The 59,056-nt window shown below is 46.1% G+C and overlaps 1 protein-coding gene and 1 long non-coding RNA gene across 2 annotated transcripts in view; both read left to right on the top strand.

Annotated features, from left to right (window-relative positions):
• Positions 1-9,977: 9,977 nt before the first annotated feature.
• On the top strand, positions 9,978-30,750 carry LOC119861874 (UAP56-interacting factor-like). The gene is made up of 9 exons (XM_043492919.1): positions 9,978-10,139; positions 15,755-15,898; positions 22,912-23,054; positions 25,752-25,876; positions 27,303-27,390; positions 28,659-28,702; positions 28,792-28,866; positions 29,641-29,752; positions 30,368-30,750. The coding sequence occupies exons 1-9, from the start codon at positions 10,064-10,066 to the stop codon at positions 30,461-30,463; spliced, it is 903 nt and encodes a 300-aa protein (XP_043348854.1). The 5' UTR covers positions 9,978-10,063; the 3' UTR covers positions 30,464-30,750.
• Positions 30,751-55,171: 24,421 nt separating this feature from the next.
• LOC122455929 overlaps positions 55,172-59,056 on the top strand; it is a 13,703-nt gene continuing 9,818 nt past the window's right edge. Inside the window, exon 1 of the long non-coding RNA XR_006274457.1 lies at positions 55,172-56,330. This is a non-coding gene — a long non-coding RNA (uncharacterized LOC122455929). The remainder of the gene's footprint in view (positions 56,331-59,056) is intronic.

Below are 59,056 nucleotides of genomic sequence, written 5' to 3'. Positions count from 1 at the left end.
TGTAATGACTCATCCATTCCCAGTCTCTATTCAAGCCTAAGTTAATTGTATCCAGTTTGCAAATTAATTCCAATTCAGCAGTCTCTCGTTGGAGTCTGTTTTTGAAGCTTTTTTGTTGAAGTATAGCCACTCTTAGGTCTGTGATCGAGTGACCAGAGAGATTGAAGTGTTCTCCAACTGGTTTTTGAATGTTATAATTCTTGACGTCTGATTTGTGTCCATTCATTCTTTTACGTAGAGACTGTCCAGTTTGGCCAATGTACATGGCAGAGGGGCATTGCTGGCACATGATGGCATATATCACATTGGTAGATGCGCAGGTGAACGAGCCTCTGATAGTGTGGCTGATGTGATTAGGCCCTATGATGGTATCCCCTGAATAGATATGTGGACAGAGTTGGCAACGGGCTTTGTTGCAAGGATAGGTTCCTGGGTTAGTGGTTCTGTTGTGTGGTGTGTGGTTGCTGGTGAGTATTTGCTTCAGATTGGGGGGCTGTCTGTAAGCAAGGACTGGTCTGTCTCCCAAGATCTGTGAGAGCGATGGGTCGTCCTTCAGGATAGGTTGTAGATCCTTGATGATGCGTTGGAGAGGTTTTAGTTGGGGGCTGAAGGTGATGGCTAGTGGCGTTCTGTTGTTTTCTTTGTTGGGCCTGTCCTGTAGTAGGTGACTTCTGGGTACTCTTCTGGCTCTGTCAATCTGTTTCTTCACTTCAGCAGGTGGGTATTGTAGTTGTAGGAATGCATGATAGAGATCTTGTAGGTGTTTGTCTCTGTCTGAGGGGTTGGAGCAAATGCGGTTATATCGTAGAGCTTGGCTGTAGACAATGGATTGTGTGGTGTGATCTGGATGAAAGCTAGAGGCATGTAGGTAGGAATAGCGGTCAGTAGGTTTCCGATATAGGGTGGTGTTTATGTGACCATCGCTTATTAGCACTGTAGTGTCCAGGAAGTGGATCTCTTCTGTGGACTGGTCCAGGCTGAGGTTGATGGTGGGATGGAAATTGTTGAAATCATGGTGGAATTCCTCAAGAGCTTCTTTTCCATGGGTCCAGATGATGAAGATGTCATCAATGTAGCACAAATAGAGTAGGGGCATTAGGGGACGAGAGCTGAGGAAGCGTTGTTCTAAGTCAGCCATAAAAATGTTGGCATACTGTGGGGCCATGCGGGTACCCATCGCAGTGCCGCTGATTTGAAGGTATACATTGTCACCAAATGTGAAATAGTTATGTGTCAGGACAAAGTCACAAAGTTCAGCCACCAGGTTAGCCGTGACAGTATCGGGGATACCGTTCCTGACGGCTTGTAGTCCATCTTTGTGTGGAATGTCGGTGTAGAGGGCTTCTACATCCATAGTGGCTAGGATGGTGTTTTCAGGAAGATCACCAATGGACTGTAGTTTCCTCAGGAAGTCAGTGGTGTCTCGAAGATAGCTGGGAGTGCTGGTAACGAAGGGCCTGAGGAGTGAGTCTACATAGCCAGACAATCCTGCTGTCAGAGTGCCAATGCCTGAGATGATGGGGCGTCCAGGATTTCCAGGTTTATGGATCTTGGGTAGCAGATAGAATACCCCAGGTCAGGGCTCCAGGGGTGTGTCTGTGCGGATTTGTTCTTGTGCTTTTTCAGGGAGTTTCTTGAGCAAATGCTGTAGTTTCTTTTGGTAACTCTCAGTGGGATCAGAGGGTAATGGCTTGTAGAAAGTGGTGTTGGAGAGCTGCGTAGTAGCCTCTTGTTCATACTCTGACCTATTCATGATGACGACAGCACCTCCTTTGTCAGCCTTTTTGATTATGATGTCAGAGTTGTTTCTGAGGCTGTGGATGGCACTGTGTTCTGCATGGCTGAGGTTATGGGGTAAGCGATGCTGCTTTTCCACAATTTCAGCTCGTGCACGTCGGCGGAAGCAGTCTATGTAGAAATCCAGGCTGCTGTTTCGACCTTCAGGAGGAGTCCACCCAGAATCCCCCCACTGTTCCTCTGATATTCTTGTTAACTGCTGGAATTAGCCTAGCTGCTTGTCACCATGAAAGGTTTTCCTCCTTTCCCCCCCCTGCTGTTGGTGATGGCTTATCTTAAGTGATCACTCTCCTTACAGTATGTATGATAAACCCATTGTTTCATGTTCTCTGTGTGTGTGTATATAAATCTCTCCTCTGTTTTTTCCACCAAATGCATCCGATGAAGTGAGCTGTAGCTCACGAAAGCTTATGCTCTAATAAATTTGTTAGTCTCTAAGGTGCCACGGGTACTCCTTTTCTTTTTGCGAATACAGACTAACAGGGCTGCTACTCTGAAACCTGTCATGTAATGATCTAGTGATCTCTCTCCTGCCATCCATCTCCACCCTCTGACAAACAGAGGCTAGGGATGGTGATTTCACTGCCCTAAGATCTAGGCATATTAAATTTTGTTTCTTCCTAAATCCCAATATCATATGGATATGTAAAATTTAAAAAATATATAAAATCCTCATTTGCACTGTAGTTCCATGCAAATAATTTTGCCATTTCAAATCAGCAAATACTGCTATACATGCTGTCTTTTAAATTAATCTCTGTGATTCAAAGTATTTCTAACTCTCACTTTTAAACCTTCAAGATAAAGTGGCACTGTTTCACTGTTAATGTGATGAAACTAAACGCTATTGGAAATTTCACGTCTGTTACTTTTTCAAATGTTTTAAAAAGGCAATTGTTATGATTTTACAGAAAATCACAAATGCATCATTAAACCCTCTTGATAAACTGTGAAAAATTCCAAGGCTTCGTTAGAAGAAGAATAAAAATGCCTTTGGATAAAAATTCATTATGTCTAGATTTCATTCATTCATTTATTTAACTTATGCTTTCAAGGTTTAAAAAGAACAAAAATCTTCTTAGGGCAACCATTTAAATGCCTAATGCCAAAAGGGATCAATAATTTATCTTGTCAGTGGAGTTGGAATGATACAAGCAATCACTTCTGCCAATTGATTTCATGGCCATACTAACCCTAAAATAGTTAACCTAGATTCTGTTTAGTATCTTTAGCACTAGAAAAATTAAGCAAAATAAAATACAGTTCCCCCACCACCAACTCATCCCAGGTGGCTCTCTGTAAAGATCACAGGTTTTTAAGTCTGTATTGATGCCTTTTCTATGCAAATTGAACAGAATCCTATAAGATCTCCAGGATCTCCCTGGAGAGTTCTTCACAAGTTATTCTCCTTCAATCAGCATCTTAATGATCTCCCCACAACCTGGATTTCAGATGATTGAAGCAAATAGTTACCTTCAGAAATAGCACTAATGTGGTAAAAATTAGATTTGATCTGTATCATTAATGATCACTATGGACAGCAGGGCCAATTTTCTCCTCTCACACTAGAGTAAATTTGGAGTTAACTCAATTTCAGTGGAGTTACAATGAGGTAAGAGTGGTGTAAGAAAGTAATTTTTTGGGGGGGGGATAGGAGCGCAGGACAGTTTTGTTTATTTCATTGATGTTTCTAATAATCCAATAAAGTCGGTAAATTTAAAATTCCTCTGTGTGCGCCATAGGTTGGGTTTTTTATGGACAGCACTTACGAGCATTATGATGTAAAAAAACCAGAATTGAGACATGGTTAAAAAACTAGTATGATTTGATTTTTATGGAATTTTTAAATAATTTACATATATAAATTGTATTCAGATTGAGTTTTGGGGAAAGCTTGATGGTGTTGCTTATGTGCAGAGTCATTGAAAAGCCATGTGGCAGGATTTAGGGGGGTGTTGAGCCATGTGTTACTACCATCTATGTACTACGTCTTTAACACAAAATTCTCTGGAGGGCCTGCTCCTGCAACTCTTTTTCATATGGAACTCACACCGATTTATGATCCTAAAAGGTTAATGGGATATATAGAATTCCTATAGAGGAGTGGGAGTGCCATAAAACAATATCACACTAATTTATAGGTTAGGGAAGTTATTGGGGTCAAAATCATTTCATCTATGCAACCTCTGTTGTATTCTTCTCATCCAAGAGATTGGGATAAAACAGAAATAATGTAGTGGAAATATGGTGAACCCCAAGCATTCATGATTCATGAACCCCCCCAAAAATCATGAGATGATTTAAAAAAAAATCTCATGATTGTTAAGACAATACATTTTGGATTAATTTTATTTGCCTTCTGGTTCTTGAGACTTTAGGATGTGTGTTTTCAGACTTTTCTCCACAATTATGAGGAACTTTCATTTTAAAAAAAAAGGGGGGGGGTTGAGCTTTTCTTGTAAGACATGACTCCAGGAGCTGGAGATTTAAGAAAAACACCAAATATCAGAGTTGGCCCAGAGATCCCCTAACTTCCCAGAAGGCACCCTGTTCTTATGCTGGGTTCCTCTAGGGATCTACAGAGGAAAACTGAAGACAGAAGACTCTATCCCAGTGCAAGCAGCTGAGGAGCCAGCTATAGAGAACTTGACGAGACGGATGACAGACACAAGTGTGCACATGAGGGGTGTGCATCCCTCCTAACCGGATGAACACTCGTATAGCTTTTCCAACAGTGGCGATTTTACCGTATGTCTTACCATATTTGATGTTCTTCTTAAAGCCTCAGCTCCTCAGGCTACTAACTCATTCACCCCTCAGTGCAGGCCTCTGTAGTCCTTTGCGGGCTACAGTACTTTCCCACTGGGTCCACCCTAGTCTGGCCTACTAGATACAGGGAAGAAGAGCAGCTTCCTCTCACCCTTGTTGGGAGCCCTAAATAAGGGCAGGTGCAGGAGGGACGGACCTTAGCTGTTTTGTGGGCCAAGGCAGAAAACTTTTTTGGTAGCCACCACCAACAGCAAACCTCCCCTCCCTAAAAAATGCCAGCCAAGAAAGAAGGCCAGCCAATCATCAGCGTAGCCAGAATGGCTGGCTGAGCACAGCAGAAAAAGCTGAGTGGCACAGCACCCAATGCCCCCTGGAAGTTGGTACCTAGGACAACTGCCCAGCTTCACCCACCCCTAGAACTGGCCCCGGGCAGATGCCTGCACCAGGCCTCCACTTCCAATCGATCCTTTGTTTCCCTGGGGATTTTCCTTCACATGTGTTCCCCTGGTCCAGAAACCATGACCACTCTGCACAAACCTTACCTGCCCCTCCCCAGTGCAAGGCCCACAAAAATCTTATCAAGCACCTTCCTCCCCACCCTGGGTTCCTTGTTTTACTGGCAGCTCTTAGTTTCCTCCCATGCCACTATTCTGGCCACAGCCTATCTTAGGTTCCTTCCCCAGCTCCAACGCCCTGGCCACGGCGGGCATGACTGCCAGCCCTTCCCTCTCTGCAGAGTCTGCACAGCAAGCTGCTGCTCCTTCCAGTTGTCCCTCACTGGAGAGAGGCACACCAAATCTTTCCTCATCCACACTCCCCATGAAACTCCTCTTTCCCTCGACTGGCTTCCTTCCTACTGCAAAAGGCTTGACTTACATAGCCCCCTCCCTCTTCCCAGCAGGCCCTGCTTCTGCCATAACTAGCTCCCTGAGGAATTACAAATCCCACAATGGCTGTCTTCAAAGGGATGGCACTTGGAACGGGGATGTGCAGACCCAGGCTTGCCCTTAAAAGGACAACCTGGGACTCCTCACAAACCATTAAAATTTAACACTATAGTAAAATGCAAATAGAGTTCAGTATTACAAACCCCAAACATTCAAAAATGAGTCAGGCCTCAAACAATTATCAAGAGATTGGCTTAAAAACGTGTATTCTGTTCATGTTTTGTTGCAGAAAAAAGCTCAAAAACATGAACTGAGTGCACCCCAAAGATTCAGTAACCCTCAAGGCAAATTTTTAAAAAAGCAACTTTGGTTTAAACACAGGGAAATATGGGGTGCAGAATGGAGGAGGGATTTGGAAGAGGTGTGCAGAGGAATGCAGAGAGATTCAGGTGGCTGGGGGAATTTGGAGCATACAGTACCGCTGCTCAGTGCTACTTTGGTGATACGAAGCAACTGTAAATCTAGTTTAACTGGCCAGTAAGCTCAGGCTGCTTTGTGCTGCTCCAGAGAGGGGAAAGGACACCATGTGTACAGGTTAACATGGCCATAAAAGTTAAATTTAAAAATATGGAAGGTTGACACTTCATCTCTCCTTAGAAACATCACATGATAACTAGAATGTGCGTGCCACTGCCATGCACCCTCTTGCAGCCAGGTCACATGCTGCAGATGCACCCTGCCTTAATCTTCCCAACTGGGTCAATAACATTCTCTTTGGGATTCTTGTTTACTGTTCATGTATGACATTTTCAATTAAAAATCAAAACAAGCCATAGAAATTCCTAGACAAAAGATGTTCAAATGGAGTTAAGGCTCACAATACATATCAGCAATTTAAGGTTAACTACACTACAGGTATGTTGCAGTTATCTCAAAAGCATTATATTATAAACTCAGGAGATTCAAAGTTAAACTTAAAAGAAATCCAAGCATGTTACAGTATGAAAATACAGGTAAGGAAGTCAACCACCCTTCACTTTCCCCTGTCATGACACGAGGGGGGAAAATAAGAAAAAGTCTAATGGATCTTTAAAAATCAAATTAATCTAATGTGGGAACAGAAACAGTAAAATGCCTTAATCATAATCACATAGTTATTGCATGGTGTCACTACAAGACAGTGCAATGGTTGGTCAGATGTTCCTACCTGAACACATTCTTTCAGTATTATAAATGTAAAATTCCCTAAATTATTGCTCTCACTTTTCCAGTTTGAATATGACTCCAGCAGTTCAATCTGCTTTCCCATGTCTTGTAAAAGTTATTTCTATTATGGTAGTGCTAGAGGCTGTACACATAGTAAGAGACACTCTTTGCCCTGAATAGTTTATAATCTAAACTCCTGATTCCATCAACACTTGCCTGCATGCTTAACTTCAGTGCCATTGACTTAAATGGCACTATAAAGGTAGGCATGCTTCTCAGTGTTTGCAGGATCAGGTCCTAACTATTTAAGACAACATGTGGGAAGAGAAAGAACCACAGAGAGGTGAAGGGACTTGCCAAAGGTCACAGGGCAGGTTAACATCGCCAGCTTGTCCGAGTATCAGTTCAGTGCCCTATGCCCTGGACCACATTCTGACTGAGTCTTCTCGGCTTCCATCACCTTTAAGCTTCAGCATTCCAGCATTTCAATGTACTTCTGTTTTTAAGGCCTCTCCACATATATATATTAGGACCTGTGACTCATAGGTATCTCTTGTTACTGGTACTTTGGCTCCCTCACGTTCCTTCCATATCACCAAGAATTTCATATCTATTTCCAGGGATATCAGATAGTGCATTGTATGTGGAAAATGCCCCCACTTGAACTGTGTACTGTACATTGGGGACAATGAGACACTGTCTCAGAAACTTGTAACACTTGGCAGTTGTGCAAACTTTGTTTAATGATTTATGTGACCTTTATTATGTACCCTATGGCAGAGATGATTTCAGAACAATTGTTCTATAAAATTGGAGAAACAAACATACTATTCATCTAGTATCACATTAGCCCGATTTAAAAGGGTAGATTGTTCTTTCAGCAGATTTTCTGTTCCTTTCTGGTTTGGTTCTCCATAAGGCATTGAAAGCAGAGGAAGATAGTTTGGCAGGACATTCTGCATTCAGAGAGCGGGCGATGGACACTCTCATGATTGACCTGTTCTCTTGTATAGAGAGAGAAACGTCCACTGAAGAATCTGACTTGCACTAGCAATCACTTCGGGGTGCTAAGATTTGGGTCTTGATCTTTTCACTGGGGCCAGAGATTGTGCTTTAAAGGGAGACCTAGCAAGGGATAGAGAGGAAACTCAGCAACAAACAAGTCCATAGTAATTATGCTCTGCAGTTTACTGCTAATTTTTTTTGGGGGGGGGGGGGAGTGGGAACACAGTGGTATTTGGGATTTATAAGGAAGCATCCATCTGTTTTTAATTTATCTTTCATCAGACCATCAAGGTTCCTAACAGATGAACTACGGAAGAAGGAGTCTGTGACACAGGTTTTGTCTAGGTGATGAAAAGAGGTGCTTGTGGAAACTGAGTAAGCAAACTCAAATTAGCTAATGAGATTTGAAACGCCCCTTGGCATCAGATGCATCACAAAATTGCATGTTAAAATGGTATTATCTGGTCCCATAGTACTAGCTGGCCACAAGGAAACAATTTTAATTTTGTTAAACTATTGTCTACGCTGGTTATTAAAGGAGGTAACATGATCTGAAACACAACTCAATTTTAAAGCATCTTTGTTCCCTGCCAGCAAGATCCAAAGGGTGCTAAATGCTTTGTACTTCCTTAATGGTTTGTCTACACTTGAAATTCAGATTAAGGTAGGGTTTGAATTTAGAGCACAGCAGCTATTTGGAATAACTGTGTGGACACTATTTGTCCATAGTATCAATGCCCACACAGGGAGTTATTCAGAAATAACAAGAACATATTCCTGAGTAACTGGCGTTTAATCCCTAATCTGAAACCACTTCCCAAGTGGAACCAGCAACATCAGCTGCTTTTGGGCAGGACCATATGTGTGCTGAAGGGTCACTATCAGGAGAAGGCACTTCAGAGGCCACATTATTATTTGTTTGTATTACAATAGTCCCTAGAGACCAACCCAGCATGGAGCCCCATTGTGCCAGGAACTGTACCAACACAGAGCAGCAACAAATTCCTACCTTGTAGAGTGTACAATCTAAACACAAACTGAAAATACTCTATGTTTAAAGGGCAGGGTTTTTTGGCCTTGTGGGGACACCACTTCCAGGGCACCCTCTCAAGGCACGGGTGGGGGGCCATGCAGCCCCCTCTCTCAGTAACTTCCCACACTCTAAAGTATTTAAAACAAAACTCTCCTTCTGAGAGGGATGGGGGAGGGTGCTTGAGAGAGGGTGCATGAGGCAAGGTGGGGTGCGGTGCTGGCTAGGTGGATGCTGAGGGGAGGATGCCCAGGGTGGGACAAATGCTGGCTACCTGGATGCCAGGGGACGGTGCTTGGAGCAGGATGGCATGCTAGCTGGCTCGCTCCTGGGGGAAGGGTGCCTAGGATGGGGTGGGAGCTGGCTGGCTGGGTGCTAACAGAGGGTGGCAGGAGTGGGATAGAGAGTGCTGGCTAACTGGGTGTGGGTGCCCAAGGCGAGAAGGTGCAGGCTGGGTTGGTGCTGGAGAAGGGTGCCTGGGGAGGTGAAGGGTGCTTAGGGCACGTAGGTGCTAGGGAGGGTGCCCACAACGGGCGCTGGCTGCGTGGGGGCTGGGGACGGTGTCCGAGAAGGGTGCTGGCTGGCTGGACACTGGGGGAGGGTGTCCGGGGAGGGTGCCTGGGGCAGGTGCTGGCTGGCTGGGGAGGGTGCCCAGAGCGGGAGCTGGCTGGGGAGGTTGCCCGGGACTGGTGCTGGCTGGCTGGGGGTTGGGGAGGGTGCCCGGGGCGGGTGCTGGCTGGGGGAGGGGTGGGAAGGGTGCCCGGGACGGGAGCTGCCTGGTGCTGGGGAGGGTGCCGGGGTGGGAGCTGGCTGGGGAGGATGCCCGGGACTGGTGCTGGCTGGCTGGGGGTGGGGAGGGTGCCCGGGGCGGGAGCTGGCTGGCTGGGGGCTGGGGAGGGTGCCCGGGGCTAGATGCCGGCTGGGGGTGCGGAGGGTGCCCGGGGTTGGGTGCCGGCTGGGGGTGGGGAGGGGGCCGGGGCCGGGGCTGGGTGCTGGCTGGGGAGGGTGCCGGGGCGGGAGCTGGCCGGCTGGGGGTGGGGAGGGTGCCCGGGGCTGGGTGCCGGCTGGGGGTGAGGAGGGGGCCGGGGCTGGGTGCTGGCTGGGGGTGGGGAGGGGGCCGGGGCTGGGTGCTGGCCGGCTGGGGGTGGGGAGGGGGCCGGGGCTGGGTGCTGGCTGGGGGTGGGGAGGGGGCCGGGGCTGGGGGCCGCTGGCTCTCTCCGGCCCGGCCCATGCCAGGCAGGCGCACAGAGGAGCTGGGCGCAGAGCCGGGCGGGCGAGCGGGGGCGGGCGGCTGGGCAGCGCGCCCGGAGCCCCGGCCAGGCTGGGCACTGCCCCTCGGCTCGCAGCGCTGGATCCGCAGCAGGAGCCCATGGAGCCGGCGGGGCCAGAGCCAGGGGCCGGCGCGGAGCCGGAGCGGGGCGCGGAGGAGATTGACATGTCCCTGGGTAGGTGCCGGACCCTGCCGCGCCGAGCGCCCTGCCAGGGCTTCCCCCGGGCGCGCCCCTTGGAGCGCTTGGCGAGGCCGGGCGCACTGTGCGCCGGGCGCCGCCGGGGCCGGGGCCGGGGCCGGGCCGGGACAGCTGCAGCTGCGGGCGGGGGGCCGGGTTCCAGGGCCCCGCCAGCCCTGGGATCTGCGCGGGGCTCAGCCCCTTGCGCTGCCGTTTGCCGCAGCCCTGCGAGGGGCCCCTCCGGGCTTGGCTCGGAGCTGCAGCTTGGGCCGGCGCCCTGCCCCGCTGGGTGAAGTCCTGGGCCGGCTGGCGGAGGTGCCCCAGGGCGCGCCCCGGCTGGTGTCCCGCAGCTCCTGGCCGCCGGAGCTGGCAGTGAACGGGGGAGCCCGGCTGCCCGCTTTCCCCGCGCCCGGCAGCACGCCCAGGGCGGCAGCGGGGGCCGGGGGCCCGCCCTCCGTACAAGTCCATTGCCATGAAATCATCCCGCCCCCAGCTGTGCGCTCCCCCGGCCCCTCTCTGCAAAGGGGGCAGAAATGCTGGGGGGAGGCAAGACCTGATCTGGAGCCTTTCCTTGCTGCCTGTAAACACTGCTTGTGTACGGAGGTTTCAGAGGAGCAGCCGTGTTCGTCTGTATTCCCAAAAAGAAAAGGAGGACTTGTGGCACCGTAGTACTCCTTTTCTTTTTGCGAATACAGACTAACACGGCTGCTACTCTGAAACCTGTCATTATGCAAGGCACTGAATTTAGCCGTATAGAGTGGAAATCTGTCAACTTCATGAAAATTTGTTAGTCTCTACGGTGCCACAAGTACTCCTTTTCTTTTTGTGTACGGAGGGACTCAAACGAGGCTTACCTGCCAGGGAGCCGCAGCTGTCGTCCTGAAATCCGGGATCACTGAGGCTAGGGCCGGGCCCGGGCTCCCCAGGCAGTTGGAGTCTGGGTAGAAGCAAAGAAACACAGAGAAAAGAAAGTGGTGTTGAGTGTGGTGCTGCTTTCCCCACACGCTCTGCACAGGTGGAGCAGAACCCGGTTCGGCTCAGCCCAGGCAAGCAGCTTCTTTCTGGGTCTTTACAGTGATCAGGTTCATAGGGAATGACATTTAAAAAATGACCATGTGGCCTTTGCTGAGATATTTGGGATGCTTCTGTTCTAAGGAGGAGGAATATTGTGAACATGGTGAAAAGCCAAATACCGCAGCAGGGAAAATGCTGACCTTTTTCTGTTGTGCTGGACTAAAAGAAAACGAGAAAAAAGAATGGACCCAGTGCAGTTTGACTGGATGAGGTGGATTAGATGCCCAATTCTGTCATGTCCCTTTGAAAAATTTGGCCTTTATTTATAAATAAACTTAGTTCCCAGTTACAGCAGAATCTAGGAATTTTAGGGGCCTAGTCAACTGCCATGGATATTAATGGGAGCTGAGTAGACCCTTACCAAGGAATAGTAACATCAGAATAGCAGTTGTGTCAGGTTTCCCCCCTGTATTTTGAGGTTTCTGTTATATGACATAGTCCCCCATAGATTATACAGAAAGACAGCAGGCTGTCAGGCATACAGAACTTGCAGCATAAAATATAAAGATCAAGGTTACATTCCAAGAGAATGTAGGGATGTAATAAATGCACCATGTGTGTTTTAAAGGACAGAAAAAAGATCAGGTGAAAAAAAATCATAGTTTAAAAAACTGACTCTGAACGCTGCTGAGACACAACCTAACTTCAGAGCTGAAAGTTTCAAACCCAGCAAGTTGGAGAGAGACTGATAAATGGACCCTTGGCCGAAATGAAAATGTGAGCCAGGGCCTGTGGTCACTTGGTGCTGAGACTATTTATAGCAGCTCACTCATTAGGCCAGTCAGTTTTCTGGCAGTGAATATGTTGATCTGGGCATAAACAACTGTCCTTTTATTAAGCCACAAGGTTTGGGATATAGCTCCTGGAGGATTATTGTACTGACATTTTCATTCTATAAACAAACTTTGCCAGGCTTTAATTGGTGGGTTAGCTTCATACTTTGAATAGATGCACTGGACTGTTTCTATCCAGATACAGTAGAAATTCTGGAGGAAAACAACAGAAAGTTATATTTTTTTCACAGAAAACCCAGAGCCAGATCCTTGGCTTGGTGTGAATTGATGTAACTGACTGACTTCAATGGAGCTCTGCTGATTTACAGCCTCTGAGGATCTGGCCCCTAATTTCACTATTTGTTTTGGGTTACATTTAGTGACCCTACCATTGGGTCCGCTGAGGTGTGGTTGTCCCCTCCTTACTGAGCTCCCACGGAGGGTGGTGCTCAGTGGCAGGTTTGAAGGCTCACTTTTAGCAGAACCTTTATGATCCATCTCTATTTGTGATCCCTGCAAAGCACACCTACCTCCAGAGGGAGGTTAATTTGGCAATGTAGGGGTCGCAGCATCAAAATCGGGTCTTTGGTTCTTCATTTTCAGCTACATAGGGCTGACTTACTTACACCACTGTCAATCAGGAGTAACTCTACTGAAGTTAAAGGAAATACATTGATGTAAAGTGGGTATAAAAGGGAGATCTGAAGCAGGTTCATAGCTCCTAATCCCACTACTGAAGGCCTCTGTGATAAGAGTTTATACTGCAAAGGAAGAAGGGAGTGGGGGGGAGGGAGTCCTCCTTCGGATCATCCCACTTGCACATTGAGCTAGATATTTCTGCTCTGACACCAACTAAAGGTCTGTCCCACTCCACTGTAGATGCGGATATTATACGCCCAAGACTTTAAGAGTTCCTATCCACAGTCACACAGCAGAAAATTATTTTTCATCATTGCTGTCTCTTTACGGTATTTACTTACAACAATAAAGCCGGGTCCCAGACAGCCCCAAGGTAACCGTTGCTATACCTATTTCTTTTTCAACATGGAAAGGTGGTCAAGCAAACAACTGAGTATTTTTCACTTACAGCAAAGAGAGAGTGATTTCCATCAGTCTCTGAACCCAGCATCAGCTCCCCGTTCCCTCCTGCATCAGGAGCAAGCAGGGACTCAGCTAGTAATGCACATCAAAAATGTCTGTGCTCCAAACAGGTTTCAGAGTAGCAGCCGTGTTAGTCTGTATTTGCAAAAAGAAAAGGAGTACTTGTGGCACCTTAGAGACTAACAAATGTATTAGAGCATAAGCTTTCGTGAGCTACAGCTCACTTCATCGGATGCATTTGGTGGAAAAATTTGTGCTCCAAACAGTACATGCTTCACTGGCACACTTCAGTGAGACGATTAAAACACGTCAACATTGAGACCACCCCATGGGCTCTGCTCCTGGCAGACAGGGTAGCAAAAAAAAAAAAAAAGCAGGCAGAGTCTAGTCTCACTCATACCTGACATTGTTCACTTACTCTGGGTCTTGTATTCCTTTGGTTCTTGGTATTTTTGATAGAGATTGACAAATGACAAGCACTTGAGGAGTGATTTGTACCCACAATAATGGCTCTAGGAAATGTCCTGGCATGCAGCCACCTCCAAAGAAAACACCTTCCACCAGTTCTGCATAAGCAGGGGGGAAGTGAGTGTTCCATTATAAGCCTGATTTTGACAGTCCTTCCCCCACTAATTTGGTGAAAACTGAAACAATCTGTCTGGAATTCCTTATACCTTATCTGATGACAGGTTGGAATTTTTCTGGAAAGTTTGAGGCATATTGAACGAGTTTTGGAACTATGAGATTTAAAGGTACTTTTCATTTCTTGAACCTCTTCCTCATTTTAATTAATTTATTTATTTTGGTGCACCAGACTTCAAAACACTTTGGGTTACAAAGCCTAGATTTATTTTAACCCACCTTGCTGAGAACTGCAGCCTTTGGCTAACTGGGGAGGGTTTCTTAGGAGAATTGTTTAGCTAAAAGCAGTTGAAGCATGCATAAAGTGATCCAGAGTCCTCATGCTGCCTTGTGGAGAGCGTAAAAAGTTTGCAAAAGATGGATGCTAGCTTCCAAAACTGTATAAAGTTCCTAGGCACATCCTAAGTAACCCACATGAGGCAGGAGCTCTTTCTGAAGCCTCTCAGAGAAGCAACACCATGTTCCATCCTAAGGTGCATAGCTGCTTTTGTCTAGTTTAAGTGTTTCTAAAGCATGTCCTGTCACAGTGGTCTATAGGCAGAGGTATATGTTTAAGGAAGCCTGCAACTAACAGAAATACAGGTGCCTGACTGGAGCTGATCCAGCAAAAAACTGAAGTAAGACAGTGGTGAAGAGATAGCGAGAGAGAGAGAGAGATCTTCTCCTTCCTGCTGCCATAATGCCACTAATTTAGGTTTAAATGTATGAGGGTTTAATCACAACCCAGCTGTTAGGAGAGGAAAAGTTAACTGCAGCCATACGAATGGGTGGCATTGTATGGGCTCAGGACCATTAATTTGGCAACAGAGTCCAGCAAAAGATGACATGAACAACAGCATGGTCTCATGCTGTCACCACCAGGACCCAGTATCTCTTTTTCCATTGAACAAACAATTAAAAGCCCCATATCTGTTTAGAGCTAATTATAGGCCCTGCAGCAGGTGTTCTGTGGAGGTCTGAGGCAGCAGCAGTATTGCCTGGTTGCCTTTGCTGTGTGGCGATCTGGAACATTAGCAGTATTGCCTGGTTCCTTTTTGTTTGTATTTTAAACCCCTTTCCTCCCATTTGTGGTGAGGCAGAGTTGAGGATGACTCAGAGCTGACAGGTGGTGCTGTCCCAGTCACTAACCCGTTATAGAGCAGGACGAGAGCCAGCGGATTGCTCTCTCCTTTCCCTGTAGAGGCAGTGGGCGATTCCCAAAATACCTAGCTGCTGCTGCTGGCCATGGAGCAAACATGGAAATTGAATCCCTCCGTTCAACATGAGACATAATAGCTAGGAGAACAGAAGAGGGATTTGTTAGAGAGAGCCTACCGCCCTGCCATGAAACGCAGGCATTTCCCCACTCTGTGCCCATCTGCGTTTCCCTCTCATGCGGTTATAGTGCTACATGATGATACCGGCTTGATCAGGCCGTTATTTTTCAGCTCATGTGCCCCCATCCAACTGTTTTAGTGCATGTTCCAGACAACTGGAGAAGTGTCACCAACCCCAGGGATTCAAAAGTCCTGAGTCAGGTCACTGAAAATCATGAGATTGTAGCAAAAGTAATGAGATTGTAAAATAATAATAATAATAATACAGTTTGAGTTGTTTTTATTTGCCTGCTGGTTTCTGAGCTTTCAAAGGGTTCACAATTTCAAAGTTTTTCCTTGCAACCAGTAGGGCTAGAAATTTACTTGTATTTTTTAAATGGAAACAGAGATTCTCATGTAATCTCATGACTCCTGGAGTTGGGACTTTATGAAAAAAAAATCACAAGATGCATGATAGATCCCTGAGAGTTGGGAACACTGTCGGGGCTATACACCTTTACTGATGTCAGCTTAAATTAACTCAGACCCCTAATGAGTGTGATTCCTCATTTATCACCCCACTTTCAGGCCTTTATCATTGCTGTGCCTTGGTTTTTCCATTTGTAAAATGCGGAGTTGTCGGGACAATTAATTCATTAATGGTTGTGCCGGCATGACTTGAAATGGCAGTTTTCCCTGTTTTTTCCCTTTGTGTTTTCCAATCCAGATGACATCATAAAGCGCCACAGGAAAGGACAAACAGGCGCAAAGTTAATAGGGGACAAACAAAGGCAGCAGGTCAAGAACAGGAATTCAGCATATGGGAATGGGAGACCTAGGTTCCGTACCTGGATGCAACGAAACCTGCAAGGTATGTAAATGCTAAAGTGCAGCCATAGGAACTAAGGAGACGTTTAGGATGGAAGGATGCCTGTGAAGCCAACCACACTGACTCTCCTCTTTCGAGTGTACATTTGCATACCAAGCGATATCATCCCAAACCTTTGCTTCTCTAATCCTGCGTGGTTGTAATACCTACTTTTGCTCTTGGTAGCTTAGCAAAAAGGAATTTGTCTGCAACAATTGACTATCTAGGCTCTTTCAAAGCATAAATTCAAGCCTTTCTCCCCATGCTTCCTTCCTCATGAATTACTAATTCAAAATGACTTAATATCAACTCTTCCCTTTTGTGTTTTGCATATTTTAATTATACTCTTCCTAATCCCCCCTTTTCCCAGAACACACCCAGAAAATTACCCTTTAGGTCATCCTCTGACTCGGTTATTGGAGTTAATTTGTCTTTGTGGTTGAATCCATTATTTTTAGGACGTGCTTTGAATCATAAAATGTGACCACACAATAATCTACATCGGCTCTACTAGTTTTTATCCACAAAGCTCAAGTGACTTCTTTTGTGCATCTTAGAATTTTTCCATCTGTTTTTTACTGCTGTTAAACAAGTTTGCTGAAGGTTTTAGAGGTTTATTCTGCTCTATCTTAAATATTTCTCTTCTCAGTGCAAACGGTCTGTAGTGCAGTATGAGCACTGAGCATAGGTCCTGTTTGTGTTTGCCTTTCTCTTGGTACATTCTCATTCAGCACAATGAGCATCACTGAACTTGCTAAGATTCAGAAGAAGTTACTCTTAATTTACCCTAGCAAATCGGAAAAAACATTATTTAGGATTTTGATGGTCTTGTACCTTGAACCACCGTTGTTCAGCCATTGACAATAGTGAACTCAGGGGTAAATAAGTCAAAGTAAAGATTTTTGTGACATTCCCCAGGGTACAATCTGGACTGCTGAACAGCTGAGTCCCCTCAATTCTCCAGCCTGGGGTATCTTTTACTCTGCTTTGCTGTGAGAATTACCACTTCTTGTCTGTTCACACACAGCCTCTAGCATGTATATTACTCCCAGATGAATTATAGGAGAGCTTCTAGTCAGCCACTCCTGAATTATATTGCAGAGTGACACCAGCAAACTCCCAGTTCCAGACTTGTCCCCAGAAATGTGTATCTTGTACTGCCCAGCTCTTTCTTTCTGTGCAGTACCAGCTCGTAGAAAGTCCATCGTTTCATTAATAGAAAATGATATGCACACACCCTGTTGTTTCAAATGGAGGTTTCCAAATACCACAATTTAAACATCCACTGGTTTATATAAAACTTGTTTTATTGTTTAACAAACTACAGAAAGATAGATTTTAAGTGATTACAAGGAATGAGGTATAAAAGTCAGAACTGGTTACAAAGAAATAAAAGATAAAATGTAAACTAATATCTAACTTGATAAGCTAAGTGAACTTGAAGCAAAAAGGTTTTTCTCACCACATGCTCACAGCAGTCTGGCTGAGTTCCTTCAGCCAGGACCCAGTTCAATGATGCTTCTTTTGTCTTTCAAACATTGTTGATGCCATGAGTAAAGATGAGGGGAAAGAGGTGGTTTGTGTCCTCTGTTCCTAATCTTTATATCTTCTCCTTCTCTTTGAGAATCATCTCTAGCGGGTTCGGGTGACAGCCAGTCTGTTCACATGGGAACCCACATTGTTCCATAGCCAAAATGTAAATTTCTTGCTTACACCCTTCTTTCTGCCAAAGAATGGCTGCTTAACCAGGTGATAGTCCATTTGATTATGCTGACACCAGGCTGTGGTGCTGGCTAACCTTTTGTCTCTGAGAAACTGATTTGGGAAGCTTCCCCAGCTTTGGAATATGCCTTAGTAACATCATACAGTAGAATCTTATAACTTTACATACACCATTGCCACACACATTTTACCAGGACAATAATGATCAGCAAATTATGAGTTTTCAAATGATACCTCACAAGGCATACTTTGTACAAAATGTATCATAGTTTTGTAAAAGTGGTGAAAATAGGGATACAGTCTGTCATGATTTTAATGTAGGTATTCCTTTAAAAAAATTCCCTTATTCTTAATTTACAAGGTGGTTTTTGGAAGCCTCAGCATTTTGCAGATTAAACTGCATTTAAGACTTGCTCCTGTAAACTACAGAGCACCTACTGCCCCTCCTGGAGTTGAAGTCAGTGGAAGTTTAGGGTACTCAGCACTGCCAAGAATTTGACCTTATATATTGAAATATCACTTCAATTCAATCACCCCTGAAATGCAGCCATTTCTGGGCTGAAGTGTGACGGTTGCAACACAACACTTAAGGGAGAAGGAATGAAGAACACAGTCTCTGAATAAAGCAGCAAGGGATTTACACAGGTGAAATTCAATTGCCTGTATTGGAATTTGGCCTAAAACGTGGTGAAGATTGCTCCAGAGAGTCTTCAATGACAAGCTATTATTGGAGTTTCTGTGTTAAATCTTCTCCAAGAAGGACTGTCAAGCCTGCTTTCATGGGAGCTCCTCTCAGAGCTCAGCGTGCAGGGGTGGAGGAGGCTCTTTGCCAGCATAGCTGTGCTCTGCACAAACACAGTTTGGAGCTCCCCATGTCAGCACAAAGCAAGTCTGCTTCTCCTGCTGAGTTTATGAAAATCTGCTTTAATGAACATTGCCCCGCTACATCAGAGGTGGGGTCTACAACTTTTAAAATAGCAACATACGCACAATGTATTTTGGGTCAGACTCTCAGCTGCTGTAAATCCAGGTAGCTCCGTGGAAGCCAGTGAAGCAGTGATGACTTACGCTAGCTATGGCTCAGGACACTCATGAGTGGAGGCTTTGCAGTGTGAACTGGCAGCAGGAGCAGGGTTTTTTGACCCTGGCTACTGTTAGTATTAATCCCTCCTGCTGCACCAGTGAAATACAATAAAACCTGCCAAGAGCAAAAGTGGTCGCTTGTGAGAGGTGGTCTCTCTTCAAACACGTGGTATGCACCCTTACTTCTGCTCTGCTGCTGGCCATGGTGCCCGGCCAGCAGCCACCGCTCTCTGGCTGTCCAGCTCTGAAGGCAGAGTGGAGAGCGGCAGCTGCTGGCCAGGTGCCCAGCTCTCAAGGGAGTAAGAAAATGTGGCTGCTGGTCACAGAAGACAGATGGTCTCTCTTCAGCAGTGGTTGCTAAGGCAGGATTTACTGTACCCTGAAAAGGCACCACTGAGCTCAGTGCCTCCTAGCGGCAAGGAGATGCACTGTTGAGACTGCTTTCTTCTCCCCCCAGGCAGAGCCATGCTAGCCACAACCGAGGTGTGGTGAATAAGAAAAATGAGAAGGGGGAAGACAGAAACACCTCATGGGGGAAGAACAAGGAGAGCAGGAAGGGGGGAATGGTTAGCAACAGCTTGGGACTCCAGGAGAGAGAGATCCAGGGCTGGCCATGCGTTGTCCTCTGTCAGCCAGAGCAAGAGGGGAATGTTCCCAAGAGCAGTGGAAGAAGAGGGTGAATGGCACCTTCTTCCTTTGGATGCCGAACACGATTCCAGAGCGAATCAGTTTGTAAAGCTAATTTCATGGAGGAAGGCCCCCAGCTCCACCCAGATTACCTAGATTCATCAAACCACAGCTTTCTATCCCCTTTCTCTTCCTCCTCGCCCAGATGCGCCAACGTCATTCTGCAGTCACTGCTGCAGTGGAATTGCCAGTATTCAGAGCAGCACAAAGAAAGCCATTCGCAGGGCACTACAACCAGAAGACATTACTGAGCCTATAAAACTTATGAACAATGCTTCATATTCTTGAGCGCCATCTCATGGCACCACATCCATCGACTATCGACACATTGCCAGGCCCCTCTTCTGGCGGGGGGGAGGGCACTTTCGTAATAGCCAGTACTCTCCTGCAGCTGTGCTATAATGCTTCACCGCTGTTAGGACCTAAGCATCCTAAATCTGCCCTTCCCTTCTTTCCCCTCCGAATTACCATATTCCCTCAACTAACTTTCCAACACTTGTCACCAGTTGGGGCTAAAGCCTTCATCAGTACTCACTGTGGGATGGTCTATCTTCACTGAAATATAAGCCCCGGGTTAGTAGACCTCGAGTTAGCAGACCCTAGGTTTGTTAACCTAGGGTTTAGAATCACAGAGCCACAAAGTTAGAAGGGACTGCTAGGGTCATCTCGTCTAACCCCCTGTGAAGATGTGTCTAAACCATACAAGACAGGGGGTTATCCAGCCTCTTTTTGAAAACTTCCAGTGAAGAAGCTCCCACAACCTCCCGAGGCATCTGTTCCATTGTCCTACTGTTCTTACAGCTAAGGAGAATTTCCTGAGATTTAATCTCAATCTGCTCTGCTGTAGTTTGAACCCATTGCCTCTGGGGCAAGAGAGAACAACTTTTCTCCAATTTTTTTATGGCAGCCTTTCAAATATCTGAAGATGGCTATCATAACCCTCCTTAATCTTCTCTTTTCCAAACTAAACATAGCCAGTTCCTTTGGCCTTTGCTCACATGGCTTGTGTTCCATCCTTCTGATCATCTTTGTCACGCTACTCTGGATCCTTTCCAGTTTCTCTACATCCTTTTTCGATACTGGTGACCAAAACTGGACACAGTTCTCCAGATGAGGCCTAACCAGAGCTGAGTAGAGCAGTACTTTTCTGTGAGTTGCATGCTATGCCTCTATTCATGCAACGTAAAATTGCATTTGCTCTTTTTTGCAACAGCATCACAATGCTGACTCATGTTGAGGTTGTGATCCACCACAACTCCCAGATCCTTCTCAGCCATGCTGCTGCCAGCCAGTTTTCTCCCCACTCTGTATTTGTGTATTTGGTTTTTCTTCCTTGAGTGAAGCATTTTACATTTGTCTTTGTTGAATTTCATCTTGGCTACAGCCCAGTTCTCCAGTTTATCCAGATCCCTCTGAATTTTAGATCTATCCTCCAAAGTATTGGCAACCCCCGCAGCTTTGTGTCATCTGCAGACTTGATCAGGATGCTCTCTACACCTACATCCAGGTCATTAATATTGATGTTAAACAACACTGGACCCAGAACAGATCCCTATGGAACTCCACTTGAGATTTCCCTCCAATCCAACGTCATTCCATTCCATAGTTACTCTGTTTGCGGTTGTTTAACAGATTATGTATCCACGGAATGGTAGTTGGTCCAGCCTGCATTTCCCCAGATTATTTATCAGCAAATCATGGGGGTCTGTGTCAAAAGCCTTGTTGAAGTCCAGGTATATTGTGTCTAACACGTAGTCCCCAGCCACCAAATCAGTTACCCTGTCAAAGAAGGAAATCAATCTGGTTTGGCAATGATTTGTTCTTGGTAAATCAGGTATTCACAAATTGAATGAGCATCTACACTCGTGTAACCCCACGTTAGAAATTCTTGAACCCAGGGTCCCAACCTGGGCCTCCAGCATCTACACTGCATTGTGTGAGCTTATGTCTAACTACCCCTATCCCAGAACTCCTAGTGTCCTCCCAAAAAGTGGCCACTGCAGTTCTTTGTTGGTAGTACAGTGTGGGAAAACTTGAGAAGTCCACCAAACCTGACTGTCCAGGGGACAAGAAGTCGGCCTGTGGGATACTTTTGGCAGAGTCCCAGAACAAGATTCCAGTGGGGCTGCATGTACACTGCAAAGCCATAGGGCTTGAACCCTGTGTCAGATTCAGACCCTCCATCTCTGTGGGGTCCTGGGTCTCAGCCCTGGCTTAGTGCGATTTGTGTGTAGATGGAAGGGGGGTTAGGCTTGAGCCTGAGTTTGAGCCCTGGGCTTATACTGCAGTGCAGACATAACCTGTGAGGCCCATGTGTCAAAGGAACATCAGTGCTTCATAAGAACACTGCATCTCTAGCTGCTCAAATCATCAGGAATTATTGACTCAGCGCTGTAGATATGCTGAACCTGCTTTGCATTTTGCACTACTGAAGTTCTGTAGAGTGCAGTATTCTGTTAACTGCATTGAGATATTAAGCATTGTAAAGCATTATGAACTATGCTTGTTCTTGAAACTATGTCCCGACCAATAATTTATATACCTCCATGAGTCTGAATATACATTTTGTTGAGATGGCCACTCTGAAAATGACAAACAATTCTGACTACATGAATTTATCACATATAGTAATTAGACCATAATGCACCATAACTTCAGCTGAAAGATTAAGAGCTGTTTTACTCTCTCTCTCTTTACAGTTCAGAAAGCACAAAAGCATGAACAGCCTTTGAGAAAAGAAAATATCACTAAAGCTAAATGGGTTTTAAGCTATGTGTGTGTGGACTGCTCATTTGTTACCAACAACAGCAGCAGGTAGATGCAGAATTTATGCAAAGATTTATACAGCTACAAAAGGGAATAGACCCCTGTTCACTTATGAAGCATCATCATCTGGGCATTCGTGACCATTCCCAAGCTTTTGCAGGTTAATCCCCCAGATGCGTGCTCTCATTTGCATGTCAGTGCCCAGAAGGCGTTGGCATCACACAGCTATTTCATAGCAATGTGGGGATGGGAGCTCCAGCAGCAGACGGGAAGGCTCGCTGGGGTACTGTCTTTATTACAAATCAGAATTGCCTTCTGTCTACAAGTCAGTTAAGTCTTAATATTCAGACCTTTCCTAAATCAAATGAGATACAGCTTTAAAACCTAGAATATTGAAATCAAGTCACTGGAAAGACAACCCCCCTTACATTTTTTTAAATTAATCCACTTGGTTTTGAGCAAAACAGAGCCCACCATTCCAAGACACATTTCAAGCCCCTGTACTAAGAAAATCCAACACATTTTAATTTTGTTATTAAAATTGCTGACACTAAGTTTCATCCAGACACATTTTGAAAGAAGAGGTGCTTTCAAAATAAGAATTTATAACAATGCCAACTCAGAGTAGCTGTGCCCCCGAGCTTCCCACTCACTGTCGGCAGAGATGGCCTTCGATCCATGTGAACGAACCTGGTGAACCATTCAAATTCCTAAGTCAAGGTTGTGAAGGATACTAAAACAGGTGTTTATCTTCCTAGGACCCAGTCAATTTAGAAGAGGGTTTGGACAGCAGCAGTATAATAGAAGACAATTTAGAAGTGCCATGGCTGGTCCAAGAAGAAGAGTAGCTGCCACATTAAATGGAGTGAGCCCTTTAAACCACCAGGCTTTAGCTCAAGAGGTAGGCTGGGGAGGGGAAAGGGGAGGGGGGAATCCACAGCTGTTCCTCAGTGTCACAGCGTTCTGGAAGGGCCTGGGGTTTTTATCTTGACTTGCCTAAGAGAAGAGCATCTAAGTAGAGAATATTTTATTTGTTATCCAGTTAGGCTTATAGGATGTGAAACTTGTAATGCTGCCAATGTATTTTACGGAATCTGTGCCCTGGGCTGTGCACGAGCAGCCCTGTCTTACAGGGATTCCTTACAGAGATTCCATGTCACCACCTCTTACAATGGCCTCTCCCAAGGAAATAGCTGAAGAGACGCCATCATTTCTGCCCACACAAGGCATGATCCAATGCCCTCAGAGGTCAACGGGAGGACTTCCATTGATTTCAATGGGCTTGGAAAGATTAGGTCTCTATGGCTCATTGGCATATGGATAATAGCCTTTGATTCTACGAGGTGCTAGTGACAGCTTTAGTTAAAAAAAAGGAGGACTTGTGGCACCTTAGAGACTAACAAATTTATTTGAGCATAAACTTTCATGAGCTACAGCTCACTTCATTGGCTGCATGCAATGGAAAATGCAGTGGGGAGATTTATATACATAGAGAACATGAAACAATGGGTGTTACCATGCACACTGTAACGAGAGTGATCAGGTAAGGTGAGCTATTACCAGCAGGGCCCACCTTGATTATCACTACAAAAGGTGTTTTTTCTCTCTTGCTGGTAATAGCTCACCTTACCTGATTACTCTCATTACAGTGTGTATGGTAACACCCATTGTTTCATGTTCTCTCTGTATGTAAAATCTCCCCACTGTATTTTCCACTGCATGCATCCGATGAAGTGAGCTGTAGCTCATGAAAGCTTATGCTCAAATAAATTTGTTAGTCTCTAAGGTGCCACAAGTCCTCCTTTTCTTTTTGTGGATACAGACTAACACGGCTGCTACTCTGAATCCAGCTTTAGTTAAGGTTGCTCAACTGCTTCCATGATAAACTCCCCTTTTTGGGTTACTTGTGATTGTCTCAAACTTTCACTTTGTCAGGCTGAAATTCTTCAGGAGCGGGGTTTTGTTTGGTTGGTTTTTAAGGTCTGAGTGAAAGTGATTCAGCTATTTTTAGCATCGAGAGAATCGGGGGACAATACACCTTTACCATTAAAATCATTCTTGTAACTTTATTTTGAACATTTCTAGCACCAAAAGAGTTTGGGACAGAAAGCTGAAATTTAGCATGTAGATAGTCCTGAGGGAGGACAATTGCCTTTTGATGTTGTGGTAGAAATCCCTTTTGATTTGGTTGAGTTAGGAAGGTTTGAAAATAGTACTCCACACGTGCTCAATACATTTTTAAAACTAATGATACGTCATAATGACAATCTCCTTCTAGCGAAAGAGGGCAGTACTGTATCTGCAGGTGTATAGAATTTGGTATTTGTTTAAAGGGCATGTAATGAGTCAGGTACGTACTGACTATGGCAGGATATTAAGAGAAATTCGGAAGTAGTTGCTAGGAAGCATAATTCTAAGGTAGCTTTCATTCCACAGAAATTAATAGAGTAGGAGTCTGTTAAAACATGCATCGGTTAGTGAGTGGTGACAGTGAGATGGATATGGTCCTACAGACATGGAGGGGTATAGTAAGTAGCAGTATTTAGAAGTAATGCGGAAACTCTGCTTTACCAAATGGGTGTCTTTTGAGATGTCTGTTCTTCCACATTCTAAGGCTCTGAGCCAGCAAGGTATTTCAGAACATGGGTGAACAGTAAGCAGTAGTTTATTGAATGAGGCAGGATTTCAGGGGGGTTATGACCTGGGATCATACTGTCTTTGCACAATTCTGTGTCTCCACAAACAAATTTTGGCATTTCTGTCTTCCCTATGAAATATAATACACCCACGCCTGCACACTCCCTTTGAAACATTCTACCCTGTCATTCATAATTTCAAAAAATTGTTAATTACAGTTAAAAAAAAGACATGATTGAGGAAAAGAAGTTGCTAGAATATCAAAGATCAGTGGAAATATCCATGTCCTAGTGGGAAAGACCACAAAATATCTCAGGATTTAATAAGCTTAAGGGATCGATTACATACCAAGTCAATTATCAAAGAAGAAAAAACACACATCAGGATCTTTCATAATAATACAAAAGTCACATAGGAAAGAAGAGACAAAGTGACCCTTGGAGCACCTTTCCCTGACCTGAAGAAGAGCTCCATGTGGCTTGAAAGCTCACCTCTCTCACCAAGAGAAGTTGCTCCCATAACAGATTTTACCTCACCCACCTTCTCTCTAATATCCTGGGACTGCCCTGCATAGGAGAGAAGTCAGTCCTAGTGAAATTAACATGTGGACAGTGGGAGTGAGTAAATTCCAAGGATGAATCTCCCTCAAAATTCCCAAACAAAGCCCATCCTGAATGATGTGATGAGAAATGCAGACTGCTTGGACACACTCAGTCTTTACAGCAGACCAAGTATCACCATGTACAAAAGGGAAGCAAAACCCCCCAGCAAACAAACAGGTTTAAGTCTGTCTGACCCCCATGGCAGTGTGACTGGGGATAGATCAGGAACGACATCCATACGAGCATTCTGACAGACTAATCCCCTGCTTTGTCATATTTTGTGACCCTTTTCTCTGGCTAATGAGAAAGCCAACGCAGCAATTATAGCTGATCGCAAGCGAGCTGTTGCTATGTTTTAGGGCAACCAGAATGATGAAGTGCTTACAAAAGCTGACAGCGGACAGCCTGAAGCACAGAGACGGCTACCCCAGCGCCCCAAGAGATTCAGAACAGCGGGAGTCACTGGTGAAGCCCCATCTAGAAGGTAAACAGTCCGGTATATTGATCTGATCGAGAAATTATTTCCTTGTCAATCTGTAAAACTCTCTCGTGCTATTAAATCTCCTCTCTTGTTCTGCATTGACTGGCGAGGTGCAGCAGCCATGGAGAGCACTGTATTTTATGAAATATTCCTTTTTATATTGCTAAAATCACTTAGAAATAAGTTTACTGCATGCTTGTCTTTAATAACCAGACATTTCCTCTTGACACTTTTAATAAATACATTACAATTTCAACTTGTATTAAACATTTTGTCTGGCACTTTGATTGCATTTGGAAGGTGGAGTTACTTTTGCCTTTATAAAAACAGAAATTTTAACTTGAAAATAAAATAAAGTAAAGGTGCTAAAACCTTAAATGCCAGAGTCCAGTAGCCTAATTCACACTATATTGTACCTCACTGTACAAGTAGCCTCACTGAAACCAGTGAGACGACTCGTGGAGTAAGGTACTACTGACACCAGCAAGGTGGTCTGAATCTCGGCTCAGGGGACTGAAAATAAGGAAAGCAAGGAAATTCTAAGCGAAGGCTGATGCTCTGTTCAGACAGTTTAAGGCTAGAAGGGACCATTGGATCAGTCTGACTTATAACACAGGCCACAGTACTTCACCCAGTTACTTCTCTGCCAGCATGACTTGGAGATTGGGCTGCACTATGCACGACTGAGTTCAGTGACACATTATGATGACATGGGGAAAGGGAGCACAAGGGGTGGGATTCTGTGCAGCGGCTGGAGATGGTCGGAATTTTTCAGTCCATTTTTCATGAAACCAGCTTGATGTCAACAAAATATGATTTTTTGATGAAAATATTTGAAATAAAACAAAAATGTTACTTTTGTTTTGAACTGACGTGTTGGGATGCTTAAAACATTTCTGTAGGCAAGTTTTGGTTTTCTAATTTCTGTCCCCCCACCCCCATCTCTTTTCCTTTTTTACTCCCTTCCCCCAAATTAAAATATGGAGAGAGAGGAGGGGGCAGGGAAGAAACCCCAAATCTGAGAATTGAAAATTGACGTTTTTTTTCTTTTTGAAAAACCAAACTTTAATTTGTCATTTTGTTCAGAAATTGTCAGGGGGATAAAACGGAATGGTTGACCCGCTCCTAATGGAATAACAGTGTAACAGGAAGTGGCCCAGGAGCCTGGTTCCAGCTCAGCGTGCCATGGCATCACTCCTGTTATGCCACGTGCAGTGCTAGCACAAGAGACTTTGGCTCCTCCCAGCTTTGTGCGAGAAACGGTTGGAATGTCTTACCCGTCGCAGCAATGTGGGCAGCCCTGGGAAGCAGACAGATCCTGATTTGCTTTTCATATGTTTTAAAATCAAACCCGGTTAGATTATTTCCTAGTAAACTGATGACGAGACCTTTCCCAATGCTCCTCCTCAAGGCATTCTTTTAATTGCAGGCCTTTCACACTAAACAGGAGACCAGCCTTCCAGCAGAGGCAATCCAAAGTCAGCTTTACCAGAGGGGTCAGTATGCGACAGGCTCTTGTAAGATCTGACAAACTTGATAATTATTTTAATGTGAATAGTCCTTTCTCCCTCCCTTCCCCAGTTGCATCCTTGCTTCTGCAATTAGCTGGGAGAAATAGCTGTTGTTATACAGAGAGCATGGCCCAGAGCCTCAAAGGCCCCTACGCCCACTGAAATCCAGCTGGGCCTATATTCCAAAAGCAAGTAAGCAAATGCAGGATTGGGGCTGTAGTTGCTCTTATGCTGTTCACTCAGTTCTAAGTGTCTTGTACGTGTCCACATGTCCTGGTGCTGGCCTCCAAGGGTGTGTCTGCATGGCCCACAGCACTGTGCCTCCAGCCTGAGTCGACAGACCTGGGTTAGCAGGGCGTATGCTAAACACAGCTGTGGAGACAGCACTTTGAAGTTGCAGCTCAGGCTGGGGCTGTGAAGCCTAGCATCTTCAAAAGGCTGTCTACACCGCTCTCTTAGAGAACCCTGCGAGCCCTGCTCACCGGAGTCTGTCGATGCAGGCTGCGGGGACATACCTTAAACCATCACATCCATTTCTGGCCTCTGTAACTCTTCTCCTTCTACCGCTAGATATCAGACCGGTGCCTGTGGACCTTACAATAGTGAATATTAATACAATTTGTTCAAGCCAAATTTTACGGAGATGCTTGTGGGCATTGCTCTGTGGGCCCTGATCCTGCAATCACATGCAAACAAGAGCCCATAGACATTTGTGGGCATCAGTATGTGCAGGACCTAGGCCCACAGCACTAAATGATAACGCTGCATTACAAACACAGTCTCAGCTTACCACTTTGGCCTCTGGCTAATAACAGTAGAATAGGTGATAAAGTAGGGTTTGCTTGGACTGCATGACAGAAGGGACAGAGCAAAATTAGCCCAGACCAATCCATACATTACAGTGAAAACCAAATTTCACTGACTTATTGGTGATATGCGGTGTAGCTATAGCCATGTCGGTCCCAGGGTATTAGAGAGAGATGGTGGGTGAGGTAATATTTGTTATTGGACCAGCTTCTGGTGGCGAGAGAGACAAGCTGTCGAGCCACACACAGCTCGTCTTCAGGTCTGGGGAGGGTGCTCCCAGCATCACAGCAAACAGGAGATGGAACAGAGTGTTTAGCGTAAATAGTTAGTGAATATTCTAAAGGGCCATTCACCATACAGTAGTGATATTCTGTGTAAAAATTGTTATTTTAAGCTACTTTAGAGGGAATTATTTTTCTGAGGGACAGTTTATAAAAGAAATTTCTCTCCTGCATTTTATTTTACAGCAAACAGAACCGCACGCGGAAAGGAAACGGTCACGGATGAGAAGGTAATTGGGAGAGTTAGGAGAGACACACACAGATGTGACCAATTCATCACTATGGAAGCCAAATGGGCTGAGTTTCTCTTTCTCGGCAGGTGGCAGCTGCAGCCCAGCTCTGGAGCAGTTCTAACCATTTCTGTGTCTAATCCTCAGGCCAGCCACACCCGTCTGTGAGTAAATGGCCACGGTGTATGGCTTAACATTCTGTTAAGATCTGGGACACTGAAAAGGTCCCCCTGAAATCCCTTTTGCACCTTAGAGTTGAGTGAATCATTCAGATTAAAATTTTCAAAAAAGATATGACCTCTGTCTGCTCCTGGAATAATTGAAAGCAGATTGCAGTTTCCTCCCATTTATTCATTACTTGGCTTAACCTGCAGCGACAGAGTTTGTGGGACTAGCGGTGGGGCGTGAACCTGGGACCTCTGGATCTCAGCGTCTCTGTTTGAACTAAAGGGCCAGCTCAGTTGGCTGGTAGTAGCAGATATTGTGCCACAGCTGGAGAGACACCATTGGCCCAGTGGGGTGCCATGGATTCACTGTGGCACAGAGGGGCAATGGAGAGAGATGCTGCTCCAGGCCCCATCTGGAAGAGGGGCTTTAGTGCCGTGCCGTGACAATGCACAGTCAGCAACTAGCAACCCTCCTCCCCCCTCCACCCCCACGCCCATCCGTGGGGCTGGAGTAGCAGTGGAGGAGGGCTGGACCCCACTGCCAGGGTATGCCCCAGACTGCATCTCCCTTTAGCCCCAGTGCTGCATGCCTGCTGGGGGTTAAGCTGTACTGGCAGCTCTCCCCTGTCAATCACACTCATCAAGGCTGTAGTGAACAATACCCCCAGAAAAGCTAAGGAGATGCAGGTGGCCCTTTCATCTGCATGCTGCTAGAGAGAGAGAAAAAGGGCAACCTTCGCTTGCTAAATAAATGCTCTGTACATTTGACAGGCCGGGAAGCAAGCGGCCATTCCTCAGAGGTAGAAGACCTCCGCCAAGGTCAGCCAAGGCCCAGCCCCGAGGAGTGCCACTAAGATTCAACTTCCGAGCAATGGCAAATCAGGTAGAGCAGATGGCACGAGTGTGTGAATGCTCAGATCAACTGGACACACCATGCTCCGCGCTGCACGGCTGCAGGGCACAGTTGTCATGTGACCACTCGGCTTTTCAAAACAAAACGTTTCAATTTGGATTCAAAACCCCTTTTCGTTTGAATTTTACTATTTCAATTTTATGTTTTAAAAAGTAAAAAAAAAAAAAATCTTGGTAACAAAACGTTTTGTTCAACGTGAAATAGTTTTTGGGGATTTTCCAGTTTGGCCCCTGAATCAAAACGCTGGTTATTCGCACAGCTCTGGCTTGCACACTGTCACACACATATGGCCACAGTGCCCCAGAATAGCTCCAAGCTCCTGCTTTATCTTCCCTCCCGATTACTCGCATTCCTTGCCAGGACAGCATTACTAGATACTGTGCACTCACATGCCCCTTGCTTGTTCCTGTACTGACTGAGGAGGTTCTGTAGCCAAATGCATTTTATCAAGCTCCTTGCACAACTTCACGTGCTGGATAGTTTAATTGACTTGCTGGCTGCAGAAGTACATTCCTGGCATGTTTTAATCAATACCCCCTGCAGATCTGGGTGTGAATCACGCTGTGCCCTCCGTTTCCCCTGCAGACCAGCCTGACCTTGGACGAGAGATTCTCCGGCCTCAGCAACAAGAGGCGTTTTACGGCAGGGAGGAACAGCAGCCGGACAGTCATGCTGCCCTAGTGTCATGTGCATGGCCCGGGGATGGCGGATCCAGCCCAACCTGAATAATAGGGCACCAATAAAACGCAATTGATTCCCTTTCTGTCGGCTACCTTGGTATTACACCATACCCTTGCGTACACACAGAGAGTCAAGGTACTGTCTGGGGCAGGACAACAAGAACTTCAGGGCTAAAGTCTTGGCCATGCAGTGACCCCTAGATCTGCGTAACTGCCCCCCAGCCAGGGAATCCTGGGGCTGCTGTGGGCAGACAGAGGCCCTGGTAGCATATCTTTAAGGGAGCTGCAATGCCATGGAGCCATAATTCTCCATCGTTGCAGGGGGACCCACCAGCTTTGGGAGCAAGTCTGGTCCCCGCTGCCAGGACAACATGGGGTGCTCCTGTGGCAGTGACTCCCTCACCCTACACTGGTACAGGAGAGGATGTCTGGCCCTCTGCCCTTGGATGGGCTCCTGGGGCCCCCTCAAGGCATCCTGCCAGCCCCTGAACTTCCAGGTCAGCACCCAGCCTTTCACCCCCATTGGCTTCACCCAGCGGCCAGCACTTGTTCTCTTCCATTGCTTGGTGGGGGTGCCTGGGAAGGCAGGGAGACTGAGACCTGGGAGATGGACCAGCACACGGGTGCTGAAAGGAAAGCGTGCCAGTCTCAGGGGAACTTTGCAGGTGTCAGAGTTTATTAGGGTGGTTTGCTTTAGTTCTCGTCCACCTGAATTCCGAATGATTTATTTATGGGGCAGCCAAACGCTTTACAAGACAGGTGTGAAGACAAGATCTGGGCCCCAAAGACTTTACAAGCTACGGTCCCAATCCGGCGCGCGCGCACACACACGCACACACTTCCATCATAGTCAGTGGAACAGCTCGCATCAGGAGTGTGACCCAGGCCTTGGGTGCTGGGGGGGTTTGCACTGGTCTGACTAAGGTTGCTGCCCCAGTGCAAACCCCGAGCAGACACATGCTGCATTGATGTGAAGAGCCTCTCACGAGTGAGGCTGACCCTGCTTTGATCCTGACCCTGCCAAGGAAGCCCGTGCTGGTGCGAGTTTTTTTTTTTACATCGCTGCAGCACGTCTGCCCTAGGAATCTGCTCTGGTGTAGCTCCATTGGTACCTAAGGTTCCAGTGTAAACAAGGCTTTACCTGCATAGAGTTTACAGGGCTGGGGCCTCCCGAGAGCACCTCCAAATGAAGGCCAGGCTACAGGTGCTAATGAGCGTGAACAGTGGGACTTAGACCTTCCCAGACTCAACTCTGTTACTAAATGCATTCCCCTTCTTCAGTCCGTGAATGGCCAGGGAAAGGACAGAATGCTTTCACTTTCACATCAGAGCAACTAACACGCGCACGCATCTGAACATGGTTTTACAGGAGTTTTTGAGGCATTACTAGTTTATACAGAGGTGGCGGGAGAAGTCGTTGCACCGAATAAAACACGTTTAAAGTGTTAGACCCGATTAGTGATTTTCCCTCAACAGGCATTTTAGTCTAGCCAAAGATACTGGGCCACAGTCCCGTGAGTGCGTGTGGTGCACCATGGGGCAGGGCCCGGCCCAGGCAAATGAGACTGTTTGAGTGTCTGCTGCAAAACATGGAATCTGCTCCCCTGGCAGGTCCACTGTTCTTCTCTGGGGCGCTAGGGAAGGGGGCAAAGCATCTCCTCATTCCCGTTTATCTTCTGCATGGAACAGATGGTGCTCACCCCCAGATTTAAAATATTCAGTCAGTAAAATAGACAGACTCCAGTCATTACCCATGGATCACATTCCCCTGGCACCAAGACGGATACACAGACAATTAGTGACCCCCCATCGCAACCCCACTCCTACCATTCCCCAGTTCCCTGGGGGCTGAGGAGCAGAGATGGACCCTGCAGCATACCCGGAAGATTAAGAAACTCACCATAGTAGCAGAATATATATATAAAATAAAATAGCATTTTGGAATGTGTTGCATATAAGACACGGGAGGTAACTGTCCAGCTCTTCTCAGTACTGGTGAGGCCCCGTCTGGTTTACTCTATCCAGTTCTGGGGACCACAATGTAGGAAGGATGTGGATAAACTGGAAAGAGTCCAGAGGAGAGGAACAAAATGATAAAAAGGTTTAGAAAACCTGATCTGTGAGGGAAGGTTACAAGAATACTAGGCGTGTTTAGTCTTGAGAAAAGAAGGCTGAGGGGGAGACCCTGATCACAGTCCTCAAATTGTTAAGGGCCATTATAAAGAGGACGGTGATCAATTGTTCTCCATGTGCACTGAAGCACCTAGATATTAAGTGAACTTGCAAACAGACCCTAAAACAGACAAACCCCTTCATCCCAGAAGGGAATGAATGTGCCAGAGAGGAAATAGTTATAAAGATATTTTGTTAAATTGTTCATAAATTCTAAGGCCACAAGGGACCAAAAAAAGAAATTATAATTGGAAAAGGTCCAGAGAAGGGCAACAGAAATGATGAGGGGTCTGGAACAGCTTCCCTACGAGGAGAGATTAGAAAGACTTAGACTGTTCAGCTTGGAAAAGAGACGACTAAGGGGGGATATGATAGAGGTCTATAAAATCATGATGGGTGTGGAGAAGGTAAATAAGGAAGTGTTATTTACTCCTTCCCATAACACAGGACGCAGGGGTCACCCATTGAGATGAATAGGCATCAGGTTTAAAAACAAACATAAGGAAGTATTTCGTCACACAGCCTATGACACTCGTTGCCAGGGGATGTTGTGAAGGCCAAAATTATAACAGTGTTCAAAAAAAGAACTAGATAAATTCATGGAGGATAAGTCCATTAATGGCTATTAGTCAAGATGGTCAGAGATGAAACCCCATGTTCTCAGTGTCCCAAGCCTCTGACTGCCAGATGCTCAGACAGGATGGATCACTTGATGATTCTCTGTTCTGTTCATTCCCTCTGGGACACCTGGCACTGGCCACTGTCGGAAGACAGGATACTGGGCTAGATGGACCTTTGGTCTGACCTACTGTGGCTGTTCTTATGTTATGTTCATTGTGATCATCATACAGCCACATCACATGGATCATCTCGTCTGACCTCCTCTATAACACAGGCCATAGAACTTCCCAAAACAATGCCAAGAGCAGAAGTTTTAGAAAAACATCCAGTCTTGATTTAAACATAGCCAGTGATGGAAAAAATCACCATGATCCTTGGTAAATTGTTTCAATGGTTAATTACTCTCATTGTTAAAAATGTGTGTCTTATTTCCAGTCTGAATTTGTCTAGCTTCAGCTTCCAGCCATTGCATTGTTAAACCTTTCTCTGCTAGATTGAAGAGCCCATTATCAAACATTTGTTCCCTCTGTAGCTACTGATTGACTTGATTACAGCCTATCAGGGTGTTCTCTGCTGTTGGTACGTTTGTCAGCGACATGGCTGTACCTTGTATTTGTTGTAAGGGTTATTAAAATAAAAGTGGGCAGACCTAAGAGCTAAAGGCCACAGTGTTCTTGCCGTTTGCTCCCACTGACTCATGAATTTGGATGGTGCAAGAGAAAAATTTAGCCCTATGTAGAAGTGGACTGAACTAAACCAGCAATATTCCAAAACATCACAACCCATGGTGTATTGGGTCAGGCATTTGTGGGGGATCACATAAAACACCACTTTCTGCCTCGCTAAGCATTAAATAGTGAAATAATTCTCTATAAATTTTAAGTTACTTTGTTTTTGAGTTAGATAGTGACCAAAGCATACATTAGTAGCTCAATGCAGTAGGTAACTGACGGGCTTAACATATCTAACTTAGAAGCAATTTTCAGAGTGGTAGTTGTATTAGTTTGTATCAGCAAAAAAAACCCGAGGTGTACTTGTAGCACCTTAGATATGGTGTTTATGTGACCATCGCTTATTAGCACCGTAGTGTCCAGGAAGTGGATCTCTTGTGTTGACTGGTCCAGGCTGAGGTTCATGGTGGGATGGAAATTGTTGAAATCATGGTGGAATTCCTCAAGGGCCTATATTCCATGGGTCCAGATGATGAAGATGTCATCAACATAGCATAAATAGAGTAGGGGCGTTACCTGTTTCCAACTCTGTCCACATATCTATTCAGGGGACACCATCATAGGACCTAATCACATCAGCCACACCATAAGAGGCTCATTCATCTGCACATCTACCAATGTGATATATGCCATCATGTGCCAGCAATGCCCCTCTGCCATGTACATTGGCCAAACCGCACAATCTCTACACAAAAGAATAAATGGACACAAATCAGACATCAAGAATTATAACATTCAAAAACCAGTCGGAGAACACTTCAGCCTCTCTGGTCACTCAATTTCAGACCTAAAAGTCACAATTCTCCAGCAAAAAAACTTCAAAAAAACAGATTGCAGCGAGAAACTGCAGAATTAGAATTAATTTGCAAACTGGACATCATTAAGTTAGACTTGAATAAAGACTGGGAGTGGATGGGTCATTTTTCCCCTACTTTTTACTCACACCTTCTTGTCAACTGTTTGAAATGGGCCATCCTGATTATGACTACAAAAGTTTTTTTTTCCCCTCCTGCTGATAATAGCCCACCTTAATTGATTAGTCTCGTTACAGTGGGTATGGCAACACCCATTGTTTCATGTTCTCTCTGTATATATCTCTTCCTACTGTATTTTCCACTGCATGCATCTGATGAAGTGAGCTGTAGCTCACGAAAGCTTATGCTCAAATAAATTTGTTAGTCTCTAAGGTGCCACACAAGTACCCCTCAGTTTTTTTAGAAACAATTGAAAGCATTTTTGAAGTGTCTTGTGAATCTTTTCTTTTGCAAAACTGAATTTATGCATCGCCTTTGCATTTAAAACTGGGGCGAGCTAAACATTTTCTCTAGCCCTGTATAATTTTGCTGCCACTAAGATTTTTATGCTCAGAAGTTTCCTCTAGCCCCCAAATATACCATATGCCCAGCAGGTGGTAGCATTCAGCTGTTTACAGGAACCTGGGGTTGGTTGCAGAGGATTTCAGCTGGAGAGAGGAAAAAGCTGGAGTGGTAACAACATTGCACAGCCTTTGGAGACCACAGGGAAGGGCATCTGCTAAAGCTGGAAAATATTTCCCTTACAGCAGCATTGGTCTGACTTTATTTTAAATAAACAGTTTCCAGGCTTCCAGAAGACGCATGGAGATCTCTGAGAATTTATGGCCAAAAATGCATTGTAGGGCAAGGGATGACAGGTAACATTTATACGGATTTAGTAAAACAAATGTCCACTCAAAGGTCTCGATAGCCCACTAAGCACTGTCTTCTGCAGCAGATATCCTCACAGAACGTCCGTTTCCACAGAAGCTACATTCATTTCACTGCATAGAGAAGAAGAAACCACCCAGAAAATTGTCTGAAATAAGTGAGTCCACGGAGTCAGACAATCCTTTTGACCAGCGTTGCTGGACATGACTTTTTCTCCCTTATGCAGCAGCTCCCACAGTTGGTATTTTTCTAGCTGTTCAATGGAGGTCTGGCTGATCTCTCAAGATAAAGCCTCACCTTTAATAAATTTATCAGATTAGGGATGAATTCCCTGTCAATTTCCTCCATTGTCAATTTTCCCACAACATTAGTGTTCTATAAACAACAGGAATAACTGCATTCGGGTACTTCTGATTGTTCCTGGAAAGGTGTTATTGACCCAAAGCAGCCTCCAAAGCAGCAGGTGTAGTCTCACGTTTAAGGCTTCCATTAGACACCTCAGATCACTATGGTCAGTTGCATTGCAAGACAGCCCCTTTGAGCAAACATGGCTCCTGTGCTCTCTGATAGCCCGTTTACTCCCAGCTCTGCCAGTAAATGGCCCCTGGGAGGGATGTGGGCAGACAGGGTAGCTTGTGACACATCAAGCACTTTGATGAACATTAAACACAAATGAGGAAATAGTTTCTTTTCTAAACAAAACTCTGCAGTTTTAGGTCCATCTTCATTCCTGGGTTGCAGGCAGCATTTCAGGTTCTAACTATTAAGACATTTTCAATTAGAGAATGGTGCTAAACTCATTGTCCAACTGTATCTTTCAACTTCCAGACGACAGGCGCTCCCATTAGAAATTGCAGCAGACACGTCACAATTAAGTGATGTCAACAGGAAATCCAGGAAACCAAAAACTCAAAAAGTTCATGCACTCACGAGTGAGGCACTGAAACAGTCTCTCTTTATGTTAGAGTTTGCTGAATCCAATAACAGGAGCAAAGCTCATGGTCTGGCCTGTGCTCACAATAAACTAAATGGCCTTTGTGGTCAAACACCAAAATACAGCTTCCCACTATAATTGCTGACAAGAGCAGCGTGTTGCCTTGTATAATCTCCACCAGAGACATGAACTGTTCAAGTATTTTTTTAAGATCTGGCACCAGCTCAATGGTTAATGGGCACATTCAACCATGGTCCAAATCATAGAATCATAGAATCATAGAATATCAGGGTTGGAAGGGACCCCAGAAGGTCATCTAGTCCAACCCCCTGCTCAAAGCAGGACCAAGTCCCAGTTAAATCATCCCAGCCAGGGCTTTGTCAAGCCTGACCTTAAAAACCTCTAAGGAAGGAGATTCTACCACCTCCCTAGGTAACGCATTCCAGTGTTTCACCACCCTCTTAGTGAAAAAGTTTTTCCTAATATCCAATCTAAACCTCCCCCATTGCAACTTGAGACCATTACTCCTCGTTCTGTCATCTGCTACCATTGAGAACAGTCTAGAGCCATCCACTTTGAAACCCCCTTTCAGGTAGTTGAAAGCAGCTATCAAATCCCCCCTCATTCTTCTCTTCTGCAGACTAAACAATCCCAGCTCCCTCAGCCTCTCCTCATAAGTCATGTGCTCTAGACCCCTAATCATTTTTGTTGCCCTTCGTTGTACTCTTTCCAATTTATCCACATCCTTCCTGTAGTGTGGGGCCCAAAACTGGACACAGTACTCCAGATGAGGCCTCACCAGTGTCGAATAGAGGGGAACGATCACGTCCCTCGATCTGCTCGCTATGCCCCTACTTATACATCCCAAAATGCCATTGGCCTTCTTGGCAACAAGGGCACACTGCTGACTCATATCCAGCTTCTCGTCCACTGTCACCCCTAGGTCCTTTTCCGCAGAACTGCTGCCGAGCCATTCGGTCCCTAGTCTGTAGCGGTGCATTGGATTCTTCCATCCTAAGTGCAGGACCCTGCACTTATCCTTATTGAACCTCATTAGATTTCTTTTGGCCCAATCCTCCAATTTGTCTAGGTCCTTCTGTATCCTATCCCTCCCCTCCAGCGTATCTACCACTCCTCCCAGTTTAGTATCATCCGCAAATTTGCTGAGAGTGCAATCCACACCATCCTCCAGATCATTTATGAAGATATTGAACAAAACGGGCCCCAGGACCGACCCCTGGGGCACTCCACTTGACACCGGCTGCCAACTAGACATGGAGCCATTGATCACTACCCGTTGAGCCCGACAATCTAGCCAGCTTTCTACCCACCTTATAGTGCATTCATCCAGCCCATACTTCCTTAACTTGCTGACAAGAATGCTGTGGGAGACCGTGTCAAAAGCTTTGCTAAAGTCAAGAAACAATACATCCACTGCTTTCCCTTCATCCACAGAACCAGTAATCTCATCATAAAAGGCGATTAGATTAGTCAGGCATGACCTTCCCTTGGTGAATCCATGCTGACTGTTCCTGATCACTTTCCTCTCCTCTAAGTGCTTCAGGATTGATTCTTTGAGGACCTGCTCCATGATTTTTCCAGGGACTGAGGTGAGGCTGACTGGCCTGTAGTTCCCAGGATCCTCCTTCTTCCCTTTTTTAAAGATGGGCACTACATTAGCCTTTTTCCAGTCATCCGGGACTTCCCCCGTTCGCCACGAGTTTTCAAAGATAATGGCCAAGGGCTCTGCAATCACAGCCGCCAATTCCTTCAGCACTCTCGGATGCAATTCGTCCGGCCCCATGGACTTGTGCACGTCCAGCTTTTCTAAATAGTCCCTAACCACCTCTATCTCTACAGAGGGCTGGCCATCTCTTCCCCATTTTGTGTTGCCCAGCACAGCAGTCTGGGAGCTGACCTTGTTAGTGAAAACAGAGGCAAAAAAAGCATTGAGTACATTAGCTTTTTCCACATCCTCTGTCACTAGCTTGCCTCCCTCATTCAGTAAGGGGCCCACACTTTCCTTGGCTTTCTTCTTGTTGCCAACATACCTGAAGAAACCCTTCTTGTTACTCTTGACATCTCTTGCTAGCTGCAGCTCCAGGTGCGATTTGGCCCTCCTGATATCTTTCCTACATGCCCGAGCAATATTTTTATACTCTTCCCTGGTCATATGTCCAACCTTCCACTTCTTGTAAGCTTCTTTTTTATGTTTAAGATCCGCTAGGATTTCACCATTAAGCCAAGCTGGTCGCCTGCCATATTTACTATTCTTTCGACTCATCGGGATGGTTTGTCCCTGTAACCTCAACAGGGATTCCTTGAAATACAGCCAGCTCTCCTGGACTCCCTTCCCTTTCATGTTAGTCCCCCAGGGGATCCTGGCCATCTGTTCCCTGAGGGAGTCAAAGTCTGCTTTCCTGAAGTCCAGGGTCCGTATCCTGCTGCTTACCTTTCTTCCCTGCGTCAGGATCCTGAACTCAACCAACTCATGGTCACTGCCTCCCAGATTCCCATCCACTTTTGCTTCCCCCACTAATTCTACCCGGTTTGTGAGCAGCAGGTCAAGAAAAGCGCTCCCCCTAGTTGGCTCCCCTAGCACTTGCACCAGGAAATTGTCCCCTACGCTTTCCAAAAACTTCCTGGATTGTCTATGCACCGCTGTATTGCTCTCCCAGCAGATATCAGGAAAATTAAAGTCACCCATGAGAATCAGGGCATGCGATCTAGTAGCTTCCGTGAGTTGCCGGAAGAAAGCCTCATCCACCTCATCCCCCTGGTCCGGTGGTCTATAGCAGACTCCCACCATGACATCACTCTTGTTGCACACACTTCTAAACTTAATCCAGAGACACTCAGGTTTTTCCACAGTTTCGTACCGGAGCTCTGAGCAGTCATACTGCTCCCTTACATACAGTGCTACTCCCCCACCTTTTCTGCCCTGCCTGTCCTTCCTGAACAGTTTATAACCATCCATGACTGTACTCCAGTCATGTGAGTTATCCCACCAAGTCTCTGTTATTCCAATCACGTCATAATTCCTTGACATCACCAGGACCTCCAGTTCTCCCTGCTTGTTTCCAAGGCTTTGTGCATTTGTATATAAGCACTTGAGATAACCTGTTGATCGCCCCTCATTCCCAGTATGAGGCAGGAGCCCTCCCCTCACAGACCTTCCTGCCTGTGCTTCCTCCCGGTATCCCGCTTTCCCACTTACCTCAGGGCTTTGGTCTCCTTCCCCCGGTGAACCTAGTTTAAAGCCCTCCTCACTAGGTTAGCCAGCCTGCTGGCAAAGATGTTCTTCCCTCTCTTCGTAAGATGGAGCCCGTCTCTGCCCAGCACTCCTCCTTCATGGAACACCATCCCATGGTCAAAGAATCCAAAGCCTTCTCTCCGACACCACCTGCGTAGCCATTCGTTGACCTCCACGATTCGACGGTCCCTACCCAGGCCTTTTCCTTCCACGGGGAGGATGGACGAGAACACCACTTGCGCCTCCAACTCCTTTAACCTTCTTCCCAGAGCCACGTAGTCCGCAGTGATCCGCTCAAGGTCATTCTTGGCAGTATCATTGGTGCCCACGTGGAGAAGCAGGAAGGGGTAGCGATCCGAGGGCTTGATGAGTCTCGGCAGTCTCTCCGTCACATCACGAATCTTAGCCCCTGGCAAGCAGCAGACTTCTCGGTTTTCCCGGTCAGGGCGGCAGATAGATGACTCAGTCCCCCGGAGGAGAGAGTCCCCGACCACCACCACCCGCCTTCTCCTCTTGGGAGTGGTGGTCGTGGAACCCCCAACCTCAGGACATCGCATCTCATGCCTCCCAACCAGCGGGGTCTCCTTCTGCTTTCTCCCCCCAGACCTATCATCTGGTCCACTCTCCGCAACGGTACCTGTGGAGAGAACATGAAAGCGGTTAGTTACCTGTGTCTGTGTTACTGGAACCCGGACATTCCGCTTACCTCTTCTGGAGGTCACATGTTGCCAAGCTTCTTCACTGGCCTCTTGGCTCCTCTGTGCAACCTGCTCTATATCTTTAGAGCTTTGTGCCCCTAGAAGGCTATCCTGAGTTTGGTCCAGAAAATCCTCAGTCTCTCGTATACATCATGCTCACCTGCTGATCAAACCTACTGGCTTCAGTATGCCTCCTGGCCAGAAGCAGGGAAGCAGGACCTAGCTCATTTTCTGTGGTAAACAGATCTGTCTCATGTACGCGGCATCTTTCAACTCGGGTATAAGGAGGGGTTGCCAACTGTGGTGCCAAAGTGACATGCGAGTGGGACAAGGGAGCCGGATTTGTGTTGGATAGGGCTAACTGTACGGATCTGGCCATGTGAACAGCTGGGCTGCATGGTTTGTCGGTACCTGTGGGAGGAAGTCTACCACACAATCACAGAGTGTCATGAAAATCCTGTTTGGATCTTGTCCAGTTTGAAGAGGGCTGCTTTTCAATGAACGAGCAGACTGATATGGCTGGGATGCTGGAGGTGAGCACTATTGCTGAGCAGTTCCGTTTAAAAACAACACACAGACAGGGAAATGCAGTTTTGAGCTTTGTTTCCCTCGGGCTGTAGCCAGGCATAAGTCCCAGGGCCAGGTGGAGAGAGCCAGCCCCAGGCCTCCAGTGTCAGCCCTGCAGGGAGGAGTCTCTGCCCACACCTAGCAACCGGTTTCGGCACAGAGTATGTGCTGCTGGCTGACTCCAGGACTCAGCTTGTGCGAAGGGGCCAGGTTATGGAGGACATCGCCTGTTCCTTTATGGAGTATCAGCAGCATCCTTCCTCAGTGCTGATCCCGGCCTGGCTCAGCTCTGTTCCAGCCCATTAGCATCCTGGTAGCGGTGCTGCCTTAACTGCACCTGTCTGGCTGAGCCAGCTGCTTTTCAACCAGCTCCAAGCGACTCCCAGCCCTTCCCATCCCAGTCAGAATTGGCCAGCTGCACCCAAGGCCCAGCACATTAGTCATCGTTTTAGAGCTGTCTCAAACGTCGCTGGTTCCCTCTCACTGACGTGTGTCTCATGCACATGCGCTGTAGTTCCGGCACACCTGGCTATGCTGGAGGGGAACGTCCCAGCAGCCCAGTCTAGAACCTCCCGCTGAGACATCTTGGGACCTGCTTCTCATTTACACCAAGGCTCCTTCGCACCGTTTTGGCACTAATAGGCCCCTCCACACTCCCAGAGCAGTGGAAATAAGACTCAGGTCCTGGTCTTAGAAAACAAAGGATCCCGACTCTCGGTTTTTGGAACATACACATTTAGTGCTTTAATGCTCTGGGATGCCACCAAGAGCTTGCAGGCCATCCTCTGTCTTTTTTTAAAATCACATTGCAAATGAAGGAGTGGTTTAGTAGTTAGTTTGCACCACAAGGCAACAACGCAAGTAACAGCATCCCTGCAAGTGACTCCATCACGACCAGCCTACAATAGTCACCGAGGGTGTTAAGCGGGCCCGGGTCACTTCTAGCTTTTGAGGCCCCAGCCATAAAAATATTAAAAATGATGACACATGGTCTAATCTTGTGCCATCGGAACCGATGTATTTTTATTAATATTTATGAACATTTTTAACTCTTTAATATGACAAAATCTATAACAGGTAACAAAAAAATTATGTCTTTTACCAAATCACATCTCTTATTTGCGTAAATTCGCAGCTCTAAGCTGAGAGAGTGGGTCACATTTTGGTCCAAGAGGGATGCACATAAAATCAAGTTGTGAAACTTATCAAATGCCAAAAAATTAACAAATGTCTACATTTGAGGCCCCCTTTATGCTTGAGGCCCAGGCTAAATGGCCCTCCTGGGCCCCCCTCTGCTTGGCCCTGGTGTTAAGGAAGAGTCTGAGCTCTAAATGCCAGTGTCTGATTTCCTAGAGCAGGGGCCCACGAGGACAAAAACGAGTGTGGTTTAAGGCAGACTGTGCTCTCTAGACAGTTGGCCAAGTCTGTCCTGGCAGCAGAGAAGCAGCTGAATCATCGGACACCAGGCCTGGTAGAAGCTGGAGACTGGGCTGGTGCTGAAGTGCATTCTGTACTGACTGTGAAATGGGGAGCTGCTCTTCCACCAACACTGGAAGTTGGCGCATTTTGCCACTCAGAGTGTTACAGTCACTCCTTGCAGGATCCCTTTGCTGGACTCAGGTCCTTTTATTTTCTCCGGGGTGGGAAGGCTCAAGCAAATTCTCAGCTGGCTGCAAAGCCGAGTCATACAAGGCATAGTCACTTTCCCAGCCAAGCCAAGGAGAGTGCAGGGGAAGTGTTGTTAATGGAGGTGGAGCCCGTTATCAGCATGTAAGAATTGTTTGTCTTTCAGGGGCCCTTGGAGGGATTCAGGCAGCCAGAAACTGAGCGCAAAATATTTCACCAGAAACCCGAGACCTAACCTGCACTCCAGTCTCTGCAAATCCCTATGGAATTGTTGCCGCCCTGGAGATGAGCTAAGCAAACAGGGGGAGGTTTAGGGAATGTATTAGACAGCTGGCAGACTTGTTTTTTTTTAAAAAAAACATGGTCTATTTAAAAAAAAGAGAGAGTCTGACCCGAACCTGAAGAGGAGAGCAGCAGTTCTTCCTGTGTGCAGTGAAGAACAAACCAGTCCAGAGTGTCACAATGCACTGAGGTGGGGGAGAGCAGTATTTGGCCCCAAATGTCATGCATATTTTGAGACACTTGAATGGCTAACTTAGGCCACCATTTCCCCCTCAGTTGTACACATGGAAGTCACACAAATGAGGGTCATTCTCATCAGTTGCCAGCTTGTGCAGATCAAGAAGTGACTGGTTCACATTCTTTTCCAGGTGCATGGAAGTTAAAGATCCATTAGGACTTTCCCTGCCAATACAAGATATACTTTGAAGACCTGTCAGGGTCTTATCTGGTTGCATTTTAAAATGATCCAGTTCGTTGGGCTTTCCCATGTCTCACTACAGAGATGACTCTCCTGTTTTCTCTCTCAGTTGTAATATGCTCACATGGCACTCAGCCTTATTGTATTATGTCTGTAGCAGAGCAAAATTAAAAACAAATTCACGGTGTAGAAGATAAAAGTTTATTTACACATTAAACACATTTGTAGAAACCTCATTCCAAAAAGATTTCTGTAGGAAACAGTGTAAGATCCCAGGAACAGAAGGGGTAGGTAGTTGGATCAAGCTGCTTGTTAGATACCTGATGTAGTTATCATTATTTTTCACAAAGATCCTGTGATGATAAAGGTTTGGCCAGGCATGAATTGAAAATCAGAGCCTGTTCAATTAAGGCCAGTAAACTAGTCAGAGTCTGTAGAATCCTTGGCTTTCACAGCCCCTGGCACCCCAAGCTAGTGTTTATTTTGTTAGTAAGCTGGGACCTACGGTAGGTGCAGGCGAGACAGGCTGAGGTGCCTGCTATGAACGCCTTCAGCTGCTCTGTACCCTTGAAATCAGATAGTCCCTTTCAGAGTTCACCTAAGGGAGAATTAACTTCCACATGTGCAGCAGAGCATTATTTGCCTGATGGCTGACACTAACTCTTAAGCCAGATGACCTTTGACTGGCTTTTAAAGGCAGTGAGCTGCCTTAAACTGCACCAATACGGAGGAAAAGAGAACAGTGAAAAATGATATAGGCCTGATCCATTCAGGATCAGGGCCTTAGGTGTTAATATTAAGCCACTTCCCAAAGCAGGCTTTTTAAATGCAGTGTTGACAACTCCCATGGTTTTACTGCACATCTCATGATATTGGATGATGTTTTAATTAAATCCACAGATCCAGTGAATTCATACAATCTCAGCGTCCACTGACAAAAAGTGTCAGTTTCTAGCCCTCACTGCTGTGGAGAAAAGCTTCAAAATATGACCCGAGTGCCCCCTAAAGGCTCCGGAACCAGACATCCAAGAAAAAGAACCCCTGAAACCTGTCAAAATATTACTGGCTCTTTAAATCTCAAGAGTTTTAAGCCAATCTCATGATTGTTGGCAGTCCCATGATTCTGGAACCCTTGGAGTTAACCATACTGTATCCATGGACCAGAACTAGTCTTGGGTCATTTCTAATTATTAGTCGAGATTTATAAGCATTCAGAGGCACTCACCATTATAGTATCTGGGTACAGGCTTCAGGTGCCAGACCACACACAGTGCAATAAAAGCTGCATATGTAGTGCATGAAATATCCAGCTAGGCTCAAATAAATTATACATTTTCCCAAGGTCAGGCCAGAAGGCTGGGTTGGAGAGGAATGACTCTGGCCAACTCTGAAGCATATTAAACAGACCAGAACTATTTATCCGGTGCCTTGGTCTGAGCAGCGCTGGAGGAACACGACAAGCCATGTTGAAGCTCCATTCCCCCAATTTCTGCACCCTCAGTTCAGCGCCATTTAAATCACTGCACCATCATTCTCCAGCTACCTGGTCTTATTTACAGGTCAGGAAGGATTTAAAATGGGCTGAAGATTGGCTGCCAGGAGTAGCAAAATTCTGTGAAAGGGCTGCCAGGAACGTCAAGTGACGCTGCCTGTGAAATACAGCAAAGCAGAAGCGAGGGTGGGGGGAGGGACTCCTGGTCCATGTTATAATCCAGACACATCAGACCACTAGACACAGCCTATCGGAACAGTCAGGGCTATTTATTTGGGCTGCCCCTTATAAGGCTGCAAAGAACGCGTGTCCTCAAGGTAAAATTTCACTTCATGCCCCACATCCTGAACTGTGCAATGATTCTTCTGAGCCTTTGCTTAAAGGATTTCCCCGTCAGCCAATCTCATGTCTCTTTTTTGACTGCAGTTAATTGTGGTATGCAGAAAATGTCTGTCTAAAGGGAGGTTTCAGAGTAGCAGCCGTGTTAGTCTGTATTCGCAAAAAGAAAAGGAGGACTTGTGGCACCTTAGAGACTAACAAATTTATTAGAGCATAAGCTTTCGTGAGCTACAGCTCACTTCATCGGACGCATTACGTAATGCATCCGATGAAGTGAGCTGTAGCTCACGAAAGCTTATGCTCTAATAAATTTGTTAGTCTCTAAGGTGCCACAAGTACTCCTTTTCTTTTTGTCTAAAGGGAGGAAGTGAGCTGAAATTTAGAGCATTCCTCGGTGGCTAGCTGTTTATTAACAAGTGACTACCACACTTTTCTTATTTGAAGCGCAGTTATATCATCAGTACACTTTGCAGCTATAATACAAGGCCAGTGGCATACAAAACAACTTGTGAACGCCTCATTTGAGTGCAGGATTGGGTCTAAGTAATGTAGAGGTTTCTGCCATCTCTAATGTTGACGGTTCTGTGCAAAAGAATACCCAGCTTGTAGCTCGCAGCAGCTTAGGAGATTCCATCGAAAGGTTCATGGTGTGAAAAAGTAACAATTCACATAGAACCTTTTGTTGCCAGACACCCGGTACAGCCATCGCAGTTCCCACTGTAAGAAAAAGTAAGGAATAACTCCCAGGGGCTCTCTCCTCTCCATGAATGCATGCACTAGCTCCCATTCACACTAATGGAAGTTACATGTGCACAAAGAGAGACACATATACTCCAAAGAGCTATAAATTAAATGAGTCCAATATATTTATTTTGCATAAACCAATAAAACATCCAGGCTTTGGTTTTACTCAAAGACACTGCAGTTAAAAGTCATCTGTGAAAAGTATCCCGGACTGTGTCATCTCCTAGGAACAAATTTCACCTCAGCATGAAAATAAACTGCAGCTGGGGTGGATTCCTCTGGGATCTCAGCCCTGGAATGAGAACAGGCTGCGAAGAGACTCCAAGGTGAGCATCTCTGCGTGTGGGAACCGGGGGGCGTTAGCTATGAGTGTTTGCTAAGGTTTGAAAAGGGAAACACCAGTCAGGACCAACCTGAGCTGGAACCTCCGAGCCAAACAGAAGACTATGGGGGGAGAGGTGCCGACAGACACAGAGTCTCGGTGCCGTGAGTAGGGGCCCATTTCTCCAGATAGTGAACAACTTGGAGGAAAGTGTAGTGAAGCATTTTCATTGTTAGGAAAAGTGCAAGAGGGAGGGCACTTGGCAGCATAGAGGAGTACGAGGAGCTGCATCTGCAGACTGCTAGGGTCTTCGGGGATGACGGGCTCTGCAGAAAGGACAACATCACCCCACGTTGCATTAGCGTCTCAAGGGCTGGAGAGTGAACCGTGGTGACCGTGCCATTGTCCAGCACAGACCCATAGCAACTCAGGGGAGGAGAATCTTTCCACAGAGGCGGCTTTGGTTCAGGAATGGGGGGAGTCAAGCTCTGAGGGTCCTTCTGGTCACAGTTCTGGGGAAAGGGAAGTTGGGAACAATCCAGGCCCGCGTTTTCGAAGAAATGCAGCCCTGGTCACCACAGATGCCTGAATTTCATCTTTTGGGACAAGCAGCTGACAACTGCTGCGGGTTGTAAGGTCCTGGGGTAATTGTTAATTTAGGTACAACAAGCTAAGTGGGCAAAGGGCCGAGTAATTACAACTCTCTTTTGTGGAGCAGATTGGAATAGTGTTTGGATTATTTCTTTCCATTAGTGCCAATGTCTATAGCAAGCCAGGGACATGGCAACTTGAGTACAGAGGACTCTGGAGCGATCCTGGAGTTACACCGCAGTACCTGAGGCCAGGCTGCCGAGGAAGCAGGAGATCAAATGGATAATCCAATTTGATTATGTTTTAGAAACCGTTTGACTCACACTGTTGAATCGATGACAATGAATCTGTGACAATGACTGCAAATACACTTAACACTTCCGAAGAAAAAATGCTCCGTTATTCAGTGTGTTGCCGATAAGATGCAACAAGGGTGTATTTAGATAAACTCCAATAGAATTAGTTAAAATAGAGTGGAATTGTGGTGGAAAATTTTAAACAGGGCAATAACAGAATGCTGCCCTGAACAGAACATGAAAATGTAGCAATTTCCACCTGGCACCTAGCTTTAATGGAAGGTTTTGTCATCTAATTAAAGCCTCTGATCACGTTTCTATGTATAGTTGATTTTGCATGAAAAGGGACTAGATGGAGCAGTTAATCCGGAGTCCATGAAGAGCATTCTACTCTGCATTTCAAGTCACAACCTGACTTGTGCGAAGAGGCTATTCCACCAGCCAGCCAGCTAGCTCCAGCCAGGGGAATATTTGAAAGAACATGCATTTAGGGCATGGTCCAAAAATCCAGTGAAAGACTCAGTGGGAGCCTTTCTATCCACTTTGGATCTGGTCTGTCGATGCCCATTAAGGACCAGTTGAGAAGGCATTACAGTGCAAACCAGTCAAACACACACACTCACATTTCACACCGCACTTCCAAGAGCAGAAGTGTGGACAGCAAGTCCACCTTTCTGAGATTTACAGACTCTTGAGGTGATTTATTCAAAACTCTTCCTGTCGGTCTATCCAGCCTAGGAAGTTGTGCGTGCAGCGCCCACCTGCAGGGGAATGGGACACTGGAAGGGAATGGTAATGGGTTAGACAGGCTTTCACCTGGAGGTCAGCAGTAAATGAAAGTCACCCCATGGCTGGTAGGTGGCCTGCCCTGGTGCATAAATGCCTGTATCGCCATTATCCATAGGGAACGCTGCATTGTACAGCTGAAATTCAATTAATGGAGAAGTGCTGAAATAATCCTCTCGCAAAAGTACCCCCGATGCTGCAGTCACACAAGTCTCCCCCTCTCGCAGGTTAGTTCCTCCATGTTTCTCTTGCTATCACAGGTCCTAAGCAGAGCTCTGTGCTCCCTTCACTCCTCCCTGGCTTTAACCTCCGCTCTCGCCTCTCCCCACCCAACCCAAAAAGCTGCAGCTAAAGTCTTCCTCTCCTGCTGCTCTGGCCAGGACATGCCCCTCTTCAGGCTCTTACACCGGCTTCTGCTCACGTCCAGCTTCTCTCCTCCCCTGGCAGCCCTGCAGGACTGTGCTCCTGTTCGCATCTCTCCCCAGTTGCAAACTGAGCCTTGTCTGCTTGCTGCAGCCATGGGCTTAGCTCAAACCACAGGAGGGGAGGGAGGCTGTTTAGTTTTTTCATTATGGCTGGTAGATCCCCGCGCAGCCCTGCTGCAGGACAGTTTCTCCCCGGGACCTAAATGCTCAAGCACCTGCCAACACATCATGCTGACACAGCTTTGTCTCCCTCCTATGGCTACATCATGCAAGTCTGCTACTGCCTCTGAGCTCGTGGACCCAGTCCTTTGGCTCTACCTGTAGTGGGCCCTGCTCTTAGTTCCAGGGATCACAGGTTCAATCCCTGCACATCATGACCAGTTCATCAACTCACTGATCTGTTTGCCCACTTCATATTGCCTCCTTTCCCTCCTCAAAACACCCAGAGACCCCCAGGTTTAGTGAAGCATTCAAGCTAGAGGGCCATGCCAAACCCTGTGTACAATCGTCCTGGTGCTTTTGTGAAGCTTCATATTGTATTGATTTGTGCCTTTAAACTAAGCCCTTAGGGGCAAGAACACTGCTTATTGTCCAACACAGTCACATGATCACAGCACGTGTGTGCCTGGGGCACGGTACATGTGCTATTTGGCACAAAGTGTTCAGTTGTGAGGGTGATTAACTGTTGGCAAAAACTCTCAGAGGGAGAGGTGGGTTCTCCATCTCTTGAAGTCTTCAGATCCAGACTGGCTGCCCCTCTGGAAGACGCTTTAGCCAAAAAGTTATTGGGCTCAATATGGGGGTATCTGGGTGACATTCAATGGCTTGTGATATGCAGGAGGTTAGACCAGATGATTTAATGCTCCCTTCTGGCCCTAAATTCTAAGAATCGGTAAATCAATGCACCCTTATGCCATGTATTACTTGAAGGGTCATTAAACGAGTCTAAAACAAGCATAAGTGAGAGGAGAATCAGGCCCAAGGGGTTTAGGTGCCACCTAACTCATCCCACTATTAGCGTTCTGTGCATCGCTGGTACATGACTCTGTGCTGCCCTGTATCAAAGCAGGGCGTCAAGTCCCAGAACTGTTTGAAGAGCAACCCGCCGCCCTCCCACAGCATTGCAAAATGTCAGCGTGCAGGGGCACAGCCACTTTGGTGAGCAGATACTTCATAGGCGAGAAAACAGCCACTTACTCTACAAAGAACTTTGGCTTCACAGAAACCTGTTCCTTTTTCTGAAAACGTACAGTGTACAAAGAGCTCTCCAATACCAAGGCTGGCCCACCCTTCAGTTTAGCACCACTGTTCATCCCACGTCTCTGCTGTTCAAGCTGCCCCAGTGAGCAGCGAGCTGGAATTACTTGTGTGTGTCTGGAGCACTAATGGCATCTTACAGACCAGAATCACCATGACACACAGAATCATAGACATGCTGGGCTGGAAGGGACCTTGAGAGGTCATCTTGGTCAACCCCCAGTGCTGAGACAGGACCAAGTAAACCTAGACCAGCCCTGGCAGTGGTTTGTCCAATCTGGTCTCAAAAAATTTCAATGGCAGGGAGTCCAGAACTTCATGTGAAGCCTATTCTGGAGCTTAACTACCCTTAGAGTTAGAAAGTTTTCCCCCAATAGCTAACCTAACGCTCCCATGCTGCAGACTAAGCCAATAATTAGTTCTAGTCCTATCTTCAGAGGACATGGGAAGAACAAAAGGAAAACAATCAATCACCATTCTCTTTAGAACAGCCCTTAACATATGTGAAGACGGTGATCAGGTCCTCCCTCAATCTTTTCACAAGACTAACCATGGCCAGTCTTTTTAGCCTTTCCTCATAGGTCACATGTTCTAAGTCTTTTATTATTTTGTTGCTCTCCTCTGGACTCTCCAATTTGTCTTTCTTAAAAAGTGCAGTGCCCAGAACTGGCCACAGTACTCCAGCTCACAAGGCCTCACAAGTGCCAAGTAGTGTGGGACAATTACCTCAAGTGTCTTCCATACATACTCCTTTTAACACACCGCAGAATGATATTAGCCTTTTTCAGAACTGCACCACATTGTTGACTCATTCAATTTGTGATCCACTATAGCCCCCAGATCCTTTTCAGCAATACCACCACCTAGCCAGTTAGTCCCCATTTCATAGCTGTGCTTCTGATTTCTCCTTCCTAAGTGTAGGACTTTGCACTTGTCTTTTTTCCACCATGTTTATTTCAGACCAATTCTCCAATTTGTGAAAGTCCTTTTGAATTCTAATCCTGCCCCAAAGTGCTTGCAATGCCACCCAGCTTGGTGTCATCCACAAATGTTATAAGCACACTCGCCACTCCATTATCCAAGTCATTAATGAAAATAACTGACTAGTACTGAACCCAGGACAGACCTCCGCTAGCTATGTCCTCCCACTTAGACAGTGAACCACTGATAACTACAGTTTGAGTATGGTCTTCCAACTAGTTGTGCACATATCTTATGTAATTTCTTCTACATCACATGTCCCTGTTTTGCTTATGAGAGCATCATGTGGGACTGTGTCAAAAGACTTACTAAAATCAAGACATATCTACATCTTCCACTCTATCCACTAGGCCAGTAATCCTGTCAAAGAAGGAATTTAGGTTGGTTTGCTCTTGACAAATCCATGCTGGCTATTCCTTAGAACCGTCTCATCCTCTAGGTGCTTAAAACTTGATTTTTTAATCATTTGTTCCAGTATCTTCCAAGGTATCAAAGGTAAGGGGACTGGATGATAATTCCTCAGGTCCTCTCTGTTCCCTTTTTAAAGGCAGGTACTATATTTGCCTTTCTCCAGTCCTCTGGGACCTCACCCTTCCTCCAGGAGTTCTCTGAGATAATTGCTAATGCGTCCAACATTGCTTCAGCTAGTTCCTTAAGAATCCTAAGGTTAATTTCATCAAGCTGTGCTGACTTGAATACATCTAACTTATTTAAATATTCTTAAACCTAGTGTAATGGGGACACTCACCTCTCAAAAGTGCCCCCTGTCTCAGTGCGGGTGCCTGCACTCTCTCAGCTTTCCAGCCAACACACACAGTCTGTATGCGAGATAAATCACACCACCTCCAGGATATGAGTCTAACAAGGGCCCTATTTCAGTGCCCTCTGTAAGGTCCCTTAATCTGCAGCCCTATCTCTGGACTTGAGCCTCAGTCAGTCCAACAGGGCCTATCGCAGAACTCCGATTTGAATGGTCTCTCAGCCCCTTCTGGGCTCTTTCAAATTGTCCCTGCTCTTCAAGCTGTCCCGGCCCTGGTGTGGGGCCATGTGCCCCAGGGCTTAATCCCGGAGAATCTGCCTCTCTGGACCTTTCTAGCCCCAGCTCTCCTGCTGGGACACTACAAGAGTTCAGTTCCCCTTCAGGGGTATATCAAAGTCCAGGCCACTTTCCCAGTGGCTGGTGGGGAGAACCCAGACCCACCCTCTACTCCAGGTCCCAGCCCAGGAACCCTACAGATAACAGCCACCTGTCCTGTCCCTTTAAATAAACTGCATCACTGCTACAATTGCCTGGGCCACTGCCTCACAGCCTCAGCACATTTTTCACCCTTACCTCAGGGCCTTGTCGCCAGCCCAGAGCGCCTTCACGTTCCCCCCAGCCTCTGCCAGCACTCCTCTGTCCCGGCTCCTGTACCTCCCTCAGCCAGCCAGGCACACCACCCACTCAGCTCTAGCAGGGAACAGATCTTACTCTGGCCCTGCAGCTCTTTTTATACTAGCCCGCTGGGCCCTGATTGGCTGCTCCCTGCAGCCCCTTTCTGATTGGCTGTGTTCCAGGGTATGGCAGGGTCATGAGGCATCCAGCAGGGGGCCTCAGGGCTTCATCCACCCTGTCACACTTGGTCTTTCCCTGTTTTGGCTTGCATTCCTTCTCCCTTATTATTAATATTAATTGCCTTGAGTATCTGGTCTCCTTTAACATTTTTAGCGAAGGCTGAAGCAAAATAGGCATTAAATACCTCAGCCCTCTTGATGTTGTCTGTTATTAACTCTCTTTCCTCGCTATGTAGAGGATCTAGACTTTCCTTCGTCTTTCTCTTGCTCCTAATGGGTTTAAAGAACCTCTTCTTCTTGCCTTTTACATTCCTCTCTAGGTGTAACTCATTTTGTGTCTTAGCCTTTCTGGTTTTGTCCCTACAAGTCTGTGCAGTTCTTTTGTCCTCCTCCTTAGCAATTCATCCACATTTCCACTTCTTGTCAGGTTCCCTTCTGACTTCACGTCATTAAGGAGATCCTGATGCAGCTTTATTGGCCTCTTACTATTCCTTGCATATTTCCTTTGCATTCGGATAGTTTGCTGTTTTCTCTGAGAAGCTGTCAGCTGTCCTGAACCCCCATTCCCTTAGATTTTCTTCCCAGGGGACTTTACCTGCCAGTTCGCTTAGTTTGGTAACATCTGGTGAGTTGTTCTTTTAAGTCCATTGTCTTTGTTCTGCTGCTCTCACTCTTTCCATGCCTTAGGATCCTGAAATCTGTCATTTCCATAATCACTTTCCACAAAATTGTCTTCAACCTTTGGATTTGCAGGCAATTCGTCCCAGTTAGTCAGAATCCAGTCTAACATGGGTGTCCCCCGGGTTCCTCCTCCACCTTCTGAAACAAAAAGTTGGCCCCAGTACATTCCAAGAACTTTTTGAGCATGTTGTGTTTTGCCGTATTACTTTAAATGCATTGTAAATGCAGGATATCAACCCCCTCTGTGAGTGCAATTCTTCAAGGGCCTTTTATTTTAGGATTTAGTTCACAGGTGATAGTCCAATGTCCAATATCACATTCAGGGCGGACCAGTCAGCACTGTGATCCCAATCTTGCGGTTTAAGCTTCCCCTGCACTGAAGCATCAAGCAGATCTGAGATATCCTTGGTTCCTGATCCTGTTCTTTTAAACAATTTCATGTCTTCTTTGACCAGTTGGAGTCCCTTGGGGAACAACAGGCCCTCATTTCCTAAGCGTCTTGTTAATTATTCACACAGATTAACATAAGGCAATCTATTCATCAGGCAGTCTATCGAGGGTACTTAGGTATATGAATTAACATAAGACAATCGCCTGTTACTCCACCATTCGCAATACATTTCAAAGAGATGAATACTGAGATATCCCATGTTTACAATTCATTTAAATGCTAGGATGTTCTTTTGATCTCTGAATTATCAGAATATAGCATAGACAGGGACTGCTGATTACATTGTTGACCACTACCCCATACATGTAAATATGCAAACACACAAACATGATCTCCCCACAGGTCTTTAAGGGTTGCATATGAGTCATTTATTCTACAGGATGTTTAACCCTTTCTGGCCATGCCTCGCTTTCTTTTTTCCCACCTGGAAACACCAGAAGTTCAGAGTTTTAGACCAAACAGGAGCACAACAGAAGCCAGGGCACATTACCTACCCTCAGACATGTGGAAGGAATCCATTCCGCCCACCCGTAATTAGTTTTTCACAATGTGTCACCCACCAAAGTGACAGCACCAGCTTTTGAAAGACTGATCCCTCCAGGACAGGAAACCAACACCGCCCCATGCCCAGCCTGCAGCCAGGTGAGCTGTAAAGAATTCAGGCCGGCACTGCTGTTCTCTACGGGATGTGGCTACAGCTGTCATTTCTCTCCCCAGGGCCCCGGAGACAGGGATGGACCCTGAGCATATTTTTCTCCATTAATTGGCTCATCGTCAGCTCTTCCTTCCACCCTGGAGCCAGGTTTATATTTTGTGTCACTTGACTTCTTTTTTTGTTCTAATATGAAACGCTCCTTGTTCCCTCATCACAGCAGCCCTTTGGGGCTGTCTAAACCCCACTTCCTGCCCTGGAACAAAGGCAAATAACAAGCCCCAAAGGAGAACAGCTGCCACTTGCTAACACACCACACGCGAGGGAAGGCTTGTGTGGCTGCCTCTGCAGGGCCAGCTGGGGCAAGGCAAAGTTTCAGTTCCAAGCAGTGAGGCTTTCCTTCCTTATCTTTAAAAGTCAGCTGCAGAAATGAGGTAAGAGGCAGGGCACAGATAAAGTGCTGAGCCCACTCCTGGTTTCCAAGCAGCTCACCAGCATGTGGTTTTTATTTAGGACTTGGAGGATTTCCTGCGTCTCCCGGAGGCTGGAGAGATGGCTCTTTGAAGTGTCTTTCATTCTGGAGCCACTTTCAATTAATTCAAGATGACGTACTTTTCTAAACCCTAGAGCCTTTGATAACATAAATGTTCCGATGTTTGGCTAGTTTGCCTGGCTCCTGACCGGGCTGCTGCAATCACGCTCTGCCATGGAATCCTGTGCTGACAGCGTCACAAAATGCCAACAGATGCAGGTGAAGCATCTGGGGGAGACTCATCCATTCTGCTTATGACAGCAACATCCTGCTTCCTCTTTGGGACTCCACGCTAGACCCAAGTGTAGAAGAGCTCAGTAGAATCCCAAGAGCTCAAAATTCATTCCAACAAACCAGAAGCCTTTAGTGTATCTTGCTACTTACCTAATGTATAATTGAATGATTTCCTGCTCATGTTGCCTGCTGAGGACTTCAGATGTCTTGCGGCATGGGCTGGAATTCTCTGTTATCTCAGCTGTTTGCTGCCTGCTCTATGCTTTGTCAAATGTATGAGCCGGCTATTAAATGCCTAGAAGAAAAATCTCTCACCAGGTGGGTGGGGCACAATAAGAATATGGAACTGTTAAATTCGCCATTCATGCTTTCAGACGATGGACCTGTGCGGGCTACTGCAATAGGGTGTGAGCCCTGAGCTGTGTTGTGATTGGCTGATATCATTCCACGCCCACATCCCCAGACCTCCTATCGGTTTACAGTAAGTTAAAAAGTACCTGCAAAAGCAAATCATACCTTTGACTTTATTTATACCACCCTCTGGCATGGTGTCTCCACTCGACTGGAATCATGCAGCACCCAGACACAAACACCCTTGCAGTTGAAAATGTGTTCTATTTTCTATGAAAACATTAAAAGAAAACAAGAAGGTTTTGGTTTTGTCACATTTTTTTCATGGGATTTTTTGGTTTTCATTAAAAAAAAGCAGAACTCCAAAAGTCGTTCCTGGGTGTTGAAAACTGAAAAATTGTCAGTGTTCAGATTTTTCAATTCAAAGCCAAAAAAATTAAACAAAAACATTCATTTTGTTATGAAAATTTGCTGTTTCATCACAAAGTCCTTTTTTGGAAATAAAAGTTGATATAGTTTTTATAACCTGCTCTCTTTATTCTAAACTGATGTTCTGACAAGAATGAGGCCACCCAACATTTATTCACATCCTTTGATTTGCACTAAATCTGGTCCCAAACTTTCTTCAACCATTTATAATCTTCATTCCACATGACACCAATGTCTCCAGGTGCTATTCCCTTTGAGTGGCTGCGTTGCTAGCATCCGCATCAATTTGTTCTTTGCTCGTGCCTTTGTCACAGATAGCCAGTGCTACCTGGAAGCTCCCAGCCCATGCTAGTATACAGGCTTTTACCCCAAGATAAGGGGTGATGAAGGACGAACTTTTTAAAAATACACAGCAAATGCAGGAGGCAACATCTCTTTGTGCCAGGTACCAGAAGATGGTGGGCATTCCATTGCGAGTGGAAGCTGGAGCAGCTCCTTTGTGTCAATGGAGCTGTGGTAGATTGCACCGGCACTGAATGTGGTCCCTGCACTTCTACCACTGAGGTATGATACAACCTTGGACAAATCACTGCATTTCTGCACAAGGGGGATAACATCTGGAATCATGTGATCTTCTGTTCCTCCAAGACCACACACTGCAGCGTCAACTCTGCCTTCCGTCAGCCCGCTTTACTGAACAGTCCCTTCCCAGCACCACACACCTACTGCTCAGAGGGGTTAGTAGAGGGTTGTTTGGAAATGAGGTGTGTGGAGGTGGGGAGCGGAGTGAAAGTTGCGTCTGTAGCAGCTGGGCTAATGGCAAGGTGTGTGCTCATAGTGGGAGGAGTGTGCTGTTAGGTGCCTTAACTTTTCACTGCTTTGCCTGTGTGGGTTTGAGCCATGTGTGTTACGTGTGTAGTAACTTGTGCTGCTCCACAACAACTTTTTTGTAGAGTGATATTTTATTACTACTAAGCGATATGCCCCAGTGCAAACCTGTGGTAGAAGCAAGCATAGTGGCACCAGGAGTTTATATTCTTTTGGCAGCAGATTCAGGAACACATAATCAGATGCATGAGCACAGAGATGTGCAAAGGAAACATAAAGAACGGACTATTTAGCCTAAGCATGTTTTTAACTGCTCACTGGTCTGCATACCTTCTGAGTCATGTAAAAACCCTGACAAATGCTGATTTTTCCACTGGCACTTGCACTTTTGAGTAATACATTTGCAGAGAAACTCATTTTTTAAAACCTGATGATAGGCCCAATCTGGCAATCTGTGAGTATTGTCTGTGTAAGGACTTCAAGGACTGGGTCCCATTTTTGTGGTTTTTTAAAACCATATTTAAACAAACATGTTCCTGCATATCGATCTGTCACTGTGAAATCTCTTTGATTCAGATGTGCTGACTTGGGTTCACAATGTTTACAAAACTATGGAAATGGAAATGCTTGATATGTATTTCTACACAGCACTCCCAGAAATTGCTGGGTGCATTTTGCAACAATTGAGAAAGTAATCTTTAAACCTAGAACATGCAAAAGAACTAAAAAGCAGTTAGCTATGCTAATGTCCTTGCTTAATTTGCTAATTCATTTTAGTTCTATAAATAAATAAATAGCCACTCCCTACCCTTGAAAATTGCAAGATTTCAGCTTTTTACAGCAGTTGGCTAAATTTTTCTACATGTTGTGCTTAGCAAGAGACAGCTGGAAGGCAGGATATGCATAGCGTTACCTATATCTTATACCGCTCCTCTCTACCAAGTGATTTAACAAATGTGTGTGTTATCATACGGGCTGCATTGCAAAGTGGTGAAATCATGGAAGACTGCAACAGGGGCTCAGCACACTTTACTTATATAACAGCAAAGTTCATTGAAACTATCAACTCATCGACATTTGCCCAGAAATTCTGGGTTATTTTTCAGCAAACACTGATACAGCTAAAAAGCCAAATTTAAGAGACATTTTTTTGCTCTCTCTTTTGATATGTTTCCCATTTCACACCACAACAAGAAATCAATCCAGAGGTTTGAAGCTACCGCAGGGTGAGCTATTTAACCCAGGAAGGGGGATTTTTATATCAGGCTTTTAACAAACAAAAATCTTTTACAATCTTCAACAAGAAGTTCTTAGCTTCTAAACAGAGATTTGCTTGGACCCTACGGGAGCCATTGCACATTACTGCTCTCCTGTTTGCTCCGAGAGGTGCACGCTTGGATGGAACACCAGTGTGCCGCAGGACATGGGGTCCTGTCCATACGAGCCAGCAGGTAGCTGAGTTCCCCTGAATCAATGTCCCGTGGTATTCGAAGGTGCTGAGCTGCTGGTGGGTTTTGATGAGAGTCTGGCCACTTGTGATCAGCAAAGATCTCATGGCTTTGCTTATGTAGCTTTCCAGGGCCTGATTTTCCCCTGCCTTGCATAGTCATGTGCACCACCGCAAAGTGGTGCCACTGCACAGGTGTGAATGATTATACAAGGTGCCAGGCAACGGAGAACTGCGCCAACAGCTTGTTAGACTGTGCTCTTGTCCGCCACCTGGATGGCTGCATTCTAGGGTTGAGGAAGTGATCCTTATGGGTTTGCACTGTGCTTTGGGATCTTTCAGACTCAGTGCAACATGAAGATGACCCATTATTACCAAACTCTTGTACTCTAGTGATCAGAGGATGCATCCCTCAGCACTTACCCCCTCACTAGCACAAAGGAGATGGAGGTAACCTAGATGAGCATTAAGGGAAACTGGCATCCTTCAATGACATGAAACAAAAGCATTGTCCCAAGTAACTGACTCAGTAATGTTAAATCCCTTCTAGTGGCTGATCAAAGGGAATTATGTGCAGAGCAGAGCAAGATAACAGGGAAAGCAGGAATCTGGCTGGCACAGTGTGCCCTCTCAGATTAACCTGTATAGGGGTGTCTGCAGAATTGAACAGTTCTCCTCTGCATCGTGTTCTTCCCCTAGACTCGAACTAATCCCTCCATGCTGTTTTCTCTCTACAAAGCTGGAGACTTGTGGAAAGGGGGAACTGTGTGGGCTCTTCTGTGGTCTCTCCATCCCAGGCTAACGTGGGAAACAAAACGAAGTTAACACGACCTACAGTGCAAATCCTCTTGGGGCAGGGGGGACTTGCAGGGGCAGCCGTGGCAGGGAGACCCCTTGGAAACACAGATCCTGCAGGAGCCAGGCTCTCTGTATGCTGGCAGGGAACTCGGAACCCAGGTGGTAGCAGAGAAGCCAAAGGACCTTCTCGGATGCTCCTCACCTCCTGTGGATCCACAGGGGGATTAGCCATGCCCCATGGGATGAATTAGCAGGCACCTTTGGGAGTGGAGGCTTTCCCGTCTGGGAGAAGGGGGCGCATGAGAGAGGACACCCAGATGAGAACTATTTTTGTTCAAAGATATGGGACACTACATATTGCTGCTGCGTCACATTAGCACAGCTACATCACGTGATCTCTGAGAAGCTCATGGGCTC

The sequence above is a fragment of the Dermochelys coriacea genome, chromosome 9, assembly GCF_009764565.3.
Source record: "Dermochelys coriacea isolate rDerCor1 chromosome 9, rDerCor1.pri.v4, whole genome shotgun sequence".
Classification (NCBI taxonomy): Eukaryota; Metazoa; Chordata; order Testudines; family Dermochelyidae; genus Dermochelys; species Dermochelys coriacea.
Note: the sequence above shows the minus strand (reverse complement) of the source record. Positions and strands in the feature narration are given on the sequence as shown.

Excerpts from the sequence above, each read along its gene's own strand:
- LOC119861874 (XM_043492919.1), top strand. The coding sequence starts at position 10,064 with ATGGAGCCGGCGGGGCCAGAGCCAGGGGCCGGCGCGGAGCCGGAGCGG. Across the intron at positions 28,703-28,791 it reads AAACGGTCACGGATGAGAAG|GTGGCAGCTGCAGCCCAGCT; the intron begins GTAATTGGGAGA and ends CTTTCTCGGCAG. Across the intron at positions 28,867-29,640 it reads CAGGCCAGCCACACCCGTCT|GCCGGGAAGCAAGCGGCCAT; the intron begins GTGAGTAAATGG and ends TACATTTGACAG.